This window comes from Trifolium pratense, linkage group LG5, assembly GCF_020283565.1.
Source record: "Trifolium pratense cultivar HEN17-A07 linkage group LG5, ARS_RC_1.1, whole genome shotgun sequence".
NCBI classification, from domain to species: domain Eukaryota; kingdom Viridiplantae; phylum Streptophyta; class Magnoliopsida; order Fabales; family Fabaceae; genus Trifolium; species Trifolium pratense.
In genome coordinates this window covers 43,645,062-43,712,203 of record NC_060063.1, presented here as the reverse complement: position 1 = coordinate 43,712,203, position 67,142 = coordinate 43,645,062, and the positions used below count along the sequence as shown (strand labels likewise).

Sequence of the window (67,142 nt, the reverse complement as noted above, 5' to 3'; positions counted from 1 at the left end):
TAGTGGTAACTGCCTGGCGCGTAATATGGCAGGTACTATTGAGTGTGACGCGGATGACCATTGATCAAGATCAACTGTGCTGATAGTGATACGCGCACTGTTTTGTTATCTCGGATGCTTGCAGCATTTTCTTTCAACCATCATTTGGTTCAGACATGGAAATGACCATTATATATTCAAATGTACGTATACTGAATCATGCCTCACTAGAAATTTTGTTAAGTTTTGAATAGCAATACAAGCTTCCACAAGGGCTATACTATTAATAACAAAATTAAAACATGCAAATAAAACAGGCGAGGAAATTGAAATAACTGAACTGTTTAGCATTTTAAATTTCTAGAAACTTCGATGATCCCTCTTCTGCGAACACATTATTTGGAACAACACTACCATCACCAGTTTCAAATTGCTGTTTAAACTTGCCATATTGTGAAGGGGTTACTAGGCTAACCCCAAACTCTCTTAACTGCACTGACTCATACTGTGATGTCAATGTTCTTGATGACACAGTAACCTGAATTTTAATCTGTGACTGATCATTGACTCGGCTAGCTAGGTAATGAGAACATCTTGGATCATACATTAGATATACATGATCCGATTCAATTCCACGAAGTGGTCTGTCCAAGTACACTTTGATACCTTCACCATCACCGTCGCTGATTTTGAATTTCAGAGTTAAACCTTCTGATGAGATGGTTGGAATGATGAAGCCAAAAATGAATCCTAACTTAGAGAAATAAGGAGCAGAAGAAAGATCAATAGTTATGTAATCATGTGTACTTGTATTATATTCCAACCACTCTGGAATTTTGCTACCTGGATACACGTACGAGCCTTGAACTCGATCATGGTCATGATCGTGATCATGATCACGGTCCCATGTGGATATATGCTGGTGTGAAAAGTTCATTATGTTAATTTGAGCATTCAACTCAATAGCCTTGAGAGAAGGCTCATTTAGTTTAAGGCAATTCCAAAACCTAACCTTTTTCTTCTTTTCCTCGAGTTGTTCACTAGCAGTCGAGCGGAACAATACATTCTCTAGTGATATACAACCATCGGCAACTAGTGTTTCTAGCGATGGAGGAAGTTCTGGTAGAGTTTTAAGCTCCCTGCAATGATGCAAGTCTAAATGTCTCAGCCTTGTAAGATTCTTGATACTATTTGGCAAGCTCTCAATGTGAGTGTGTCCTAGATGTAACTTTTCGAGTTTGGTTTGAATTCCCATTGATGAGGGTAGTTGTTTGATACTTGTGAGTTCTAAATTCAATTCGTTCATATTCTCTGAGGTCACTGAGAATTCCTTCAATGATGTGCAGTTGTAGAGGGAGAGACAACTAAGGGAACTTAAATGGTTGTTATTGCTTTGAAGGCTTGTAAGGGTAACACATCCACTCAGATCAAGTTTCTTTAGCTTTTTGAGAGAGAAAATAGATGGATGGACACTAGTCAACCCTACACAGAAATAAAGGTCCACTACTTCAAGGCTGGTGGCCTTCGAAAAGTCCGGTAGCTCTGTTAGGAATGTGGATGAATGGAGTATAAGGACATTCAAATTCACAAGATCCTGTTCCATTTAGAACCAACCTACAGAGTTAGATACAAACTAAAGTCGGCAATCGACATGGCATATTTTTAGATATGAAGAATCAAAATGTGACAGTATTTTGTGGAACCAAAAGCGATTAGACTAAAAATATATTATTTACCTTCACTCCATGCCAAAGTTTTTTCAGTTTGCTATAAGGCAAGTTCAATGTAACAAGGTTTTCTGCAGAAAACTTGGACGGCAAGGAATCCAAAGGGTAATACTCCCAACGAAGATATCTTAGTTCATTAGGCAAGGATTCAAGCCCTTGAGGAAGAGACAAACTCCCTTCATTTTGCGATCCATTAGTATAAATATCCAAAAATTTCAATTTTCTCATCTTGGAAAATACTTGTGGACTTAACTGCAGCTCCTTAATTTCAGATAGTCTGATGGCCATACTTCTGATTGCCTCACTTCCCTGCTAAAAAATTAGTAGAAAGTTTTCAAACATCGATATAAGCAACCAAAATAATCAAATATTCTACGAAATATATTTACCTTCTCATCTTTCAATACATGATAAATGTCATCAGGATCCAATAGTCGGCTTCGGCTACCAGGTTCTTCAACAGATTCTTGGCGAACAATCTCCCAAGCGGTTTCTTGTATAATGTCATGCATTGATACAATACTTTGTTGAGAAATAGTTACAAGGGCTTTATCTTTTAGTCTGTCTAATCTATTGCTCACCGAATAATGACGATCTTGCAATAGAAGTTTTATGAGGTCAAGTTTCAACTTCAATCCATCAAAAAAGCAGGCAATATCCAAGAATATAATCTTTTCATAATAATCAAGATTGTTGTATATCAATCTAAAAACATTATGAACATCTTCAATCTGCTCTATTTTCAGACTCCTTGCTTGGCTTTCCCATATGGCTTTATCTTTTCCACAAAGAAGGTTAGCTAAAGCTTTAAGAACTAGTGGAACACCTTCGGAATAATCGACCATCTTCATTAATAGCTTATCGTACTCAGTTTCAAGATGCTTTTGTTTATTAAAAGCATGCAAATTGAAAAGCTGAAAAGATTCAGCAGAGTCCAATGGCTCAACCTTGTATATATCATCGACTTTTCCAGCAAGTACCTGCTTATCTCTTGTAGTTATGATGATTCTACTTCTTGGTCCAAACCAATCAACTTTTCCAACCAAAGCTTCAAGTTGCTCCGCATCTTTGACATCATCAAGAACCATAAGAACCTTCATGCGGCGAAGCCTTTTCTTAACCAAAGGAGGTAATCCATTTATCATGTCATCTTTCAAATCTTCTTCCTCTAATAGAGTGGATAAAAGCTTTTTTCTTAGTCTCAAATTGTGTGTGCCATATCTTTCTGATTCTTCTCTTACATTCGCCATAAAACAACAACTTTCGTAGTCAGAACATAGTCTTCGAAATACTTCTTCTGCAATAGTTGTTTTACCAATACCAGGCATACCCCAAATTCCAAGAACACGAACATCTTCCGACTCTAAATGTAACAATGATTCTACAGGTGAAATTTGTTTCTCAATTCCTACAAGTCCTTTTGACTTGCCTTCATCCATTTGATTCAACTTCATCAACACACTTTGAAGTATTTCTTCAACAAGCTTAGCATCATCCCTTACAATCAAATTATATTTATTTTAACACTACGTCTTACTTTGAACATAATAAGTAAAGAGGATTCACAGAAGCAATGCTTATCATAAATATTCTCCTATATACTCCCTCCAGTCTCATATAAACAATTTTGTTTAAGTTCATTAGAATAACTGATGTATCTGGTTCATAATATGGACCAAATACATCAGGTATTCAATGAACCTGGAAAAAGAATCTTTACTTTATATATGAGACCGGAGGGAGTACATTGCAATGAAATAAATATATATGGTAAAAAGAACACTTACGAAAAATGTGATGAATCAAATCCAGAAATATTGGCAGATAGCTTCAAATTAGATATCCAGCTTTGCACTTTGTCCGCGCTATACTTTTGTTTATGTTGAGCAAAAGCATCTCTATAAGTTCCATTTTGATGCCGTACGACTGAAGGCTCAACTTGGTAGAAAACTGGCATTACAATCCTACCATATTTTTCTCTACACTCAACTATTTTCACAAGCTCCTCCATACACCAGTATGAAGATGCAAAGTTTGGAGAGAATATAACCAATGAAATGAATGATTTTTCAATTGCTCTTTGTATTGCTGATAATTCATCTCCTGTTTTAAGCTTCTTATCAGAAAATACAACAATTTGCTTTCGAGACAAAGCCTCGAGAACATGACTTAGGAAATTTTTGCGAATATTGCTACCCTTGAAGCTAACAAAGACATCATATATTATCTGAGGAGCAGGAGCCGGAGCAGCATGGGTAGAAGGAGAAAATATGACAGGACATGTAGAATTGTTGTTTGAAATTGGAATTATGTTTGCAACTATAATTCCTTTTGGTTTTGAAATAAACAAGAGAGTGACATAAACAAATACTAATGAACTTATGCTTCTAATATTGGATTCATGCTTGTTCATTCTGAGCTATCTTGTGACCATAATGTTTAGTTTACTACTCTTTTATATTACAAAAATACTAGTAATACTATTCAATTGAACTTTTGATTCAACGCCTTATAGTTTGAAAGCAAACTTTGTCTCATGATTGAATTAAATATATGAATCAATACTTTATCAATATTTTACAAGATTAACTTTATTACTATTATGTGTGTACACACCTATTGTATGTAGTGGAACAAAGATTAAGTATTGTTGCATGCACAAATTTCAAAATAAAGTTTCTATAGTGGTATGTTTAATTAGTGTGCATGAGTACTGTTTAGCATTTTCCTTGATTTGTAACAATTTAAGTGAGAGTTTATGAGTTAGATTAGGTTCGAGTAAGTCTCAAGACTCAACGAATGTTTATTATAGAGGTCCTCACAACATCGACAACCGAAATTGAGCCCACATCTTTGTGAGATATGAGTCAACTCTTTATCAATTGAATCAACATTCATTATGATAAAAATATTAAAAAAAATTATCTTATATTTTCCACTATAAAAATTATCAACTTTTGATTTTTCAAATATCATTTAATTACTATTTGAGGTGGACTAGTCTTTGCTAAAAAAATTGAAGTCCTTGCAATAATAATAGTTTATATCTATTATGTTACCGTAAATAGAATTCTAGGGAAAATAACATCATGTTCAGAGAGATTAACTATTATGTTTAGAGAGAAAATAGCTATTATATTGCCATGCCTACAAAATTCTATTATGTTTTCATGCCTACGATTAACTATTTTTTTATAACTATTATGCCATAAATAAAATTTTCCTGTTAAAGCTAAAGAAGTTAATTGTAGGCATGTCAACATAACTGTTATGTTGCGATCTTACAATTAACTTTTTTTTTTATCTATAATCTATAATAATATATAAAAAGGATAGGTGAGTTTGGGTTGATTTTTTATATTGTCCAAATTACCCTTCATTTTAAATTCAAATGACACAATAGATCTAATAAGATATCTAATAACGTAACATATTACAACTGCACAATGGTTCTTTTTTATTAAGGTGTTCCAACTATCACAATTCTTGCAGAAATTTAAATAAGGTACATTTTTTAATTGCAAAGTTTTATTAATCTCTGATTTTTAATTTCATAGCATAAGACATTTTTTTTTTTTAATTTCAATCATATTACCTTAGGGTCTGTTTGGTTCAACATATGGGGAGGGAAGGGGAGGTATTTTAATGAAGGGGAAGGGAGGTGAGGGGAGGGGAGGTGAAATTTGTAGTTACACATATGTTTGGTTCAAAAGAAGGAAGTGGAGGGGAGGTGAGGGATTTTAATTAGATATATGTTTGGCTCAAGAGGGGGAGGGGAGGAATTTTAAAACTAATTTATTTTTTTATCCTTGTAATTTTCATGTAGTCCGACAGTTTTATAGCTACTCGGTGCAAATTAACCTATATATCCACAATATTTTCTCAATTTTTATGATTGATCTAACCCAAAAATAATATTTATAAATTTAAATTATCAATAAATATATTTAAAAGAATTTTTTGATAATTACAGTATTAACAAAAAAACCTTGTACTGATACTAATATTGTACAAAAAAAAGTAATATTTATTTATATAAAGATCTTTTACTAATACTAATATTGTACAAAAAAAAAACTTGTATTATAGGTTATAACGTAACAAACTTGATGATATTTTTAAAAATATAATAGTGCATATAAATACTAACTAATATGATATGGGTACAAAGTAAGTAACAACGTTGATTTTCTAAAAAAAAATAATAATGTTGATTCACAAAAATATACGAACTTTACAAATTAACAATGTAATACAAAAAAAATTAGCACAACAGTTTATGAATATAAAAAGACATGCGTAATAACAAAAAAAAATAGAACAAAAATGGATAATTTTGACATTTTAAAATAATTATGAGGACAATTATGTCAAAATAATTAAAATTGTAATGATATCTTTCTCCTTCCCTCCCCTCCCCTCCAAATCCCCCCAATTTGGGGGGAGCAAAAATTGGGATTTGGAGGGATTTGGTCACCTCCTCTCACCTCCCCTCCTAAAAATTAAACCAAACACAATTAATTTAAAATATCCCCTCACCTCCCCTCCAAAACCCCCGAACCAAACAGACCCTTATGGAAGATATAAAATGTATGAGTAAAGAGTAAGTAGAGTGTAAGAAAATTGGGGTATGCAAATAGCAATCTCATGCACACATGAGAGAAAGTAAATAGGCCCAATTGTAAAAACATATCAAATCTGGGCCTTAAACTCTTCAATCTCTTCACAGAACAAAACCCCCTCTCTCTCTCTCTCTCTCTCTCTCTCTCCGCGACTGTATTTTCCGGTGAGTTAGCTTCTTTATGGTGAAAGCATTCACCGGTGAGTTCATCATAGTTGATTGATAATTTCCATCTTGTTGTTGATTACAGAGACGCCAAAATGGGTATCATTGAAAAGATCAAAGAAATTGAAGCCGAGATGGCTCGGACTCAGAAAAACAAAGCCACTGGTTAGTTAGTACTCTAATAACTTCACTGCTTCAAAAAATCTTATTTTTATTATTGGGTGTTCATTCATTTCTCAATTCTCATACTTTTTATATTTTGTGAATTACTTTGTGTTATGTTTAATTAGTTAATTTAATTCGGTATCAACTAATTTTGAAATCTGGTTTTTCATAGTATCATAATTTTTTATTTATTTTTACTGTGTTTAGAGTATCATCTTGGGCAGCTTAAGGCTAAGATAGCAAAACTAAGGACACAATTGTTGGAGCCTCCAAAGGTAAGTATGATAAATAAAATATGTAATTTTTTTTTTTTTAATTTACTGTTATGTTCAATAATTTGGTAACATGTATGATGCTATAATTGTAAGTTGTATAACACCGGTTTACCGCGTGATGGCACAATTAAGGGTGACTAGGAGCTTTGTAGAACCAACATTTTAGATTGAAGGTCTGTCTGATGTCTGACACATGATGTTGTCCAACACCGGTGCATGTAGTTTAGGCTCTTAAGATTTCAATTCCGACATTTTCTGTCTAAGGTAATTAATTAGATATGACTACCTAATCAATTAACCCTAAACCAACTTAAGCGAATAGACTAAGTGGCTTAATCGATTCGTGTGTGTTTTTTAGAAAACACAAACGTGCGATCAAGAATGAATTTATGATTTTAGTATTAGGTGTTTGACATTTCCTCCAACCATGAGGTCTGTTTTAATATTTGTAGATTTAGAGAGGACGTAATATTCTGTGTCCGACTTTTTGCTTTGACAGAACAATATTTGCTCAGATCCTAACTTTTATTGCTATAGTTTAATGTTGTTTGAGGTGCTGAAGAATATATCTCCTCTCATTGTACTTCATTAATGATTAGCGTTCGTATTTACAAGAGAGCACAACAAATTCCTATGGAGGAACCGTTGATCGATTTCCTCTCATTGTGGTCTTCGTTAACACATTCATAATTGTTTTAGTAAAGGATTTGTCTGCAATTCTTGTGTCAATTTTTTGTCTTCTGGTTTCAAGGAATCACATCGATGTTCTATTTTATGTGTCATCATGGTGTTTATGAATGGATTATGAAGCCAGATTCTTTAAATAAAAACCAATTCTTCTTCTTTTTGGGGTGATTCAACTGTCTTCTTGGCTTCTATCTTTGTGGATAGCACATCAGCGAGCTGAAAATGCTGTTTCTTTTTGTTCACTTCAGTTTTTATTTACTTTGCAAAGATTTTTTGTTCTCGTGTTTCTAATCCTCATATTTGTCCTAATAAGTTATTATCTTACTACAAGTATAATTATTGATGTTCGTGAATTTGGTTGGTAAATATTTTGTGTGTTTTTCCTTGGTTTAACATGCCTAGGTTTCTAAATTAGTTGTCAGCCACTACATTCTATCTTGCTCTTCATATATTTATTGTTATCAATTTATGCAATAGGGTTCTAGTGGCGGTGGAGACGGATTTGAAGTTACGAAATTTGGACATGGACGTGTTTCACTGATTGGTTTTCCAAGGTCCGCCTCCCATAATACTATTTTCCCATTTATGTATTTTATTTACTATTAATATCTAAATTAATTAAGGTTGTATTGGGATTCATTTCCTCAAATGTAGCGATTGTAATGTTTTGCCTTTTCATTTGCCAGTGTGGGAAAGTCTACACTTTTGACATTATTAACGGGCACTCATTCAGAGGCTGCATCTTATGAGTTCACAACGTTGACTTGCATTCCTGGGATTATACACTACAATGATACTAAAATTCAGTTGCTTGATCTTCCTGGAATTATTGAGGGTGCTTCTGAAGGCAAGGGACGTGGTAGACAGGTAAAACTAAAATTCCTTGTTTCTATCATCCCAGTAATCGCTTGCGTTTACGGTATTTTTGGCATCTATTAATTGATAATCAGCTTGCAAATAATGCTGTTTTATTTCCTAATACATCAGAGGTAGCACTGTCTGGAATATGAAGCTTGGTTTTTTTAAATTACTGCTTTGGGAAACATGGTTTTGTTTATAAACATTGAAAGGATTTTTGTTTGGTGAATGTTTTCTCAGGTTATTGCTGTTGCTAAATCTTCAGACATAGTATTGATGGTTCTTGATGCCTCCAAAGTAAGTGCAATTTGCCATTTTCTAAAGTTGTTTTTCAATTTTTTTAGTTGTGTGTATTTCTAAGATGATAAATAAAATCATATTTTGGCTGTTGCAGTAAATTACTATTCTAACAACCGATAATATTAATACATATTCTATGATTGTGTTGAATCACATTATCATTAAAGACACCCTAACTGGTTGCTTTTTCATCGTGTAATATTTTTGTGCTATCACTTCAGTTTTTACTTTTATATATAATATATATTTTCACTTTCATAACTCTTTTATCCAATTATATAAGATCATCATATTACTGGATAATGTTTCTAACTTGCTCCATTTGGTAAGCAAATTCAGTGAATGTCAGCTCAACATGTTTTGCTTTTCTCCCTTTCTTTTCATTCCTTTAATCATTTATTCTTTCAGACCTCATACCATACAAAGAATATATTGTTATACCACAATGCTTGTGTATCTTGTTGATCTTTTTCCTAAATCCATGTTGCCTGTGGAATTGGTTCACGTTGTGTTGGAACTGGTTAGAATATTTGTGGGGTTTCTTTAATTTAAGATTGCTAAAATTTCAATTTTCTTGCTATAACGTACTTTCTTAATGTGTCAGAGTGAGGGTCATAGGCAAATATTGACTAAGGAGTTGGAAGCTGTCGGTTTGCGGTTAAACAAGAGACCACCTCAGGTAAGTTTGTGTGAAGGGATATTTTTGGATACATGACATGAAACCTATATTTTATGTGGGTTCTAGTTGGATTTATTATATATTGTTTCTCATTAATTCGGAACTTTATATTTCTTTGCAGATATATTTCAAAAAGAAAAAGACGGGGGGCATTTCATTCAACAGCACTATGCCTTTAACTCATGTGGATGAGAAGCTTTGTTATCAGATTCTACACGAGTACAAAATTCACAATGCAGAGGTATATAGCGAACTTTAAAGTAATGTCTGTTGTAATTCTGTTCTACATGTAGAACATGGCAGTTTGGTGATGTGAGCATGCTGTGTTTTCCTTTAGGCCACCTTGAGCTTTTATGCTGAAGCCCAATAATTGTTTTATATCTATATAGTTTTACTAAAAATAACTGTAGCAGCTATTATCATATTTCAAACCACTTTGTCAAAGATCCACACCCCAAAATGCTGAAATTATTTGGTAGAGACCGGAGAATGATTTTGTCTTGCTTAACAACAACTATGATATCACTGAATCTTTTTCATTGCCAATTGATTTTGTTTTAAGGAATAAAAAACCCTTAAGTTGCTTTGCTGCCTGAAAATAGTTAATTAACTCCTTAGCTGTGATTTCATTTTGTTTATCTGAGACTTCTTTGATAACCAATAGTTAGTCCCTTGTTCTAATGTGTATAACTATTTAACTTAGTAAATGGATATTGCAGTTTAATTCTTGATATCACTTGTTCCTTTTCATCAAAATCTTTCCAAGTAGACGTAGACTTTCATATCGAATGAAAACTGTGATTACGAGTAGCAGACAGACCCCTTTTGTATAGTGTGGAATTGTTGAGTTTGACCTGTCTAGGCTAGTCATCATGATATAATTAACTTTTGCCAGTGATAGAACCATACCATCTTGATAAATTATGTAATTTTCCTTTCTACATATACCATAGTATGAGTTTCTTTCTTCTGTTCTATATTGCCTACCTACATCAAAGGAGCCAACTAACTGACAACTTCAATTTTCAGATCCTTTTCCGTGAGGATGCGACAGTGGATGATTTCATAGATGTCATTGAAGGAAACCGTAAATACATGAAGTGTGTATATGTCTACAACAAGATAGATGTTGTTGGTATTGATGATGTGGATAGATTATCCCGTCAACCTAATTCTGTTGTCATTAGCTGCAATTTGAAGGTAGCTGCAAGTTTTATCGATTAATTCTTTTTAATATTCTAGATATTATAGTGCATGGCAATTTATTTTTCCGCTGTCTTTTTGTATGTCGGTAACACAAGTTTTCTGTTTTTATGTAAACAGCTGAATTTAGACAGACTACTTGCAAGGATGTGGGATGAAATGGGTTTGGTTCGAGTTTATACAAAACCACAAGGCCAGCAGCCTGATTTTGGTGATCCAGTGGTTCTTTCAGCTGTATGTTGCATTATGATTATTGTTATTATGAACACAAGTGCTCCTTATTCTATTTAACTATTTTGAAAACCTTTGGTTAGTTTTTGTTTTAGGGTCTATTTAAATCAACTTATTTGAGCTTATCTACTGACATAAGCACTTGTGAGATTGTTCGGTAGAGTTTATGGAAACAACTTATAACATCTCCATAAGTTGTTTTTTCCATAAGCTCTCCAAGATAGCTTATGAAAACTGTTTAAAGCATAAATGAGAGTAGTATATACTTTATTTTATCTTTTGTTATAGATATAGCTTATACATAGGCACTTATATGATAAGCGCTTATGCTATGTGTTTAATTAAGCTATTTATCCAAACAATACCTTAATCTTATAATCCATCACTTTCTCTGCCATATTGTTTTAGGATAGAGGTGGCTGCAGTGTAGAAGACTTCTGCAACCACATACATAGAAGTTTGGTGAAGGATGTGAAGTATGTTCTGGTCTGGGGTACAAGTGCTAGGCACTATCCGCAACATTGTGGCCTTAGTCATGTTCTTAATGATGAGGACGTTGTTCAGATTGTTAAGAAAAAGGTCAGGAGTCTACCCTTAATCTTGTTTCATGTTGTTCTGACTGATTTGTGCACAATGTTGTTAAATAGCAGCTGTATCATAGCAGAATTTGAACAAATCACCATTTTCTGCGATCTGTGATTATTGTTCAAATTTATTGTTCTTTACTTGTTACTTGCTGAACACTGTATATTTGCAATGACGAGAGATTGAATATGAATATTTCATTCAGGAAACTGACGAGGGAGGAAGGGGTCGATTCAAGTCGCATTCTGACGCTCCTGCTCGGATATCAGACAGACAGAAGAAGGCTCCACTAAAACAATAATTATATGATACTTCCAATGATTTTGTTGAATTGGTACGTGGATGGAAAAAAAGAGTGGATGTTGGTGATATATCCAGCAGCAAAAGTTGTCTTTTTTTGGTTCCTCTTCCAACATAGGATTGAATGTTCCTCCTTTTTGCACTTTACAAAGTGGAACACCTATGTTCATCACCCATGTGTTGTAATTTTTTAATCCTTTCAACAGTAGCTTTTTATTAATCTATGAAGTCTGCACAATGAGTTGAGAAATAGAAAGTAAAGGAAACATGAACTGCATCTTGAAAATTTTCATTGTCATCGCCATTATTTGTGATTTGTGTTTCTCCATATCTGCTTAGAAATACTCCTCTCCTTAATCTCCTGAACTTTGCTACTATGTCCACAACAATTGTGGTCAATCATAGTTTTTTTCAATGATTTTTTTCCTCTTGGTTTATATCATGAAGTGTGACGTTGCTCCTTTTTATTCTTATGGGGTTTTACCTACGACAATGTCTGAGATTTCTTATCGGAATGATTGAGAACCTATCTTCTCCGATCTTTTAAACTAAACTTTAAAATATTTCTTGCAGTCGGTGGCCTCGTTACTTTCCATCCTTGAGGAAAGTATCAATGTTCGAGCTGCAAGAAATATTTTAAAATTTAGTAATTTTTGTTTCTTTGAGAGCATGTTATACTACAATCCTTATTTTGATCAACTCTATGACAAGTTTCTTTGAGAGTGTTATTCTATAATCCTTTTCAAGGTTTTCTAGGAGTGTTTTATATTACAAGCCTTATTATGATCGACTCTCTAAGAAGATTGACAATTGTACTTGAATATGTTTGATTTGCGAAAGATAAGTATTGGACAAAACATCACGTAATAGACTTTTGCGATATCGACAACTTTTTGTTTTGTACAATTTTGTTATTTTTATACTATTTTAGACTATTAGTATTTGGGATAAAATGTTGTCTCATGATTGATGAAGGGTAATAATTTCACAATTTGTCCAATTCCAAGAACAATTTTCAAATTAAAGACAATATAACTGAAGTTGCCGTGTTCAATTCCTTATTTTTTTTAGTTGATCAAACGTACTCCAAATGTTGTGAAGATCAATTGTTGTTTCTATTGCAAAAACACTTCTCTAGTATATTATTCAGTTCAGTCTAATTCTAAGTTGTTTTCTTCATGATTAATCTTAACACTTGTAGGTTTTCCAGAGTTACTAGAGTTGAAAGAGCTAATTGATTTTATAGTTTTTGAACAAAGCTAATTGAGGTTTTTCAGTTTGAGTAAAGGGGAGATTAAATTTAAGATAAAGAAATGAATTTTGCATGTTCAAAAAATAGTTTAAATGAGCATAAAATCACATGTTCAAAAAATAATTTTGCATGTAAAAATACATATCAGTGTCAAAAAGGAAAAATACATATACAGTAATTATTTCAGAAATAATAATAATTGATTATTTTCTTTCTATCTTTTTCTATTTGTGTCTTTAATTATTTTAGATATATAGTCTTTAATTATTGATCTAAAAAAAGTATTGATCTAAAAGTAATACATTATTATATAAGCATTGATATTAATTTAAGGGACAAATATTGTATAAAAAATTAGATTAGGTATGCGGCCTTCTTTCACATAAGATGATATCAAATCCCGGTAAATTCCTGAAAATGACATTATTATACAAAAAATATTAAGAAGTAAGATGACATTTACTTTAGAATAGATTTTTTTTTTAATTTTCTTTTACTCAAATGAAACTTATTGCAAGAAAGAGTGGTAAATAATCATGGATATAAGTATAGAGACTTTCTTTAATCATGGATGCTATATTACTCATTATATAGCCTTCCTTTAACCATCAATGTATGCTATAAAGAATCAAAATCTTATATAAATTAAATGTCCTTTACTCAATTAAGCTCACTTTCTTTTTTAACTTATAAAGCTCTTTATCCTACAAAATGTGTAAGTGGATGGATCCTAGGCACCAAAACAATAATAAAGACTTGACTAAGAATATCATATCCCTATCCTACAAAGTCAATTATTGCAACTTTTCATTGTTAGGCTAAATGCCACCTTCCTTTATTTTATTCTATCACTCATTCTCATGTCAAGTAAGTTATAACACAAAAAACAGATTATTGTTCATGTTAGGTAACTGTCAAAGAATCTCAATTATATTTCATGTCATTAGTAACAAAGATTGCTCTTTAAACTATGGTTGCTTACTTTCTTAGCACAAAAGAATCTCAAACAAATATATAATATAAACCACTATAGCCTTTTATTTTTCTTGCTTTCATTGCTTGGATTATATGACGCCGTCGTACTTGTTTGATTGATATTCTTCTCAACGCAAACCAAATAATTGCGCATTTTAAAACACATTGATTATGCTTTCAAAGACACTTTTTACTAGTTTTTCGTAGTTGCATGGAATTGCTTTTGAAGCCTCTCGAATTCTAAGCGTATGTTTGAATTTTGATCAAATCACAGTAAAACCGCAAGACAATGCGCTTCACTTGGACCACATGTCAAGCTATTTTGAACATGTATCGATCCAAACACACACTATGATGAATCTAGCTATGGACCACTTAAATCCAATTCTCTCTAAAAATTTGACATTTCTTTAATCTCGCTCTCCAATTCTTTGTCTTTATGGAAACAAGCCGAAAACAACTTACGAATCTGTCATAAGTTGTTTTCATAAGCTCTCTTAAACAGACCCTATTAACAATCAAACTATTTTCCAACTAGTCTACTGGATTCTATGGATTCAAACTTTGTAGCATCTTTAGCCAAACATGATCCCAAACATATATACTATAATGAAGAAAAACATCTCAAAAAGACATCAATTAAACATGTCAGAATGATAAAAGACCAACATATAGCAGTAAATGTTGGTTAAAGACCACAATCATCAATAAATGGTAACATTTATTAAAAAGCAAAGTGGTAGTTATTGGATCTCAATCTGATACAACATCAAAAGGAAAAAAAAAAAACAGTAACTCACCAACTGAATCAACTAAGCAGTGAAATTTAGTAATCAAGAAGTTACCACTAAATAAAAATCAACAAGAACTATAACAAGTTCAATCTTGGAAATTTGATTAACTGGTCCATGAACATGTTTCATTTCATGATGCTATAACAGTGTTACAGGAAATCACAACTGCAAAATCCTTAAATTGATGCTACATTAATTAGATTATCAACGAAAGCTTTGTGCCTTTTTAAACATAAACGAACAAACCAACAATTTAGTCACCGAAGTATCACATTCTCACTAATTTAATCTTTAAAGTATAAAAAGTATAGTCATTGAAGTACATAAAATCCGTCAATTTAGTCTCTGCTAGTAAGGTGCTGTTAACGACTAATATGACAGATTTTCATATACAGATAATGAATTTCATATACTTCATAGACTACTTATTATATTTATATGCTTTAGAGACTAAATTGCAAAGAGAGGGCGATATTTTAGGAACTAAATTGATCGTTTATACAAACATAAAACGAATATATATGGAAGGACATGGCACAGGAGAAACCTGGGAGAGGTTACACATAATCTCACCAGAAAAGTTCATTCATTGTAGCATCAGAATAAACCAACTTCTTCACTTCACTGACTCATATGAAACCTCAAATTCAACATGTTAACTGGATCTAATTCTCTTCTGGTTAACTTTTCCATCAGATTTGAGAGTTCCACTTGAGTCTCCTTCAGACGAAGCTTCCTGCGACTTGGTAAAAGAACTCGAAAGATCGGCATAAAGATCAACCACCCTTCTGATATTACTATTAAGCTCTCTAATCAACCCAACATTTCTGCTCAGATTATCCGGCATCCTAGACTCATGATTTTGGTTAATCTCGTTGATTAAAAGCCGATTTTGATTCAAAATATCTTGTGCTTGCACTAAACTCTTCTGAAATACCTGTAAAACTCTACTATCTACTTGACTTGTATCACCTAATTCTCCAAATATATCACCTTCCATTTTTCAATTACACTTACAATTCAATCAACAAATAATCCTACAAAAAAATAATCATAATAACAATTAACAAACAATAAATCATGATCATCAATAAGAAAATAAAAGCAAGAAAAAAGTATACAAAAATTATAAAGAAACTAACAAAATAAGATGCTTGATCTATCTGATTATAGCAGAAATAAAAAAGCAAAATCAAAAAGTTGAAAGTAAAATCCACAACAACATGCTTTTACCCTATTCTTTCTTCTATCTACCAAGCAATCAAACAAAAAGGTTTGCATAAGATTCTCAAAGACCAATAAAAAACAAATCACAAGCTAGAAATAATTTTTCTTTCACTGACTTTAAAGTAAGACCCTTTTCAACAAGAAAGAACCTTTTTGCTTTTACTGTTACCAATGAAATCAAGATTGAATGGTGCAGAAAACAGTGACGCACAAAAAACACAAAACAACAATAGTGAGAATCCCAAAAGCCAAGTCAATCCATACCATAAAAAAATCTTAACTTTCAATGAAAATAAGACAAACCCATAAAAAAAATGAAACCTTTTTATTGCCCCAAAAGATTCAATTGAAATTTTAGATAATTGCATGATGAAATAGAAAAATCAATCAGACCCAGAAAACAAAATTGAATGAATGTTATGTTATCTTACCTTTGATAAAGTGTAGTATCCAAAATTCCAAATGGGTTGAAAAAAAAAAAAAGAGAATTTTATTGGATTTGAAAAGGGAAAAAAGAGATTTTTAAGGGGAAAAAGAAAGAAGAGAATATGAAGTTAGGGCCCTGAAATCATGGAGAAAAAAACAAGAAGAAGAGATGATGATAGTACATATGATATGAAAAGTGATAACCTCGTTTACATCATCAGACGCAGGTTATATGCAGTTTTGTGTTGTGGACATAGCACAGACATAATGGCTTAAGAGGGACAGACAGATTCATAATTCATTCTCTATTGCAACTTGTCCATATTCAATTTGAAACACCATTTATGTCATTTTACATGTCCTTGCTGTCATTTGTTGTAGATTTGAATTTCACATAATATATGTGTGAAATATTTATTGGAATTTATGTTGTATTTGTCAGTTTGTCTGATGTTCGGTGTTTTAAGATTTTTTTCAACTAGGTTAGTGACTAAAAATTCTAGTTTAAGGGTTCGTTTGGTTCTATGGAAAGAAAGTGAGAAAAAAAAATTACGCAAATCAATGCATGAATTTGGATTAAAGTTAGTCTAAATTCATGCATTAGTTTGCGTAATTTTCTTTCCTCTTATTTTATTTCCATAAAACTAAACGGACCTTTAGTCCAAGTTATGCATTGGTTTGCGTAATGTTTTTTCTCCCACTTTCTTTTCATAGACCAAACGGACCATAAAGGTGAATAAGTGGAGTGTCCGGGGTTCGAGCCCTAACTCTGCACATATAATGCGATATTACTACCAACTGAGGTAAGCTTACAGGACGAGTTTTACATTTTTAAAACCAAATGAGCTCTACATATTACGTATAATATTCTTATCAACTGAGTTAATATTTACAAGAGACGGAATATAGATCGTCTAAAGTGATTGTAAAGCGGAGAAATCAATGGTTATTATTATTTTTGGTTATTAACCTTCCGGTTCTCAGAGGAAGTGGCCCCTGATAATCCAGGTTTCAGTCACGAGGTTATGAAATCTGACCAATAATTGTTCTAACTAAAAATTGAACTTGGGTTTTTAATTGTTATTATTTTAACAACCCATAAATTGCGCATGATATGGAGAATGGAGTACATATAACATCTACCTTTAATTTGTTAATCAAAGACTAAGATTCTCACTAATGCTTTAAAATAAATTACTTGTTTTAGATGAGTCAGATTCTATTTATTGATATTATCTTTAAAATAAAAGATTTTTGTTGCTACTAAAAAAAAGCAAGGGTAATGTTGGTATTATGAAAATTCTACCCCAAAATTTATGTATTCTTTTTATATATTATAGTATAGAATAAATATAGATGAAAAAACCATAAAAAAAAAAGAGGAAGTTAAGGGCAATTATGGAATAATTAAAAAACCATAAAGGATGTTAAGGGCAAAATTGACCAAAAAAATTTCAGCTCAAACTCCCTTATCCCCTTTATATATTGTTATAGATTACCATGATATTACGAAGTTTTCACCGGCATTTGCAATGACTAATCCCGGTCGGAGAATTTGTGGGGCACACAAGGTAAGTTCTCCTTCCCTCTCAATCGAATTTTCTCCATACATATTAAGGCAGAAATCAAACTTCTGACCACATATTTAAAGGGACTAAAATCCTTACCACTTGAACAAATTTATTGTTGATGATTTCATCTTATTGTTAACCGACCATAAATATATTTCTAAAATGATTTAATCCACATGTGATGTGAGTTGACTAATATTAATTCATATGACCAAAATCAATTAAATAATGAATACAAATTAACGGGTAAGATCAACTAATTAATGCAATTATTGGAAAGAAAAAAAAAATAGCAATGCATATAGTTTTCTAAAGTTAAGGAATTCGTATTTTTGAAATAAGGATAAGCTACGTACAGTCACGACATGCGCATGCAATCAGCTGCAATTTGTTTAAGATAAATTTCAATTTTTATATAAAATTGTAAGATTTAAATCTAAATCATCCAATTTTAATAAGATTGTATGTAATCTTCCACTTGCGACTTCAGAGAAACTGCATAGATTATGTTGCTGTGTCTTGTGTTGCGAGATTTTTCAAGGACAAAAATTAATGACAATATATTGTCCATTGGATTGCAACCAAAAGTTGAATGATTTTAAACATTTTTAGAGTTATTTTCTACGGTTAAACCTTTTTGGACTTTCTTTTTTCAATGAGGAATAGAGATATCAATGAGGAGATTGAGATGTCAACGAAGAATGGCTTTATGACCTTATAAATTTATGTTCAGGTTCAATGGATCTCGAAAAGACTTTGATATTATCTTAGAATTGAATGTTTGATTTAACTCAACCTTATAAAATTGACTTATACGGTGAAAATTATTTCTACTTATAAACTCATGTTCAGTGTATCTCATATCTGATGTTTCTAAGGTATAGTGGTTTAGTCATTTTAGGTTTGCTATATATTTTCTATGTAACTCCTATTTTCTAATAAATGTCATGCAATGATATTATTGGAAGATGGAAGCCTAACCGTTTTCTCTTTTACTATTGTATATCTCTATAGTTAACAAAGAGTGTGGTTCAACCATCCTTGATTTGTTTGTTGCTTTTGTTGTCGAGTTCCCAAAAGTTTGGGAATGTTTTGTGATTGATTTGGTGAGAAAGAGCATGGCTGATTTTGTTGTGGACGTCTTATGGGTTTGTAGTAGTTTCCTCTATTTCTCTACAAATAAAGTTTTGGTTTGATCTATGGTTTTGTTGAGAATGCTAAGAAGTATGAGCCAAAATATAGAATTATCATATTCTCTATTGTCTCACCAAACACTGAATTGAGTATGAGAGATTTTGAGACTTTTTTACAAGACTTTTTTTATAATCAAGATTTTTAACACATAATTTGAATGAATTTTGAGAGATTTTTTTCAAAAGACTTTTTACAATCAAGATTTCATAATACTTTATATATTTGGAAACTTTTGTATATTAGGAAAATTTTAAAAGAATCAATAAATTTTAATAAAAGAAATTATATTTTTTTTGGGAATCGAACAACAAAAAAAACCTTATGATAGAAAAAGTCTATGTTCTATTTTTTTTTTTTACGTATATGTTCCTAATCACCAATAAAATGGAAAGGTTACCACCACCACCATTGATGGAAAACATAAGCAAATGAATGTGAAGAAGAAAAAAAAAACAGGTATATAGGTTGAATCATGAAGAAAGAAGGAGTTGTGAATCGTAAAAAAATGATAAATCGTAAAAAAAAAACAAATAAAAAATTGAAGGTTTAATTAGTTTATTGGTCCCTTAAAAACATTTTAGGTTTCACAATGGTCCCTTAAAGAAAAAAATGCTCAGATTGGTCCCTTAAAGAAAAAAATGCTCGGATTGGTCCCTTAAAGACATATATGTTTGCCATATTGGTCAAAATTTTAAAAATTAATAAGGTTTTTTGTAGACCACTTACACTTAATGACATCCACAATCCAGTCAATTAAAACTAACGTTTTTTGTAAAAAATTGACAGAAAGAACCAATTGAGAAACTGATGTGTCTTTAAGGGACCAATCCGGATTTTTTTTCTTTAAGGGACCATTGTGAAACCTAAAATATCTTTAAGGGACCAAAAGACTAATTAAGCCAAAATTGAATCTTAAAGAAAGAAGAAGCTACAGATCCATGAATCGTATATAGGTTGGATATACTCGTTTGATAGGTTAATTTTGGCACAGGCATATAGATTTCCATTTTAAAGAAAGAAAAAGAAAAGACATATGTAAATCGTTTGAAAACTGGTATATAATTTGTGTATGATCGAACAGTAGAAGTAGAAGTTGTAAGAAAATTAACATATTCATCATATTCCTGTGTCGCCAAGGGAAGAAAAAGTCTAGAGAAAAGTATGAAAAGTCTTGAGGGACGGACTTTTGGATATCAAAAGACATTTTAAAAGTAATGGGAAATCTCAATTGAATACCAATATATTTAATTGCCCTAAAAAAATATGATTGTCTTAGGGGGGTGTATTGGATTGGGATTTCATGAGACAATTTTGGCAAAAAAAGTCTTGATGATTTTATGAGATTTTGTTGGACTATATTGATTTTGTGAGATTTTAAAGACTTTTTTACAGAGACTTTTTTACAATCAAGATTTTTAACACATGATTTGAATGGATTTTGAGAGATTTTTTTCAAAAAACTTTTTACAATCAAGATTTCATAATACTTTATATATTAAGAAACTTTTGTATATTAGGCAAATTTTAAAAGAATCAATAAATTTTAATAAAAGAAATTATATTTTTTGGGGAATCCAAATTTTTAAACAAAAAAAAAGCCTTACATTTTTTTCACGTATATGTTTCTAATCACAAATAAAAACCATTATCACCATTGATGGGAAAAGAAGCAGATGAAGGTAACGAAAAAAATTTGCCGTAAAAAGTTGTATTGAATCAAAAGTTTGTAAAAAAGATGTAGAATTTGTTAAAATATTTTTTTGCAAAAAAAACATATTTGATAGAAGAAGAAGAAGAAGAAGAAGAAGAAGAAGAAGAAGAAGAAGAAGAAGAAGAAGAAGAAGAAGAAGAAGAACTGATATAATGATGATAAAAGTAAAAAATTTTGGAGAGTTTGAAAAAGTCTCAAGTCTTTTGGTGAGATTCTTGAACAAGTGAACAAAGAAAAGAAGAAGGAGTGCAGTGATGATGAACTATGAAAAAATAAAGAAAAAAAAATTTGATACAGTGATGATGAAAATAAAAAGTCTTGGAGATTTCAAAAAAGTCTCAAGGCTTTTGGTGAGATTGTTGAAAAAGTCTATCAAGTGTATTTTCAACTAAAAAGTCTCTCAAAATCCATTCCATAGAAGAATCCATTAAAATCGGTAGACTTTTGAATATCAGTAGACATTTCAAAAGTAGTATCAAATCTCAATTGAATACCAACGGATTTTATTGCCCTGAAAAAAAAAATCATGTTTGTCTTAATTGAATACCACAAGATTTATTTAACTTTTGTAAAAGTCTTGATTGAATACCTCAAGATTTTTTTGTCATAAAAAAGTCTTTTAAAATCCCATGAAATCTCAATCCAATACACCCTCCTTAATTGAATACCACCAGATTTATTTATATTTTGGACAAAACTTATATGCATTTCTTTAGATGCAGTTTTCCTGTTCCTCTCATAAAAAGGTAGTTATTTATATTTTTTAATTAAAAAAAAAAAAGAAAATTGTTTTTAAATAAAAGACATTATAATATTAATATAAAAGACATTATTTTCTTTGTCTTCCCTCCTCATATTATTTTCTTTGTCTTCCCTCCTCATATTATAAAGGTAGAGAAAAATGTATCTTACCATAATCATTATAATATCAAACTATAATCATATTATAAAAGACATTATTTTCTTTGTCTTCCCTCCTCATTTATCTAAAACACTAACTGAACATATTCATTTCTATTATAATCCCAAATCTATAATTGTAACTCATGAAAGTGAAAATCAATATCCCATTACAGTCAATCCTATAAAGAAACATTAAGGCTATATTAGCCATTAATATGAGATTGAACTGTCATGCAATCCTTTGTTTTTAATCAAAACATCGAGTTTCGTAATCATAAGAAATAGATGGTCAAGTAAATTTGCTTTGCTCCTAAAAGCATGTTACTAAAACCGAAAACATGTATCTTATTTTTTGCATTGACTTAAGAATTTAAACTAAAGTCTACAGGAAGCTTAACTTTAATATACAAATTTCAAAACAATTCATTTTTCTTCAAATATTTTAGTGAAGTGGAAAATCAAGATCACTTCAGTTAGAATATATATATTTAGATATCAAAAGTGGAAAGTACCTAAGGTTAATGTTCACCAATAATCCCTGCAAGAGCAAAGCCCGTTTTTAAAATGGTGGAACCTTTTAGCATCACGGATGATGAGTTCTCTACCCACAAGGTCAGAAATTATCTTCAGTGCAGTATGACAATCACCACAAACACGGAGATTCTTAATTATTCTAATAGAAGAACGAGCAGGACTGTTAAGGAGACCATAAGCAACAGCAAGTCTCTCACTGTGGGCAAGGAGAGCATCTTCTTTGCCCTCTTGGTCTATATCATGCAATACAAATCTCGTCTCTGGAATATAACCAGCTTCTTTCATTTGGACCCTCAAACCTCTAAGCAAAGCATATATTTTGTCATTTTCTGGATGGGAAGTATCTCCTGCTCGATATTCATGGATTCGACTACGAACTTCTAGAAGATTCTTGCTTTTGTTCGGCTCCTTGTTTTTTATTAAGTCTGAAGTTTCTCCAAGTAAGAGGCCAGCTTTTGATTTCTCATTCAAACGAGAAGGATCCAACTTTTCAACTAGTTCAGCACAACGATCCCCCAACTCGGTGTTTCCATGAACTCTGGAACTATTCATCAAAGTCTCCCATACCTCTACACTTGGTTCCAATGGTATCTTTTCAATGAATTCAAAGGCTTCATCAAGATGCCCAATACTGCCAATCATGTCAACTAGACTGACATAATGCGCCATAGTTGGTACAATGCCATAGTCCCTGGTCATGGATTCAAAGTGCAGCATTCCCTCATCAGTATCTCCCAACATGCTGCATGCAGTAAAAACCCCAATAAACATTTGGCCATCGGGTTTCAGTCCCGATTCTTTGAATTGAGTAAATATATCAATTGAATCTTCTGCAAACCCATTCTTAGCAAGTTGTGTTATCATAGTATACCACGTAGTCAAATCATACTCAGGCATGTTCTTGAACACATTGACCGCATCATCTACAGACCCACATTCAAAATACATCTCCAATATTCTATTGCATGTGCTGACTTTGAGAGGTGACAAATGCTGCAAAGCATGTTTGTGTACAACTTTTGCCTCTTTAAGAGACTTAGCCTTCCCACATTGGTGCATTAATTGTAAACAACGATTCAAATCCACATGAATATGAAGCTTTTCCAACACTTGCAAAACTTCAACTGCTTCCTTCACTTTACCTTCCACGCAAAAACCATCCAGCTCCTCAAGTGTACCTCTATATGGACTATCATTAGATGCATCAACGGACTCACCATCTGGTTTTGCATTACTGAATAGAGGAGGTCCAACCGTTGATTTCTGTGCAGTATTCAAATTTGGTGGATATCGGCCATTTAGATTATGTTGAGATTGTCCATAAGCAGAGTTTTGAGTATTCAAATTTGGTGCCTGCTGAAAACGACCGATGTTTTGAGTATTCAAATTTGGTGCCTGCTGAAAACGACCGATGTTTTGAGTATTCATATTTGGTGCCTTCTGAAAATGACCGATGTTTTGATTAAGGTTCTCTTTGTGATTTCCCCGATATTCTAAAGGCCTAGGTGAACTATATGAATTGGGAAACTTCATCTTTTCTCCAGATTCTAGTGTCCAATTATGTCCCTCAAGAGACCCATTAGGATGCATCCCAAAGCCCCTTAAATTATCAACACTTAACCCAACTTTATGTTGCGTTTGGGAGTTTCTTTGACCAAATTCCCCCCCTCTGACATTTCCATTATGCTCCGCCAAATTATTTTGAAATACATTCTGGCTGATATTTACATTTCCTCCACCCGCTGTTTGACCAGCTCCATAAGAAACTTGGTCTGAACTAGGATGATTATTACGAAAAGATCCACTTGCATTTTGCTGATAAAAGCCAGCTTGATTTTGCTTGTAACCTAAAGAACCATCTGAATGGTAATCACCAGAAAATTGATAATCCCACCTTTCAGCAGCAGTGGACATAGCCCTTAACGTATTGCGGCCTTTGATACAATTCGCAACATTGTGCGAACAACATCCATTGCACAACCTCAAAAGAGAACTAACAGTAGCTATTGAGGATTTCTTTAAAGACAACATTAGTGACTTAGCATAATCTGAGGAAAGACAAATTGGAAAAAGAAAAAAAAGTCAGTGCACTTTGTCAATGAAAGTATCAGGTTTCAGCAAAATTCGACGAACACATAAAGGAAGAGCCGACTAAAACAAAAATCCCATTTTGATAATCACATAAAAAGTAAAAATGCTACAGCAAGATTTTCAGATTGTACCATAAAAGGACTAGTTCACACCCATTACGACTGAAAATTGGTAAAAGAAGACAGAAAAAAAATAGAAGAACATTATGAATTTCAATTCTACGGTTTCTACTCTGCCAATTGCTTTCTTCATATAATGATGCATGCATATACTAACCAGTATAACAGGCTGGTTGGCCCATGTGAAAAGCTACATCATTTGATTTTTGTCTTCTATAAATTACTTATTGTTGTAAGGTGAAATAATAATTTTAATATTAAACCTTTGAGTAACAATTAAATGAAAATATTTCCTCATATACACTCATTAACGAAGAAAATAAAATGACTAATTAGAGAAAGTATTGTGGTGTATAAGCAAGAGAATGTACATACATACTCAAATAAAAATACTCCATCACTATCCAATTGCATAACAGATGGAATCAGTCGAATATGTAAAATAGGCTTCTACTTACAATGAGAGGAAAATAGCCTATGAAGCACCGACACAACACTGATACAGATAATAATTCAAAAAAGAAGGAAACATTGAATGTAATTACATTTGTCGGTCCCGTGTTGGTGTCCAAATCTATCATGTATTGGACACCGAACACAACTTTAATATGAAATGTCGATGCCAGTCAATCACAGATAGCGTAAAATAGCATATTGCTAAAATTCCGCTACACAATAGTGCTATAGTGCCACTATTTGACACCATGTTAGCGATTTGTCCAAACTCCGCTACGTTATAGTGGTACAACGCCACTATAGCTACTACTGCATACTACTTAACAACACTGATACCAATTACCTATGTTGTTAATATCAGATAGCGGCGCGTAGCGCCGACCCTCAAAAATGCTATAGCGATATAGCGGGTAGCGCTATAGAGGTATAGCGGCCATGTACAAATTAAACATAAATTCCAACATACATAAATACTAAAAAATAGAAAAATACACAAAATTAAAAGGACTTTCGTACTTAATAATTATACTAAATATTGTCATTTACCATCAAAATAGGTTATAAATAAAGACTAATAACATTCCATGAAGTTCTAGAAGTACTCAAAATCACATCCCATTAAAATAAAGCATAAAAGTAATTAGCTAATGTGATGTGAGGGTTACTTTATGATGTGCAGAAAAGTCCAAAATACCCCTGACTTTATGATTTATTTCCAAAATAAGGGTTGCAGTGTTTAGTAGAACCACTCCTTCATATATCACTAATAGGAATATATCACTATTTTTTTTTATCACTAATTGAAAAACATGGTTACAGTGAAGCAAGCTACTTCACAATTTTAGGTCTTAAAGAATCCCTTTTGGCTAGTGAATCCCTAAAACATCTCAAAAATCAATTTTAGGTCTTAAAAAATCCCTTTTGGCTAGTGAATCCAACCATGCATAAACTCAAAATTAAAAGAACAAGAGATTAAGAAAAACAAACTATAAAGAACATGAAGTGCAGAAATTTGTGAAGAGATGAAGTTACTTACTTGGAATCGTGAAAACGATGGTAAACAACCGAGTAATTTTGAGGTTCTTCGACGGCAACGGAGGGGAGAGATGCGTGACAAGAGATTGAAGAGAGTTGCGAGCTTCTTCGACGGAAACGAGAGATTGAAGGAGAGTTAGGAACGGCGGATGATTAGGAGAGATTGAAGAGATTAGGAACGGCGGAGGACTTCTTCGACGGCGGAGGATTATGGATGCATCATGCATATGCTACAACTACAAAGCACAATGACTAAACACAATAACACAAATGTCCGATTGATATATTAATTTTTATATTTTTTTTTAATCTTTTAAAAATGGAAAATGTTTAAACACAATTTTTTAACAAAAATACATCAAAATTACACTTTTTTGCTTTTTTTTTAATATTTGTTGTACGCCTCAATATACGTGTTATGAGTGGAGAAAAGATGATGTTGTATTTTTGTCCAACTTTTTTGTGTTTATATAACACGCCTCTTTAAAAATATATCTGTCTTTTTATATAGTCATAACATGTGTGAAACAGCTAACTATATCACCCATTATCAGACGGATAGTACTAATTAAAAAAAATTTGTACAAAATAAATATAAAAAAAAAGTAGAGGACTAAAGAGAATCTCACTTTTTGTGTGTGAATAGAATCTCACTTCCAAAATAGAGAGAGCAAAGCATGTATATAAGTACAACGTCAACATGCAAAGTGATAATTTCTGATTTTATTAGGGCTTTGTTCGGCAAAAATAACTTATGGTTAATAAGCTAACTGGTAGCTGATGGTCGATGGCCGATGGCTTATAAGCTGATTGAAATGTTTGGTAAAATTAGCGGTTCAACTGATTGATAAATGTAATATTTAATTCAATAATTTTTTTTATTAAATTAATACTATTTAAGATACTTAGAATTTAATATTCAATATTTTATTTTATTTTTTTTACAATATTTTAAGTTTATTAATTCAATAAATATATCTTTCAAATATTATTATTAAACTATTTTTTATATGCTGAATTTTTTTAAAAAAAATTATTTTCATTTCAGTTGATATACTTTATGAAAAAATAACAACAAAATATATTCACAATATAGTATAATGGTTAATTATAGTAAGGTACGTTGTTTCAAAAATATTATAGTAAGGTGCGTACCTATGAATTGATAAAAAAATAATATGTTTTAGCCTTCATATTTGAAAATAGATAATAAGGCAACGTTAAAACATATTATATACATGTGATTTTAAAAGAAGCAACGTTAAAAGTTAAAACATGTATTTACTTATTTTATTTTAAATTCTAATGATAATAAATTATAAAGAGTAAATGTAGATTTTAGTTAAAATAATAAGGGTAAAAGAGGAAGAAAAAATGAAAAGCTAGAAGTTATAAGCTCAGAAGTTACTTGAAATAACTTCTGGAAAAAAAAAAGCTATAAGTCAGTAAAAATAAGCTATAAGCTCTTTCTGAAAAGACTGTTACCAAACAGGTCTTTTAACTTATAAACCATAAAATAAAAGCTAAAAGCTATTTTTTTTTGACTTGACAAAGAGAGCATAGATCTTAGCTTAGCTTAGCTAGGAGAATAGTTCATTCATTAACTGCCATCAATTTTGACAGTTGTGAATTGTGAAGTGGTTTCACGCCATGAATTTATCCGTGCTTCATACGATTTTTCTTGGATATCTTTAATTAATTCATATTGCCTAAGAAGTTTCTTATATGATGATGTGTTTCATTTCATATAATATTGTTTTACCAATCATAGTCTATTGCAATAGTAATAATTTTTTGCAATTATAAAATTTAATTCTTCAAATTTTGAGATTTTTCAAGATATGTTTTTCGTACACATTGACGATTGGTCCCCAAAAAAATACACATTGACTAGAATTAAATCTCTGACAAAAAATGAAATGACTCCAATACTATTTGCCAATTGTGTCACAACACTCTCTCATTCTCATAGCAGTGCAGATTTTTTTGCTATGGTGAACAATGATAAACTTGTTATTCAAAAATCTCCCTTAAAGCTTGAAGTGTTTGGATCATGCCTCTAAAAATTATCATAGATTCACTTGTATAACAGTATAAGCTTATTTGTATAGTCTAAGAGAAAATATAGTTTAGTTGCTTTTATATAAATTAAATTGTAAGTTGTATAACTTGTAGGGTCTGTTTGATCTGCAAAATATAAATATTTGACAGAACAGTACAGTACAAGACAGAACAACACAAGACAAACGTTTAAGGTATTGAACAAACTTTGTGTTGTACGATGTTTGGTGGACAAAAGGTTATTTTGGTATTTTAGACAACTTGTGCTGAAGACAAAAAGTTGTCCCGTGGTTCTGTGGGGGACAAGAATTTCAAGTTTTGTCCTGTCTCTTGCCCCCCAGTTTGTCCAGTACCAGGAATAGTTTTAAAATCAAACATAGTACGGCAGTTGTTGTCCTGTCCAGTCCCTTATTTTTTAGCAGATCAAACGCACCCGTATTCATAAACTATCATATGTGAAGGTTAATTATGGAAATGAGTTGAAAACACCATATAAATACTTCATAAACTATTTTTACAATCTTTTTTATAAAACACAACAACTTTTTTCATATATAAATAAACCCAAATAAACTGTACCAGTCAACAACAGAATACCCAAATAATTTATAAATATGCTCTTCCAAATACATTACACACAATAATTCATTGGATTTAGTCCTATACTTAAAAAATGGAAATCTTAACATTAAAAAGTTAATCAAGACAATAATATTGTTTATATATAGTCTACCAACCAAAACTACAGCATATTATTATATAGCTAACCTGTTCAGATGGAAATAGTCCAATAATAATATTTGATTTGAGGGTGATACCCTACCTCCAGATCTTACATTTAAGTTCCAAAAAAATATGAAGTTTGAACAACCAATCAAAAAATTTCTTGGTTTGTGACCTCTGTCTACAAGAGGAGGCACGCATTCAACCACGTGCAACGTTTAACAAAAACATAATACTAATAATGTAAAGACGCCAGATAAGTGATAAGGTTAATCTTAAAAAACAAAAGTGATAAGGTTGTTTCATACACATGTCCTGTCTTGTGTATTATCTATAATTGCAAGGAAACGACAGCAAATATAACAGCCTCTCAGCAAAAAAAAAAAATGTATGTATTTTGTTGACTCATCTGATATGAAATTGTTGTAAACTAAAAGGATTTGTAGTCTTGTAGAGTAATAGGATTATTGTTACCTAAATCACAACCTCAGCATAAGATTGTGTGCAAGTGTTGATGTTGATGCGGTTGCATTTCTTCTGAAGTAACCTTTTCTCAAAATCAAAACATTTCAACAAATGAAATAAATAAATGAATAAATAAAATAATGAGAAATTCCATACAAACATTTTGAGTATTATTGTAAGGTAATCTATTTCCTTTCTTCTTCTTTGGAAGTGAAACACTTCACATTGTTGTGAATAAAATTATGAAAGAAACAATTTGCTACAGCATTGTTGTGAATCCACCTATGTACAAAGTCAGTTAACAGCAAACTGCCACCACCTTAGATCCCTAAAATCATGCACTTGTTTGTTTCCTTTCATTTTGATACAAAATTGAGTATTTTCTCTCCCCCCACCTTGTTTTTCATTTAAATGTCTGCAGTCTTTCCCCCAAACACATCCCAGCAGCTGCAGTTATGTCCACAGAATGGTTAGAACCAACATTCTTGCATTCGTTCAATGCAAGAATGTTGGATTATCCACGTTACATACTCTCTTTCATCTTCCATGTTTTTTTTTGTGTATATTTGTGGCCCATCCAGCATCCCCGAAAGCCCCCTCGGCTGAAAACTTTCAGCAGTGCTGCACCGGGGGATGAGATCACAGAACAACGAAATCAAATAGCTCATAAACTCCTGCACCCCCCAAATGTCTTGATGCAAAAGAAGAATCTGCAGATAAAACAATGGCTATACGTCTCTCTTTGCCATGGTTCCGGTTGAACCCTGCCTCTTCTGTATGCCATGCTGCCAGGAATCTCTGGATTTATCACCCTCAGAATCATCTAAGGCGTTCTCTGTTAAATACCTTGATGGACGATGGTTCCCATTTCTGGAGCTTACGGAGGCTCCATTCATCCTCTCATCATCTTCAGATGGTGCTCCCACCCTGGATTCCATATGCATCTCCATTGATCTATATCTTGGTCCACCTGATCTCATTCCCCTCATATTCGTAGGTGCCTTACCAGGCAATGGTGTGTAAACAGGTCCCTTGGTCACCAGAAAATCCTTCGGAAGAGAATCCATGTCCATGTAGCAATTTCGAGATCTTGCATCTGCAATCAAAGCAGCCCAATCTTCGGATTGTATCAGAGCATTTGCATTTCCCATCACCTGTCAATGATTACAAACTATTAAAATCATGCAAAAAAGTGGCTTTGTAGATTTAGTAAAAAAATACATTAAGACTTTAGAAAAAGATCGATTCCATACCCAAAGGGCCCTTCTTGCACGCGTAAGGGCAACATTCATTCGACGTATATCAGCAACAAAACCAACCCCGTGAGTTGATGCACGCACACAAGACATTATGATCACATCACGCTCTTGACCTTGGAAAGCATCTACTGTGTTGATATATAGATCCTTCCCTTCTTCTGAATTTAAGACTTCCTCAAACTCGCGTTGGAGGCATTTCAACTGCAGCTTGTAGGGAGTAATTATGCCAACAGTAATCTTTGCCAGACCCAAAAATTTCACAGTTTTCTGAACATGCTCATACAACCGGAGACAAAATTGTGCTTCAGTCATGTTTTGGTAGGAGACCGAACCACCTCTGTGAGACTCCCGCCCATGCCTGATATCATAGAATATATAAGGTCTGAGTAAAGGATCTTTATAGTATGCTTCATCAGGCAGTTTAACCACACTTTCACTGTCACTAAGGCGTCCCTGATAAAAGTATCTAGAAGGGAAATCCCGAATTTGGGGATGCATTCTATATTGCACAGACAACAGCATTGTTGGGCATCCTGCTTGTTGGAACCTTTCAAAAAGACTCCTGCTGTACATCAATGTTCCTGCAGCCTTGCTGATAACTGTAGCAGGAAGCTGCTGAGGATCTCCAACAAGAACACATCGTGCTGCCCCAAGTGAAAGGGGAGGAAGAACTCCCACCTCGCTGGCTTGGGCAGCCTCATCAATGACTACCATATCAAATCCATGGGAAAGACGAGAAAACAACTTACGGCCACTGCTAGAAACTGTTGTGAAAACTATTTCAGCTTCATTGGCAAAACTGGCCTCCAAACTAGCACGTGCCTCTTCCAGATTGAAACCACTACCAGGTCGAAACCTACCTTCCAAAACAGCAAGGCGAGACATCTCAACCAGAACCTTATCCCTGCCTTCCACTACAGATGCAAGGTTCTGTAGCAAAACATCCCGATTCTGATCACGGGCCATGAGAAGGTCAGGGTCAACACCAACAGATCCTTGGGAGCGCACAGCGGCAGCAGTAGCATTCAGTTCTCTATGCAGACAATGCAACTGTTGAGTATACTGTGCTTCACGATTTCTTAACTGCTGCATCCATCCTGCAACTTCCTCCCGAGTCTTGACCAGAAGCTGTTCAGTTCTCCGCTCAACAGAAACTGCTTGGGCAGCACGTGTCTGAGTATCAACCCCAACCCGAGCTACATCAGGTCGATATACTTTCATCTCTCCATCAATAAATCCACGATCAAGGACACGAGAAAGAAGCTCATCAGTGGCAGCATTAGAAGGAGCACAAACCAACATTCTAGGCTTTGGGACTAGTTTAGGCAAAGTTCGTAAGAGATTTTGGTCCATGTTTTGAAGAACTTCATCAATAGATCCTGTGGGGGCATGGTCTGAATTAAGCTCATTAGCTTGCTTGTAGCTTTCGGGAGCTACATGCTTAAGCAAAGAGGTGTAGTAGTGTTGATACTGCACAAGGTGGATGACATTCAACATTCCCCAAACTGTATGTGTTTTTCCTGTTCCCGGAGGTCCTTGAACAAGAGTGAAAGGCCAAGGATCTTGCCTTTTTGTTGCAACACTACTTGTACCAGCAGCTGTATGCATAGCTGCCCACTGGATTGCTGCCAACTGGGGTTCGTTGAAGGTCCTTCGCAGATACTCAACAAAGTTCGGTGTGAAACATTCAGGCATTGCTGGGGTATGCTGCTCGTATTTTGGGAAGTGCTCAGGACTAGGCTGAAGAATTGCATTTTGCATCTGTGAAGGGAGAAATTAGTCAGTATTGCAAAACATGACACACTGCTATATATAAAATTATTTTCATTATATATACCTGCATATTTAAGCGACGAAATGCGTGCAGAGCAATATACTCCCTCTGTGTGGTAGCAAGAGAACCAAGAACTGTGAGATACCAGATGCTTCCAGTTTGAAGTTTCCTTACGATATGATCATCATCAGCCCTGAAGAAAAGAACAATATCATCTAAGTATAACAATGGAACCAGGAAAGTACATATATTAACAAAACAATTAACTGGTATCTTCAATGGGGAAAATTGGATTGCTTGCCTGCTAGGATCATAAGAATCCCCTACATAGTAATGAAGTATTGCACCAGGAGGATCACGGGTATCAATAGGTATGTGTCGCCTAACTGTACCCACCACACGTCCAGTGATTTCTGATTCCCCACCATTGTGACCTAAATTGTTCTGCTTGGATCTGACTGCTTGATACAATTAAATTATCAATATAGTTGAACTAACAAAAAATAGAACAAATGGATCTACTAGATTTTATTGACAACAAACCTGATCCAGGCCTAGGGGACGAAAGAATTGCAACATCACCCTCCTTAAACGACCATTTGAACTCATGTGCTGGAAGCACTTTCACATCATACCAACCTAAGAGAGACAGGTACAACAAACCCACAAATTAACAAAAACAAAGAGGGATAATTAAGTGATATATCACCAAACTGTGGGATCATGTTTGTTGAACCTTGCAGGGAGAAAGCAAGAAACACATCCTCAAAGTATGGCTGAGTACCCAAAAAATGCAAGCACAATAAAAGAAAATTAAACTCCTTGAAGTTGGGAGAATGAAGTTTCCAGCATACAGATGGAGAGTTTAAATTAGTGTTAAGAACTAGTACCTCTTTCTCTTGACTCATTTGCCTTCACTCGCACCATAATATGAGTATCCCTTGACACTGTTTCTGTTGATTCTTCCCAGGTACTGTAAAGTTGAGCACGGCATTCCTCAAAAAGCAAAGGCTCAAATACTCGAACATACTCTTCCACTGATTCAAACTTTCCAGGAACACACTTTAAATCGGTCTCTCCTGAACCACGAGATTTCAATCAGTTATCAAAAAGAATAAATAAATAAATAAATAATAATCAAACTTTCAAAGAACTAAAAGATGCATCCCAACTGACTCAGCATTTTGAGGGACAAATAACCAAATAAATAATCATGAACTAAGATAAAAGCGGAAAATGGATTTGAGCTCATCATGTCAGTATATACTATATACTACAATATTAAAGCCTTAACCAACAGATATTAGAAGAAGCTGTCTGAAACAGTAATTAATCCATTTTAAAGTTTTCCAAATGGATTCTTTTCATCATGCAATCCCACAAATGGTTGCACTCTCTTCATCCTCGTGTATAATCTAATCATATATTCTATGACGTATTCTATATTCTGTCATCATTCCTACCCATCTTATTTTCTTCAAGCTCTCAGAAACGTTTTTTCTTTTATTTGCTGCAAACGTTTAACAAATTGGTTCTACGTGCATTCTACATGTCTAAAATTAAATGACCCAACCCCTAGAGGATAAATCTTCAAATTTAACCCACCTTGCACATTCATGCAAAAAGACAGGGCATTTTAACTGATCACTTCACATATCTGATAAACATCTTCCAGAGGTTTTATCACAGATAGAATGTTAAATTATTTATCTACGACAACAAACAAATTCCATGATGTCTTATCATAGACCAAGTCTAAATAGATAAATTATTTCAATTCTGACATTCTTTAATAGTTTGACCTTTAGTTTTCAATGGTCCACAGAATATATGTGTAGCATGTGTCCACAGAAACTGTGCAGAATGTTCTTCGGATAACTTTGAATTTGTCTTTAAAACTAACATTATCGTAAAATCATTTACAACATCTTCTAGATAATCTAAAAACTATGGCTTAAAATATTTGATATGATTCAAAACATGCATTCATAAATCAAATAAGTCCACATATTATGGAACAAATTCAGTAATTAACATAGAGAACATGAAGAAAGAGCGCATATATTAGTTAATATACTGAATAGTAAAGCACCAGGTTGCCCTTCCACCTGTTATCTTTTGTTCTTTCTCGAGAAACAAGACAACTTGAGAACCATAACACAAAGAGGCATATGATGGTGACTGGATACATAAGGAATTCATGTAAACCAGTGAAAGCTATCAAATCAATATCAAATTTCATTCCAAAAACAACTATCATCACCTTTGCATTTCTCTCCAGTGTTATGACTCTCACAGTGTGATAACTGGAGGAAGGAAGCAACGAGATGAGAAATCAGAAACAAGTGCAAAGAGCAAAAAATTTCAAATCCAGAGAGATCATAAGCATTTATCAATAACAGTATATATTTGCACTAACGATAATAATAAGTACAATTGGTACCTGGGTGATGCCAAAACTTTTCACTGGTTACCTCCCGAATGAGGCGTTCAACAGATGAGTCCTGGGACTGGAAGCTGACAGGAGTTTGCTTCTTAATAGAATGATGTTTCTTGTTTCCCAGCCTGGCATCATTGGAGCTTTGACCACTCTGTCCCAACTTCCTATTAGAAACAAATGCATTCTTCTGCTGCCTCAAATCTGTCTGTTGTTTCCATGATCCCTGTCTTGGTATGGGTGGTAAATTGGCCTCTATAGGAGTTTCTGCCTCACTGTTAATCCTCCTAGACCTACCAAATGGTCCAGAATTATCACCATTACTATCAGATTTAGGTTCATGTGTTTCAGTTTGACTTACACCTTCGCCGACAGAGGAGTCGGCTTGATTCTGATCCTTAGCTATTCCAACACGTTCAACTTGTGCAGGAACGGTACGAACTTCCTTCACAGTCCGACTTATAACTGGTGATGTGAATGTCTGTCTTCTAGGGGTTGAGGTTTTAATAGGACCTGCTTGCTTGACATCTTCCAAGTTAAGAAACATGGTCTGTCTATTACGTTTCTTTCCCAACATTTCCTCTTTTCGTTGGTCAATCTTCCTCTTCCCAGGAATATTTGCACACCTAATTGCATGACTTGCTTCAGTACCCTTCACCTCTTTTTGCTTGGGAACTAAACTGGGTTCCTCCTGTGTATCAATAGAAGCTTCACTTTTTATATTGCTTTCTGAATTTGGGATACCATTGTTTTTTTGTTCACTACTATTTGATTCTAGACCTATAGAAACACGGCTACTCTTTTCATCAATTATATTATTAGAATTAGAACTCTTGGTATTGCTAGACTTACTGTCAGAAGCAACTGAAACACTTCCATCCATCATTCCAGGTGTTGCTTGCTCTACCGGAGCATGACTTGGTTGTGGCAGATTATTACCGCCATTTGCATGAGCAAAACCCTCCTCCTCAGACCACTCACCTTCTTCCCTTTCAGTAGATTCAGCATTTGCCAAGCCAGATATGCGTGATTCCTTAACTTTAACATCCTCGTCTTTAATGAACTTAGAGGAAGCCTTTGGACCCTGATCTCCAGCTTTCTTCAACTCAGAATCAGCGCCAGGGGAACTACCAGATTTAGAGCGAATAAAAGGTTGAAATCCCGAGACAGTTGAGGCATGTGAAAATGCATGATTATTCATTATTCCTTGAGCAGCAGTAGAAGCTACAAATAATTCAGGAGCATTGGAATTTGTTGATGGTTGGGTCTTTTGGGGCTGCAAGCAGAAAACACTGCCCTTCTCATCAGTATCCTCTGTAGCTGGCTCATTGAGGTCAAATTCAAATATCGGTCTTCCTCCGGAACCCATCTTATATGCATAAGGATGCAGACTAAATACTGAATAAAACGTTGAACAGGTGTGTTGCTTGTATTATTTTTAAGCAACAATAAACATGACATGCCCACAATGAGGAAATACACTCAATCTGCAAGTCAAGCACAAGAAAGAAAAAACTACCCTTATAAGTTATAAATATAAATATACATGACTTTGAGGTACGAATTATTATATCACCTAAATGTGTAAGAAAATAACCAATTAAATATTAAATATGAATTTACAGTTCAAATAAAAATCACATTCTATTATTTATGAAACAGATGACAACAATCAGTATCGTACCCTAACGGCACGAACCCAAACAAACAATTACAAGAACAAAAAAGAATAAAATCTGCAGCATACCAATAATCACCGGTAACAATGACATGCTATATGTTTAGAAATACAGACTATTCTTAACATCACCTACAATTGCTGGTCCAGATAAAACAAATGAAAGCATAAAAACACAATACACGAGATAAACAGCAATACCCTTGACAGAAAACCAAAACCTAATAGCATGATAACACTACTAATAGTCTAATACTAAAAACACCTAAAGCTAAACAGCAAGCAACCATCCAATCAATGCAGATTAACACCAACCCCTTCCTCCCACCAACACCAATAAAATAACTTGGAACAACAATAAGAAAACAAATGACAGAAACCAATTCCAACACGGCAAATAAGATACACATTCACATACATATCACAAGCACAAAATAGTTCTCAACTCTAATCATTACAGATCAAAACGCCGCTAATTTCCCCCAAATCACCAAAAACATAACTATACTCACTGAACACAGTCAACAAAAAATATCTAGGGTTCCAAAATCAACCAATTAAACAAGTCACACACTATCTCTACCAAACAACCATTCCACCAAGATTCAAAATCCACACACCTTTTAGATCTTATTATTATCCTCACAAACACCACACACATACAGATCAATTAATCAATCTACTTGTTCATTCGTTCATTCATTCACCCTAATTTCAATTCAAATAATGCACAAATCTAATTTAATTAGTCAACCCTAATCCTTAATTCAGTATCATTCAATTCATCACCATTATCACAAATTCTCTTATCCACTGTTTCCAATTTTCACCATCACTCAAAAAATCATCAATCAATCACCGACCACCACACAAAATCGAGAAAATTCGAAAATCAAAATTAGTCTTCAGAGAGAGAGAATTTACCTCTTCTCACTTCGAACAAAACGAGATGGTTCGTGTTCGCTCGCTCTATAGGTACAAGTTGAACAGAGATTTTTAGAGAGAGAAAATAGAGAGAGAGAATTTTAGAGAGAGAAAGAGAATGAGAATGCGATTTTGATGAGAGAAAGAGGGTGTGGTGTTGGGTTTATATAGGAAAATATCGATCTCATCACGCCGGTCGGAGATTTTTCCGGCAACCGTTAAGTAATTTCCGTTTAAGGGTAATATAGGTATTTTGGTTGATTTTTAATGATGGATATATTCGTAAATTTAGGTTTTGTAGGGTTAGTTTTGGAAGATAAGCTTTTTGAGGAAGCTTTTTAAGGAGATTGGAGAACACGTAAACTGTGGCGCGTGTGGAATACTGTTTCGTCCGTTGATTTTGGATCAATGGAGTAGTATTACTCATTTAGTAATAATTTTCAAAAAATTGTGATAAACAGTTAAACACTTGTTTCTAAGGATTGGCTTTTTTTAGGAGTTTTACAATATTATTATATTCTCATAAATATGTTTGGCAAGTTTTTTATATTTCTAGAAAAATAAAATAAAATTTGCTTGATTTGAAAATAGAATTTTTTATGTTTTTTTAGAAAAGTGGGTAATTATTTATATAGTTGTAATTTATTCTCACTAGCATAAAAGATTATGTCTTCCCCCGCAACTGTGATCGGGAGGGGTTGGAACCACTTGATGTCAGAACTAACCCTCGAATTAGATTAAACTGATGGTGAAAACCAAAAAATTAAAAGATTATGTCTAATAAGTATATTTTAGATGGTAAAAATTTACAAACGACAAAAGTATTTGATATGTATCGAATCGAGACGTGAGTTCAAATGTATAATTGTGTAGTCTTCAACACTTGTGTGCGAGAGTTTTGCGTATAGACTCATTATAATTAGAAAAAAAATTCATCTTATAACATGAGGGCAAAGTTGTTAAACAACTATGCGTGATATACCTTAAAAAAAAAAACAATTATGCCTGATATAAAATAAAAAGCTTTGCGTAAACGTTATAATTTTTTTAGAGAGACAAACTTCATTTTTTTTTTTAAGTTTTTTCTTATTTTTCATTCACTTGAAAGAGAGTTATTTTAGATATTTTTTGACTGAGAATTACCTTGGTGCATTTTCCCGTCTTTTAATATAAATAAAGTTGTTTACAAAGAAAAATTTATATTTTGGGCATAGTTGTTTGCTTTATTTTTTATATTTTGTATTTTTTTTTGTTATATATTTTTCAAAGACATTTTATTAAAGCATTCACATTTCAATAAAAAAAATTCTAAATAAACATGATTTTTTTTATTGATATCCTTTTTGACAAATTTTCTTTTCTTGATTGTATTAATGAAAATTCAGAGAACCATGTAATGTTGTCCAAATTACTTTAACTGATAGAGATTGGTCCAATTGATAATGAGTTTGGATTTAGTTATTTTTGAGCTTATGAAAAACAGTTTATACAAATAAATAAGTTTTTATGTTAATTCATAAGTTATTCTGTCAGGAGTCTCATATCGAATATTTCAAAGTGTTTGATGTGGTATTTAAATCATGAGGCTCTCCTACCTATTGGATCAGTCTTTTGGGTTGGACTCTTCTCATGTGCTTAAATCCTAACAATTGGTGCTTTCATTGAGAGTCGGGTCACGGGAAAGGGCTACCTATATGCTGGATTAAGGTGCTCCACTGAATACTGATAGATGAGTGAAGCCGCCAAAAGGGAAAGGGCTACCATCGGGTCAGTACGGAAAGAGTGAAAGCCGTCGTGGACGTCGGCTCTTAAAGGGCGTGGTAATGTTAGGAGTCCCACATCAAGTATTTCAAAGTGCTTGGTGTGGTATTTAAGCCATGAGGCTCTCCCACCTATTGGACTAGTCTTTTGGGTTTGGCTCTCCTCGTGTGCTTAAATCCTAACATCTTCATAATAAAATTGCATCTTCATAAGCTAAAAAATAAATCAATTCAAATGGATATATATATATATATATATATATATATATATATATATATATATATATATATATATATATTTTTTTTTTTTTTTTATTAAAAGTTGATGGTTTATAAGTACCACCAACTTATTTACAAAGAAAATACTACAATTGCTGCTGCCAAGGATCGAACCCCTGACCAACAGCCTACACCCGCTCAGTCAGCAAATGCCAACTGAGCTACCCCACCCACTCATTTTTATGAAGGTGTGCATTAGCAACGTACATCTTAGGGTGTATTTAATAACTTTTTAGTTATTATTACTTGCTAAAGCACACATTCTAAAAAACAAGCGGGTTTATGTTAGCAAATGAGATTAGTAGTTATTGTGAGAGATGAGAGGATCAATTGACAACCATTGGATTAATATGAAATATAATTTAATTATTTTTTTGGACAATCAACTCACATAAATTTATGTATGTATAACAAATTACATTCAGGAGCTGTACCAAAAAAATTACATTCAGGAGCTGCTAACTTATTTTTCTTTTTCTTTTTGACTAACATCAAACATGTTATTTTGGTAAAAAATAAATTAAAAATATAATATTGCAGTTTAAAGAAATATTTGTATTCAGTCTCAGCAAGGATAATAACCGTTGTACTCATGCTCATATCCGTTTTTGTTACCCGTATTTTTGCTAAAAATAAATCGATCAATTATAAAATATCATACCATTTTAATAAAATTTCAAAAAATTTAATGTCGAAAATGAAAATTATAAACAAAATTATTACTAATATCATTCTAAAGTTTATATTTTTGTTGACGTATTCACATTGTATTTGTATTATGTTATAAATAATCATTTTTATTAAAAATGTGTAATAATTTAACAGAATTGTATTTTTATTTTTTTATTTTTTTTTTGAACAAGCCAAAATGATATATATATATATATATATATATAAACAAAAAGTCTTCTTAGCACAAGACGTGCCAAGAATGACCAGATAAAGTTACACTAGAGTCAAAGAAATACAAGAACCAAAAGAAACTATACAGGGCCCAGACAAAGCATAGGACTAGACCACCAATTATGGTAGTTCAAAGCTAAAGTACTACTCGTCGCTTTCAACCACCTGTAGGAAAAAATCTTGATCTTGTCCAACATATGATGCACTGAGTTTGTTGAGCCTCTGAACAATCTATGGTTTCTTTCGGTCCATACAACCCACACAACAACAAGCCATATAAGCTGCATGAAAGAACGTCGTGCTCGAAGACCCCTGCTGAACTTGTAAACTGAACAAAGTGATCGGAAAGAGTCTGAGCAGTCACCAGAGAAGAGCAAATCCAGGAGCTGACAAGAGATCAAAGGGCACCAAAAGTGCTGCAAGAAAGGAATAAGTGATGAGCCGACTCAACCCCTCCGCAGCCAGAAACACAATGATGGGCCGCCTCAGATAAGATCCCTCGAGTAACCAGGTTTGCTTTGGTAGGTAACCTGTCCCGCAAGAGTCGTCAGGCAAAGATAGAAACCTTCAAAGGAACCTGGCGGTGCCAAATAAGACCTGACGCAACATCCAAATTGAAATGCGTATATTACGTGGATATGGGGTTTGTACTACGTACATGTACCCGCACACATACTCACTCATTTTTTGCGGGCAATTACCCATATATGTGCATATGCCTAAAATGCGGACTTTTATCATACAAATTGTGAGTATTTTTAGCAAGTATCCACTGGATATGGGTCAACTTTGTTGGATTTTTGTATGTTGGCTACATTTTGCAAAAACAAACTCTAGCCAGATGTTGGAACCGGATGCTATAACATGTGAGTACAATATTTGTCGTACTCTGAAACGCGCCTTTTTTATGCAAGATATCATTTGAAGATTTGTTTCAAGAATAAGTTCGTGCTTATCCAGTACGTCAGGTCGTGACTTGTTCTACAAGTTTCTAAAGGCGGTCTCACCTTATTTTATTTACTCAAAAATACGATGCAATATTTTTAGAATATATCAAATCTGTTTTTGAAGAATATTTAAGACACACAAAACATATTCTCTCATCTCAATCAATTTTTGTTATACATAGAAGCCAAAAATTGAACTTCTGACCATATGCTTAAGAGGTCAACGTCTTTTACTTATTAGATCAATTTATTACGATTATCCATTTTTTTAAAGTAAATGCTAACAAATATTTTGTTTCGGGTATGAAAAGTGAAATCCCAAACTCATACTCAACGGGGTTCGGGTATCCTCATTCCGTCTCACTTCCATGTGAACTTAGTTGAGTTTTGGTACTTTTTTTTATTAAAAAAGGGGTAAAAGTTTAAAACTATTTTGTTTCGACAATATGATTTTTTAAATAAAGAATATAAATAGAAAAAACAAATTTGTTTAATACTCAACTTAAAAATAAACACAAACATATGAATAGAATTTAAGATTTTATTTATGAGTTTATAATTTAATAGATCTAAAATATAATTAGATATAAGTGGGGTCGGTTCGGGACAGATTCAGGTGGGTACCAATGTCTTCATTACCCGTCTCACCCCCGTCTTTTAAAATCGGAAGAAACTCAAACTCAAACCCAACCAATTTAATTTTTTCTCATCAAAATCGGAGCGAGGAGAATGGATACCCTCATTGCCACTTCTACTTCTCGGTGGTTATTAATTACACACATTAATAAACACAATCCTAGTATGAAAAATGAATTAGTTTTTTTTTTCACCCTCTGGTTCCTAGGGCTTTGTTTGGATTGGTGGTATGAGATGGAATGGAGTGGTATGTGGTGGTATGAAGTGAAGTTCCATTGTTTGGATTCTTTAAAAATGAATGGAATGGAGTGGTATGTGATGGTATGGATTCCATCCCATTCCATCATTTTCTCTTATTTTTCTTCCCCTCCAATTTGGGGTGTATGGGATGGAATACAAAATGTCCAAACAATGGAATATATTTTATGCTCCATTCCATCCCGCTCCGCTCCATTCCATCTTATTCCATTCCGCTCCATTCCGTTATGTACCATCAATCCAAACATAGCCTAGGAGAAAAGGACCCTAATAATCCAGAGTTCGGCGCGAGTTCTGACATCAAGTGGTTCCAGTCCCCTCTCAAATTCAATTGCGGGGATTGAATTGTAGTCCTACCTATCAAATTCAGCGTCAATCACCACTGAACCAACTAACATTTGGTAAAATGAATTAGTTTTACTACCACCCACTTTCTCTTTATTGTAGTATATATTTTTCTCTTATTCTTTGTCCATTAAAGAGGGACGGTTTAGATCAATTTTTTAATCTAAAATTATCCTTCTAAATCTTTTTTTCCTTTTTGTTTTTTTTAAATAAATGATTTTCACTTATATTTAGTTTTTTACTTCTTAGATCAATTTATTACGGATTATCCTTTTTTTTAAAGTAAATGGTAATAAATATTTTGATAACACGTCTTAAAAAATTAAAAATATTTTTAAAAACCTTCAATTTACGATTCATTATCTTTTTTTAATTTTTTTTTTTTGACTTAATTTTTTAATATCTTAAGACACTTGTTTTGTTAGTGTCCATTGTCTTTTTTTAGTTTTAAGAGCATCTTCAATAAGAGTATCTAAAAGAGTTTCATAGACTAATGATACGGTACCTTAACTTTTTTATCATTGGAGTTCCATGACGTGGCACAGAGGGTATCAAAATTGATGATATCGGTACCTTAAATAATGTACCATATCATCAATTTATTATTATTATTTTTATTTTTGGTATATAAATTCAATTTAATAGCTTCTATATATATATGTCAAAACATTACCGTTTGTCATTAAAGTATGATACTAAAAAAATGGTATCACCATTAGAGTAAAATATGTATGAGTTGCATAAATATTACATGACATTGTAGGGACCACCTGTTAGTAATGTATGATAAAAAGTGGTATCACCATTTAAGATACTCTAAATGAAAATTTATTTATAGCCTCACATGAATTTATCTTTTTTACCTCAAAAAAAAAAAAAATTATCTTTTAATAATAACCATACAGAAAAAAAATCGTTACAGTCACATTATTGTCAAGTTAAATATCAGACTCCAATTTTTTATCCTCATGCAGTCAAAATCAATAATGTTAACTTGTGCCCTTAAGAGCACATGTTAAGAAGATAAATGTGGAAAAAATTTATTGAACTTGTGGTGTATTCAATTATCTAAACATTAAATGTTTTCTATCATTAAATGCTCTATTTCTATTTTTAGGTAGCTTAACATGTGCCTTAAGACACAAGTTAACATAACCCTAAATTTAAATGGTAAAAATTTACACGAAATTCTCTATATAATATAATATTCTCATGGGAAAGAATCCTTATCCTCCTAAGCATATCATGGCTTTGCCAACATTGTTTAAAACTTAAAAGTGCAATGTTAGGTTCTTAGTCATGAACTACAAGTACGAGTGGGCATGGTTCAGTTTTGGAAGAAAACCGAACTGAATTGAACCAAATTATTTTCAAAATTCATAGTAATTGAACCGAACTAAACTGTTTGTCTTTCGAACTGAACCAAACTGAACTGTTAAAGTGGTTCAGTTTTATGGTTTTAAACCAAACCATAACTAATTTTTCACTAAAAATAACTGAACCATTAAACCAAACCAAACTGAACCAAACTGATAATCATGAACCGAACCAAACTGTTTCAGTTCAGTTTTAAAACCATTTGTTATGGTTCAATTTTTTTTGGTTTGGTTCGATCTAGTTTGGCAGTTCGGTTTGGTTTTTGAATTTTTTTGTCCACCCCTAACTACAAGAATTTGGAAAAAAGAACAATAACAGTTGGTGAAAAAGACAATTATAGCCCTCATAGCCATCAATGACTATGGGAATAATGAAGTCTTAAAATCAATCAATTCAAACTGCCTACTATGGTGGAAACGATTTTAAGATTTTCACCTAAGAATGTAGACAGAACATCATTATTCGTCGGGTTCTTTTGCTATTTTTGCTATGCTTTTCGTCACGAATTTTTCCTAAGTTGATGGATCACGATACCTTAGATTAAATAACTCCACGTCATCATAGAATAAAAATAAGATGTGCCACGTTACATGTTTAATTTCCCCTAATTACTTCTCCTTCCAAAAGTAATTGGTATTTGAAAAAAAAAAAAAATTGTTTCAAAATAATAAGACTTAATTTTTTATTTTTTTTAGTCTTATAAGACTTAAATTTTTACTAATAAATACTATTAACTTTTTACACACATTGTTAATCAAATTATTTCATATAAATGTTTCCATGTGTTTAGCTCAGTTGGTAAAAGACATCGCATTTTATATATAAGGATTGAAGTTCGAACTCCGAACACTTCACTTTTCATCTTAAAGGTAGAGTTTTCAGCCACTAGACTACCCGACAAAAAAATATTTTATCTCCAACTCAAGCTTATATTTTTTATTTTTATGAAAAGTGAATTGATAAACACAAGGAGTGCAAATTTACTATCCTAAATCCAACACAAGGAGTCAATTAAACACAAGGAATGCGGGTTAAAATCGCCTGATGCTAAAAGTCACCCCGAATCAAATTAAACTGATGGTGAAAATATAAAAAAAATAATCCAAATGATACAATGCAGCAACAACAAGTATCTAGCATCCTCCCTATTACCATTGGATTACAGCAGCATGCATATTAGATTTGAAGAATAGCAAAGCTAACACAAGCCTAAGCAACACACAGTCAGAGGAACAGCACCCCTGCTAGGCTACTACAGTATAGGAAAAGCAAAAGCACGACAGATCGGATATATGTCAGAGTATTTTCTGTAGGTACTTTCCATTTTTTTTATTGTTGGTCATGTTCAATGTTCCGATTCCAACTTCTAGCCCGAAGCATTTTTTCTACTGGTTCACCATAGTGAGTTCTCTATTCTCTCTTTCTTATTGAATAAATCTAATTCTATCTAAAACAACTACAAATATATCCCGTAATATGATTTGATTAAATTATGTATAAATATTTTACACTGTCGTATAACAACCATGTGTTGGGTCATCACGAGAGGGAAGTCGGGGATCATCCACATTGGGTTCAAGAACAACTTCACAAGTGAGTTGGACACCACACTTTTACCCAAAACCTTAAAGTGTTAGGTTTATGAGTCATCTCACTTATAAAGTGTTCAACCTCCAAGTTTCTAAGCAATGCGAGACTTAACCATTCACACTTACCACAACAATCTCCCCATCAAGTGTGAGTCCATCCACTCTAGGATATGCTCCCCCTCAAGCGGAAGTTTTCTTCATCCTACACTTGTACCGCCGTTAGCCACATTGCTCAACAGAACCCGCCACCTGACCACTTATCAGGAAGACTTTCGATACAAGGAACCAGTTCAACCCTTCGTCGAACCATCGGCTCTGATACCACTGTTGGGCCATCACGAGGGGGCAGCCGGAGGGATCATCCACATTGAGTTCAAGAACAACTTCACAAGTGAGTTGGACACCACACTTTTACCTAAAATCTTAAGGTGTTAGGTTTATGAGTCTTCTCACTTATAAAGTGTTAAACATCCACTTTCCTAATATGATTATTTGCATCGCTTTCAATTTAATGTCCTCTACTTTGTCTTCTTCAAAAAATTGTCCTCTACTTTGTAACATGGTAAATTGGTGGAAAAAAAATTGATTCTTTTTATAAGAAATTTTGACAAATTTTTAAATATTTTAGATGTTTAATTTCAGTTGTACCTTTATTTATTATGAGAAAAAGTATTAAAAGTAAGAAAATTAGTGGAATTAAAGGTAATTAAACATTAACCCTTAATAAAAAAGTAGGAATATATGAATATTCATAAAATAAATTTAATTTATTGGCATATTAAATAAAAATAACTACTATATTTATAATGTGTTTTCTTAGGCTAGTGATTTATGTATTTTATCTCTTATAAAAATGACCGAAAAGAATTAATAAGATATTTTATTGTAAAAGTACACTCTTTTTTTATTTCTTATTTATACATTTTTTTAAGATTTTTTTTTGGCGTCTCATGAATTTCTTAAATATCATCTGCTACTTAAGTAGCGAACAATAATTTTTTCTTAAATTTATCATTTTTACTCATCCACTACTTAAATAGTAAATAAGTAAAAATAGACCGAAGTACGCGAGAAATTCATAAGACGTTGACAGAATATTTTTTTTTGTGTCTTACTGAGCTTGTTATTTTCGGATGATTAATTCAAAGCCAGTTTACAGGCTTTATTAATTTTTATTTTTTTTTGAAGCAAGGCTTTATTAATTATCTAGCCTTATTATTGGTCACATTGAAAGATTTAATAACCAAGTGTTCGTATCATTTTGATTTTTTGAGTCAAAATACTATAGTAATTCGAGTGAAGATTTAGAAAACTACACTCATTTAAACGGCAAATAAAAAAGTTAGTAAATGGTTTTTATCAAACTGGAAAAGTCAACACATTTTATTTCATATTTTTGTCAAACTAGTAATAACATTTTTTGAGTTTAATATGGTGGGGTTGGTACTTGAAAGGCTTACTATTTATGAACATATATACACATTAATGCATACAATATTGGCAGTTTCGTTTTGTGTCTTTTTACAAAGTTGAGAGTTCAATCGTGTCTTTATACAAAGTTAGAGAGTTCATTTGTATCATATTTAATATTTAATTCAAATATAATTAACCTTTTCCTTTTGTACTTAAAAAACGACATAAATTCATTCAAAATTGCAGTGAAATTGCAAACAAAGTATCACAACATTCAAATTAGTAATAGCATATAACAATAAAATAGATATTAACATGATGAAACTAAAGTGTCTAAAATACTCAATACTTCCAGATTTACAACGTTGATGTTGTCAAAATTATTGATTGAGTCTGCACTAGATCGAACTTAATTTGACAATTAGAATTGAACAAATACCGTACAAGACGGGACACAAAATAACATCGCATCAAAACGACGAACAATCATCGTAATATAAGATGACAAAATCACAAAAAAAACAACTAAATATACGTGAAAATCACTTATTTAAAATATTAATCGATTATATACTATTATACGATTGAAAATATTAATCGTCAAAGTAATGTATTGACATGCGTGACGCGGTCAACTGACTCACTCATTATGGGACGGATGGAGTACTCCAGTAAAGAGAAAGTGGGTGTGGCAGTAAAAACTAATTCACTTTTCATACTAGGATCGTGTTTATTAATATGTGTAATTAATAAGCACCAAGAAGTAGAAGAGGCAATGAAACTTAGACATGATAATATAATTCATATTTGCGGGTATCTGTTCTCCTCATCCCGATTTTGACAAGAAAAAACTAAATTGATTGGCTTTGGGTTTGAGTTTGAGTTTCTCTCGATTTTAAAAGACGGGGGTGGGGCAGGTAATGAGGAGATTGGTACCAACCCCAAATCCGTCATGAACCCGCTCCACTTATATATCTAATTATATTTTAGATCTCTTAAATTATAAACTCTTAAATAAAGTCTTAAATTATATTCATATGTTTGTGTTTATTTTTAAGTTGAGTATTAAACAAATTTGTTTTTTTTATTTATATTCTTTATTTAAAAAATAATATTGTCAAAACAAAATAGTTTTCAACTTTTACCCCTTTTTTTAATAAAAAAAAAGTACCAAAACTCAACCAAGTTTACATGGAAGCAAGACGGAATGGAGATACCCAAACTTTATGGAATTGAGTTTGAGAAAATCAAAATTCATCCCCACCCCATTGACATGCCTAATGAGACTTTAAAAGCAAAAGACACTCAAAAGTTGATCTTCATATAAAATTGGATTGACTATTTGATTTTATTTACCGATAATAGAACTTAAGAAATAACTTATGACATTATTTATAGAATAATGCTCCTCTTATAGAATAATGCTAGCAACACACTCTTTAACAAATACACTCTCTTTTATTGGTTGAAATTCACATGGGTCCCATAAAAAATGTGGACCCATATAACTTTTATGGGACCCATATAAATTTTAACCAATAGAAGAGAGTGTGTTTGTTAAAGAGTGTGTTGCTAACACTCCTCTTATTTATAAGTTGTTTTCTATTAATTTATTGTTATAAAGTTGTTCGACCTTAAGACAATACTAGGTTATGTTATTTATAAATTGCTCAACTTTTACTCTTCCAATCAATACGGAACTAATCAACTCACACTTGATATATATCTAAACATTGATAGGAAGAGTTGATGTTAAGGAATACGTGAGAGAACCCATAAACCTAATGTCTTAAGGTTTTGAATAAAAAAATAATGTTGAATAAATTTCTTAAAGTTTTAGATAAATATGTGATGTTAAAAATCACTTATATGATTACTATTACTCTTAGTTCAATGTATTGATACAATGAAACTCTCCTTACGGCCCAACAAATATAACTTATAAATTAATATTTATCATGATAAAAGTTTATGTCATAATCTACAAATAGATTACATTTCTACAAAGACTACTTTTTGTTATTACCTTTTATTCTCTAATAATATAATCATAATCGACAACCCCTCAAGTAGGTTACTTTTATTTATATATAAGCTACTTTTAGGTAAATTGGTCGGGATCTTTTCATCTCTGCTTTGAAAGATTTCATCTGTGCTTGCTTAATTGCTTTCACATCAAATGGATTTTAATGATACTTATTTTTATATATGAATCATATAGTTATATTATATTTTCATATTTGAACTTATGGGTGAATTTGCATAGTTTGTAGAAATTTCGTAGTGAGGCTTTGGGGACTTTGCATGCAATTCTACGTGTGTTTTTCCAGTCATTATAATTTATAGAAGCTTTTATGTATGTAGTTATTTTCTGTCATTATATAATTGTTGTAATTTATAAAAATTCATAATATCGTTTTAGTCAAATTAAATATATATACTATTTCTTAATCACTAATGAAGAATATATATTTTGGATCCACCGATTTCATCACCATTTATCATGAAGGACTAGATCATTCTACAAGTAAACTAAATCTCAGAATTTCCCCTAACATATAACAGTTTGGAATTAGAAGAATTAAAATATAATAATTTGGAAATCAGTTTCTAATGCCAGTGATAATCTCATCGGGTAGAGATTAAGCGATTGACATTTTGAGTTATTTTTAAGAGAAATGCTATCAACACAATCGGTTAAATATTCTATCAAACATTCACTTTTTAATTGGATGAAATTCTGAGTCTCACCACTTTATATAGTAGTGTGAAGGCAAATAATTCATGTTCCGGAAACACAATATCCTTATTTTTTATATATTAAAATTAAAATATATCCTTTTAAGGAGATTATCAGAAAAGATATATTTCTAAAATTAAAAATGAAGATTGATACATTTATCTATCAACAAATTCTAAAATTAAAAATGACTATAAAAATGTAGAGAAAAATATTCACCATAAGTGTGACATGATCGATACTGATACAATTTTAAATCAATAATAGTAAATTAAAATAAAATCTTCTCAAGTCAATGCCACATATTCATCCAATACATCTTTGTTGACTCCAACCTCCATTAAAGAGGATGGTGCAACATTCATGGTTGACAAACACCATCATATATATATGAATAATACTATTAAACTTGGTAGGGGTGATATTTTCTGTGTATTCAATTGTGATTTCAAATGATTTTAAAAGAATTTTTTATGATAAAAAAATCTTTTGGTATTCAATAAATACTTTTATAAAAATTTGTCCTGAGTTAAAAATTTGGAGATTATAATTCATAGGACTAACGTTCATTATATAATCTAGATAGAGTGAAGTACAATTATTTGTGATCATATGCTTGAAACTAATTTTCTATCATTTTGAAATGGATGGAGATATAAGCAAATGATCAGGTGAAATCTTCTTTATCCTCGTAATATGAGTTTCTACTACATCGTACAAACTTGTAATTATTTTAGATATCGTGAAGTATAAAGTAAAATATAGGACTGAAAATATATTTAACCTGTAAAATATTGTTGATCGTAATTAGCTCAATTGACATGGTTACCAAATTTGAATCCGAAACTCTTCACTTGTCATATAACTTAGGCTACTTGAGAAAAAAAATAAAATTAGAATTCATAATAATATTAAGTATGGATTCTTACTTTAAAATTTATTTCTATGAATACAATATATAAAAAAAGTTATAATTTCCAGTGTGTGCATCACAACCTTAACAAGAAGCAGTTCCTGTCGGATTGTGAAACAAAACAAGCAAGTACGATGATTATTGGGTTGAGACTCTTACCTTTTATTGCAATCATTTTTCTTGTTATCTTAGAAGACAAAATCTCAACGCCCGTTTGCAATAATCACGTTGAGGAAGTAGATGATGACTTAAAAGTCATGATGGTTGCTGACCTTCTTCTCTTAGGGTCTGATGCTACTTACATTAACCGCTTCTTCAGAGATCACTACATGTCCAAATTCTTTCGGGTACCTAACCTTTATTCTCTATGTCTCTCTTTAGGATCCACTACAAAAAATTCATACTTGGGTTTTACAAGAGGTTGTTTTAACTTTTAATTTATATAGTGCTGATAGAAATAATTTATGGTTGTTTATAAGCTCTTTTCTGCTTATTTTCATAAGCTTTCGGTATAGTTTGTAGTTTTAGGCCTTGTTTGGATAAACCACTTAATTAAGCCATTATAGCATATACACTTAACATATAAGTGCTTATATACAAGCTATTTAATGCCCGTTTGGATTAGCTTATTTTTGAGCATATGCAATATAAATTAGGTTTTATGCTATTTTATAAGTTCACACCAGTGAAAATTGTATTTTTATAAACTATTTTATCATAAACTACCTTGACAAACTTATAATAATACATAAAAATTGCATAAGCTGTTTGCATAAACTCAAAAATAAGCTAATCCAAACGGGGGCTTATTTAATAAACTATGAAGCACAGACCTAGACACGAATAGCAGACACTGACACATCTACACCACAATAATTTGAAAAAATGACACGATTCGATGGAAACATGTGTGGTTGTCGTGTCGATACACACGTCTAATCGGAGGAGAGTTCGTGCTTCATAGATAATAAAAGATACAAAAAGTGAAGTTGTTGTCATATAAGCTGCTGTAAGCTGTTTTTATAAGCTAATCTTTGAGAGTGGAGAGCTTATTTATTTATATAACCAAGGATATAAAAAGTCAAGATGTTTTCATATAAGCTATAAGTTGTTTTGTAAGCTATTCTGGACTGGAGAGTGGAGAATTTATGAAATTAAGCTGAAAATAATATATGCATTTGTCATAAGTTATTTTCATGTGTTTTCTGAGAAAGTCTCACAAGTGTTTATGCTAGTAGACAAATTCAAATAAGTCAATCCAAACAGATCCTTTGTTTTTACAATACAACTTATACTGTGTTTACATGTAGTTTGCCTCCGTTGCCCATTCAATTGCATATATAAGTATATATTGCTTATATACAAGCTCTCATATGATAAGTGTTAATTAAATAAATGATAGGAGTGGGAATTAGAAAGGCTATTTTCAACTTTCAAGTAATAGCAATTTCAGGAAGAAGAGATGAAATTAATAGGAAAAATTGATTCAATATCTTTCTGTCATTTCAACCATTGTTTAAGTCTCAGGAGAACCCTCAAATTATAGCTGAAACAATTATTGGTCAGACTTTACTTACCTACCAGCTGAAAATTACCAGGGCTCTCTTTTGCTGGGAACTAGAGGGTTAAGACAAAACAAAAAACCATTGTTCGAGCCTTTAGTAGCAAGTCTAAGACCATTACATACGGATCCTACACTACGTGTGTAAAGATCATAACATTATTACCTATTGCAACCAGAAAATCTACCAAGTGAAAGGAATAATTCACTAAACAAAATTGATAACAGAATGCAAGAGGGAATCCTTGAGTGCTAGCTGGCAATATCGTGCGCGAGGCACAAAGATCCATCTACTTTGGTGATTTCACGAGCCTCTCAATCCTCAAGGACTTGGCTGAATTATATAGCATGTCCTATTAACTAGTATTGAGTCCACTGTGTTTCCCATACTTGTATCAATAAGTACTTAATTTAATCTGATTTCCAAATACCCCTAATAAGCTTGTAACGATATCTTCTGCATTATGTAGAAAAAAGATCTTCTGAATGAATAAGTACTTAATTAATCTCTACAATACTTTACTGATACAAATTGTTCACTAAGATATGTCTTACTCTCTAGAATACTTTACTGATGCAATATTCAACTTATAGCTATTAAACTATAGAAAAATGATCTGTCATTCACAGCTTATTTCAGAGAAATAATTTAATTTTTCTTTACACACTCTCTGGAAGTTATAAAAAGAATCTCAAAATAAGCTGATCCAAACACAATGCAATAATCAATTTATGTGACTTGTTTTGGATATCTCATGATTAGAAATTATTCCAGGTTTTGTAATATTTTTGTACTGCGAATCATCATGCCAGAAATCTTTTGAAAGTTTGAAGCCTGATTTGCTTGTTGTCTTGGGAGATGTTTCTGCGAAAGGTTCGAAGTTAACGAAAAGCAAATGGGTGTCAGTGCTCCATCAGTTTTACCAAATGTTGGGGCCCTTTGTTGATCTTCCATTCCATGCTATTCTCGGTGATAGGGATATTGGAGAATGCAGCGATCTTGATGCGAATAATGTTAACTGGATTTCTCGCAAGTTACCGGGATTGGATCGTTCTGGCTGCGGTGCATTTGAGATTGGCAATGTCAGTTTTGTTTCGCTGAATTCTGTAGCCTTGCTTTGTGACAACAGTAGTTTACGTTTTGATGTTGAAAAAGTAATTGAGAGGGAAAGTCTAGAACTTCGCGAGGAAACTGAGGCAGCAACGAAAATGACGAATCATTCCAACCTCTCTAGAGATGTTAACTATAACTTTTTCTGGAGGGAGAGCACCGTGTTATCTGGGTCAGGCCCTGTCCTTCTTCTGCACTTACCTTTGGATCAAACAAGAAACAAGCAGTATAGTGGCAATGACGCATTTGAAAGATCTTCTAACACTTTTATAGAACGGTTGAATCTAGTGCCAAAAAACAGGTTAGTAAACATTATTCATGAATGATTTAATTCACGGTTCTCCAAATAAACTCTTCAGTACATATTCCTACACCCTCATGCACATAATGGTAAGTAAGATCATACAATTCCATTTTAGTTTCTTCAAAAAAAAAAGAGATCATACAATTCCACATCATCTGAGTGCTGCGGCGAGGCCCTTTTTTCCTCAACGAAGTTGCAATCTTGTACTTTTGCTGTACTAAAATCTCATTAATATATTAGTTTGCAGATCAAACATAGTATTCTAGAACCTAAGGAAAACTATGCATATAGTCGGTGATTATCTGTTTAGTTTATAGCCAGTACTCATTCTTGCAGTATTCATTATTTAAGACTTTCTATTTCATATATTAATGTGGTAATTTTTTTTTATATTCACATTAGGGATTTCATTGGGACCGGTTTGTATAATTTACTTCATACTCTCCCACTGAATGCTTCTGAGTACATTTTACAAGCTTTGCGACCAAGGTAATCAAGTGCTTATTTGTTTATGTTTTCTTGAAGTCTAAATGTTTTAGTTTCTTTAGTACTTTCTGATAATGCATTTTGTAGATACAAGTTACTTGGACGGTTGCATCTAAACTTTAATTGTCCAAGATAAAATCTAGTTTAGTTGGGATTTGTTTCAAATATTTTGAGAATCACTCTTAATTATTTTGTTTTGTGCGTGAAAGCTAATTCAGTTTGTAATCTCATATTTGATATTTAAATCGATGAATAGCCATGCACGGTTTAACTTTCTGTCCAAGTATTGGTCAATTGGGGCAATGATCAAATGTTGAATCCTTTGAGAAATTGTAAATCCTTTGACATGCATCCAATTGTCTGCAGGATTATCTTCAGTGCTCACAGGTGCACGTTTTCTGATCACATCCATTTCGACACAACTCGAGAGATTATCGTCCCAGCAATGTCGTGGAATGCAAGAGATGATCCTGGATTTGTTATTGCCACTTTCCAAAAGACAGGAAAAGCTGTGAGCATCAGTTATTGCTCTCTTGCCAGAGAATCTCATATTCTTATAGTTTATGTTTCTATAATAGTTTTATTTTGTTTGGCTTGTTTAAAAGGATAGTGAGGATACTACAAACACCTACCAAAAAACACCAAAATTAATTCTACATTATTTTTCATGATCTTGTTTCTGAAAATTTCTCATCCCACCTACCCACTTTCTCACCCACCCCCTGGAAATTCCATTTTTGCCCTTGGTCAAAAAATTCGGAATGCGTTTTCCGAATTTTTTTAGTTCAAATTTGGAAAAAATTCGGAAAACACATTCCGAAGTTGTTTTTAAAGGCAAAAAAAATTCAGAAAACACGTTCCGAATTTTTTGACCAAGGGCAAAAATGGAATTTTCAGGGGGTGGGTGAGAAAGTGGGTAGTGGGATGAGAAATTTTCCTTGTTTCTAGCAATGTTGAAGTCCAAGAAAATTTCAGGTTGGAGTGTTTTTAACTCAGATCAAACCGACCCGGTTTATTTTAGGTCAGTTTTGATTGTCTCACAAGAAAGAGAAGGATAAAATAGAATTGACATTTTGAAACAGTTTACTTTAAAGAAATAAATTGATGGACAAAGCATTGATTTTATTAACTAACAAAAAGTAAACTAACTAAAATGGAAAAAAACAGAAGAAATAAGGGAAGATGAGTGAATGACAGAATATAAGAAAGGGAGAGGCTTTTTATAGAAATTTTGGCTGCCTCCCATTGGAAGTGGCCTATTAAAATTCTCTTGACCATCGACTGGTTCGCTACTTATAGCGGACGACATAAGACATTTTCAAAATTTCTCATTTTTATAATGTTCGCCACTTAAATAGCAAAAATGTATAAAACATGAAATGAACAGGACGCGGGAGAAGTCCAGAGGGGCTGCCAAAGCCAACTTTTCTTGTGGCCCAAAAGGTTGAGATTTAGGCAGCCCATTTACTTTTAAACCATTAGTGCTCTTTTTTTTGTTTGTTTGGTTTTCACAACCAGTATCCGGTCTACTGAACCGTCTAATCTAGTTTGAAGGTTAGTTCTTACATTAAGTGGTTCAAGCCCCCTCCCGAACCAATCACCAATGAACCAACTAACAATTAGTTAGTGCTCCCAATAAAGAGAGGGCTGCGCCTCCTCTGTTTTCAGCTTGCTTATACTCTTTCATTTTTTCCCACAATGACTAAAGGTTTTACCTCAACTAATGACAATTGGCTTGTCTCCAATGCGAGAACACATACAAGACCCCATAAAATGTAATGAACTTGAAATTTATTTTGAAGAGAAAAACTCCATAAAAAATTTGTGTAGTCGTCAAGAAACAACACATATTAACGATGTCATTGTGAAGTAAGAATTGGTGATGTCCAAATACATAATATCAAAGAGATTTAAAGTAAAGATAATGAGTTACAAAATATATATAGTTTTATTTGATTTTAAATAGGATATAAATTATAAAAGAAATTGTTCTTTAGCAGGTCGCCTTGTGGTAATTGGATAGCCATAACTATTGTATTTCTTTTGTATCGCCATTTGATGCCAGAACTTACCCCAAAACCAAATTAAATTGGCGGTGAAAGCAAAAAAAAAAAACATTAAATGTGACTTAATCATAAGATCTCGTTAAACATAGACATTACTTATATATGTTATCCAAATCTCTCACCACAACTTCTTAAAATTTATGTAAAAGTCAAAAATCAAACTCATTATCCAATTGATATCTAGTTTACATAAGTTCTGGTTAGAATGTTATCTGAACAAAACTTCTGCTACCATTCAAAAGCGATTAACATTTATGTAAAAGTCAGATATCAAACTTATTATCCGATTAAAAATCAAAATTAATATTGTAAAAAATAAAATCAGGATTAATGTAGCTTAATTGTATTTTTTGTTTTTGTTTGAGTACATAGAGTATTTTTCTTCATCTTATTATTTTTTTTATCGGCTTAATTACACATTTGGTCCCTTACGTTTATTTTAGGTTTCAATTCGGTCTCTTACGCTTAAAAAATATCAATTTGGTCCCTTATATATATTTTTTACATCCAAATATGTATTTAACTGGAAGAAAGCAAATCCATACAAACAACCAGACTGGGGACTCCGAGACATATCCCACCCAAGAACGAGATCCAACTTGTTTTGCTACTCCTACAACTACAAGACTATGAACAACAACATTTTTACATCTTCTAATAAAAATCACACTACAATTACTAAGCTTAGACATGATATCATAGTAATCTAGAATGATGTTTTCAATCTATGTGAGACTTAAAACACCTTCTAAACACTTCACAACAACTTCTGTTTTTCCAATGAAATGACCAACTTAGTTCGAACTTAAAATCCATTTTTACAATTTGTATTAGTTAGTCATTTCGATCAGTTTTGTCACATGTGGCAATCAGTTTGCATATGACATGGACATACACGTGGACACTTTGACATACTGACACATGTATAGTTCAAATAATATTAGTAACAAAACTAACGAAAAGACTAAATTAAAACCTAATGAAAACATAATGGACTAAATTAATACTTTATAATTTATAAACATAAATGACCAAATTAAAATCTAAAAATAAACGTAAAAATCAAATATTTAGTTAAAATATATATTTTTTTTTTTGATAATGGTTAAAATAATTTATTTTAAGTTAAGTATATATATAGTAAAATCTGTCATACACAACACTACACACACACAATATTTTTCTTACCCCTCATCGTCGGTAAAAATAAAAGAAAAAAAGATAAAGAAAAAGAAAGTAAGAAACCTCTGTTATATTTTTTTTCTTTCACGATTGAATTGAAAAAGCAAAGAATTGACGCATAGGATTCAGATTCATCTTCTTCCTTCGATTCGATTCAACGAAGCTTTATCAATGGCGGCACAGTAACCGTTTCACAAATCAAAATTTTCAACAATGGCGGAAAACGTAATCGGTTCACCACCTTCAACAATGGAAAACCCCTCTTCTTCAAACCCTACAATTCCAACACCTTCACCAATTTCCCAACAACAACAACAATCTCCTTCAATTCACATGTCATCTTCATCACCGTCTCTTTCTCAAGATCAACAACAACAACATTCACAGTTACATAGTATCAATAACATTAACCCTAACCCTAACCCTAATTCTAATGTCTCCAATTTTCAACTTCAACAATCACTTCAACGTTCTCCTTCTATTTCTCGCCTTAATCAAATTCAACCTCAGCAGCAGCAGCAGCAGCAACAGCAGCAAGTTGTGAGGCAGCAACTTTATGGTGGGCAAATGAATTTTGGTGGATCAGCTGCTGTTTCTGCTCAGCAACAGCAATTAAGCGGCGCTGGTGGTGTTGGTATCGGTGGTAATGCTTCCAATTTGTCGCGATCAGCTTTAATCGGACAGAGTGGTCACTTCCCTATGTTGTCTGGTGCCGGAGCAGGGCAGTTTAACCTATTAGCCTCGGTATAAAAAATCGATTTTTTTTACCATAAAAATTGTTAGTTTATGAGATAGGATTTGGATGTTTGTGTTTGGTTATTTATGTGAATGTGATTATGAGATGGAATTTGTTTTTGGTGTAGCCGAGGCAGAAAAGTGGTTTGGTGCAATCATCGCAATTTTCTTCGGGTAATTCTGCTGGACAGTCACTACAAGGAATGCAACAAGCAATTGGGATGATGGGGTCGTCCAATCTAGCCTCTCAAATGAGAACTAATGGAGCTCTTTATGCTCAGCAGCAGCAGCTTCGAATGACTCCGGCCCAAATTAGACAGCAGCTCTCACAGCAGGCTTCACTTAATAATCAACAGGTATGACCCGATTTGGATTAGTGTGCAGCTTATGTTGTTTCCCAATTAAAACATGTTTATGCATCTCCAATCATGAAAAAAGCTGTTATAAGCGTAGCAGAGATGAGGATAGATTTGGGGTTGGGGTAGTAGGCATGTGGATTTTGTAGATTTTGGGCATGTAGGCATGTAGATTTTGTAGTAAGGAGAGTAGATCAGATGGAGGGCAGTCATCATTAGAGGCAGAGGAAGATCTAGAAAAACTATAAGAGAAAGTTTGATAGTGATATGGTGTATGATAGAACATTATGGTGTTGTTTGATCCATGTTGCCGACCTCACTTAATGTGATAAGGCTTGGTTGTTGTTTTATAAGTTTATATGTGTTTATCGAAATGTTGAATGACAGTTTATAAAAGATTTGAAATCTCAATCTGTACAAACAGCTATGAGAAGTTTGTGCAATTAATTTGTGAAAAGTTTAAAAAGCGAATTAGATGCACAGATTATGATAAAACATTTCTTCTTTATTTTATCAAGATACAATTGACAATTGGCAAGCATAATTATTTCTTTATTCGTTAAATAAGACCAAAACATAAAAAGCATGGATAGCGTCTATAAACACTTTAAAATAAGGGAAAAGCTAATTCACTTTAAAATAAAGTTATAATTTTATTTTTGTCACTCGTCTCCATTTTTTCGTATAATTTTGGTTTACATTCTTAGTAATTTCAGGGGAAAGTGTTAAATTATATTCATTTTGTGGGATTTAACTGCAATCAATTCACTTTCATTGTCTTTCGAACACAATCAACACACATACCGTGAAACTTTTTGGGTTATGCCATCTGCCATTATCTGTCAATTATAAAAATGAACCATTAAATTTGAATTGGTAACCATCAAACCACCAAGTTTCTACAACCGGCAGCACTATCTCTTTCTTGTCTCATTTGCATTTTCTTCTCGGTGCTAATTGTCCATGCTAACTTTCATGGATTGAATAATTTGATTGTATCCTCACCTTTCTTTTGTGCTGCAACTCCTTTCAAAGTCTACGGTCTTGCTCATGTCAGATTCATAGATAATTGATGGTTTGATTCAGGGTAGACAGTATCCTTCACAAACTTTTAAGCTTGTCTGGTGTTAATTCACTTATGCCCTTTCAATATGTATCCTGTCTTATTCATTGGATTTCTTTGAGTTGCTTCATTCTCCGTGCATAGTCCAAATCTAAAAGTTAGGTTCATTGACCAGGTCAGTCCATGCTTATAGGTCTATAAGCCAAACCCTTAAACAAAAGGAAAATGAGTTATAGAACAGAACTGTAGAGGTGGTTTACCACTATGTCATGCAAGATGATTAACACTTTTTCCTTAACAGCTTGAATTAGTTAAGAAACATTTCATGTAAAAAATTTATTTATTTTTTTCCAAATATATCAATGGCTTATGAAGGAAAGGGGCAAAATACAGTCAGTCATAAAGTAGTTAAATTAAATGTGTTTGTCTGTTGCCATATCTAGTTCAAAAGCTAAACTGACTTTGTAGCAAATGAATATCAGTAGGTAAAAAGTAATTTGACCATAATTTTTGAGGTTAGAATGAATTTTTTTTTTTTTTGAAGAAGCTAAATTAGCCCACCCAAATTGGCGCAAGAGAGAATCGAACCTCAGACCTCAAGAGGAGCACACTCCCAGGTCCCAAGCCAATACCAATGCACCAACCCAAGTGGGTTAGAATGAAAACAATTATCCTCTTCTAACAGAAGCCTATATCAAATTGCCCTCCCTTATTTTAGTAGTTACATTTCTCTCACCAGATAGATGATAATTGTTCTGTATTTGTGATTCTTAACATCATCAACATATATTTTTGAATTCCTACTATCAATTATGGAACATTATAATGATTTTGGATAAAGTTCCAGCTTCCAAACTGTCTGAAGTCCTAAACTCAGTAATGAAGTTTTCAAAATATGTTGGCGGTTGATATTGGAATTGGAAGTTGTAGAAAATGGAAAAACTTTAGGAGGTTTTTTTATAGTCGTTCACTATCACTAAAAGGTTCGTTTACTTTAAAATGGATTTAATATATATATTTATATCATCTTTAGGGGGAGGTGGGTAGTGTAGATTTTAAAAATAAGACGGCAGAAGTTAAAATTATTTAAGCTACTGTCAAGAGAGGAGGGTATAGCTTACAAAGGAGCTCATGTTCATATACTTGTAAATGGAGTTTGTTATGCGATATACTGTAATAACTTACTGAATTTTCTATATGCATGTAAATATGTACACTATTTTTTTAAACGAATTGAATCATAGTAGAACATTGACAGTGCTGCTGACTACAGGTTCAAGGTTTACCAAGGTCATCGTCCCTTGCTTTTATGAATTCTCAGTTGTCTGGGTTGTCTCAGAATGGGCAGCCTGCCATGATACATAATTCTTTAACACAGAATCAGTGGCTCAAGCAAATGCCAGCAATGTCTGGCCCTGCCTCTCCGTTGCGTCTTCAACAACATCAGAGGCAGCAGCAGCTGGCTTCATCTGGTCAACTGCAACAAAACTCTATGACCCTAAACCAACAGCAATTAGCCCAATTGTTGCAGCAGAAGTCCATGGGGCAAGCTCAGCTTCAGCAGCAGCAGCCATCCTCTCAGCAGCAGCAGCAGCAACAACAACAACTATTACAGCAGCAGCAACAGCAACAATCGCAACTACAAGCATCTGTTCATCAACAGCAACAACTGCAGTCTCCGAGGATGACAGGACCTACAGGTCAAAAGTCACTAAGTTTAACAGGATCGCAGCCAGATGCTACTGCATCTGGCACGACCACACCCGGCGGAAGTTCAAGTCAAGGAACCGAAGCAGCTACAAACCAAGTACTTGGAAAGAGAAAGATACAGGATTTAGTTGCACAGGTGTTCTTTAAACTTGATGAGTTTTTTCTTTTTCTTTTCCTAAGTATCTATTAAATGGCTAATTTGAATTTAATCTTCTATACTACAGGTGGATCCACATGGTAAGCTGGACCCTGAAGTTATAGATCATCTTTTAGAGCTTGCCGATGACTTCATTGATTCTGTAAGGAATATATTATGCTTAACGTTTTTGTCAAAAAAAAGTAGATAATATGTCACGGTCATGTTTAGATATATCAGAGGGAATGATTCATCTTTATTATTGATATAATTTCTTTTAAAATTTCCTTGCAAACGATATTTTCTTCTTTTGGTATCTTGGATAATATCCCTATTGGGATCAGTGTTATCGATGGTGGATGAAGGACTACCAAAAATCAGCCATATAGTCTGCCATCCTTCACAAAATGTTATGGCGGTTATAAAAAAAATCCTTCTTGGCTGATATTAGACAACACTGATTGGGATCAATGGTGAATGTCATGCATTGTGCCAGAACCCCCCTCCCCAAACCTACAGCAGGTCCTCTGCTTTAAGGAGGGGGGGGGGGGAAATGCTCACCCAACATCAAGGAATTCATTATCAGCAAAGTTGGTGAAAGGATTGATTTAGTCACAAGTATAAGATACTTTATAATAATTAGAATTAGCTAATAAGTGGTCGATGTTACCTAGCGGGATAAGGTTTCGTTGTTAAGCGTGTATTTAATTTCATTTGAGAAATTTTTTAAAATTCACGGTTGAACTCTGGATTTGTGATATTGTTAATTTTTTATGATCTGTTAAATCCCTTTTGACCCATCTTAATTTCAGTTATTCTTCGACATGATAATCTGATTTGACTATTTTCCAAAGTATTTTAAAGTTCAAAATCTATTGCTGCTCATTGCTACTAATATGTGCACGACTTGAGATATAATATATAACTACTTAAGCATCTATTGTGCTTGACATCATGGTGATGAAGGATATTATTTCCCCAGTTTTCTGCATAGTAAATGAGCCATACTGAAAAATTTGGAAAGTATTCACTTTTGAGTTTTCTTTATTAGTCTTTATGTAATGAACACAAATTTGTTATTGAATGACAGCGATAGACAGTTTTCTTGTGCAATAAATATTTTTGTCATACTCTTGTTTTTAGCTTAGTGTGTAATATTTTTTTGGTACAAACTTATGTTGTTCTTATATGCAGGTAACTACACATGGTTGCATTTTGGCAAAACATAGAAAATCATCAACTTTGGAGTCCAAGGATTTATTGCTACACCTAGGTATGTTATTTGTGTTGCTTTTTTCATTGTTTCAACCCACCCCCTGCAAAAGAAGAATGTACTACTACTCCTGCATTGCTTTAATGTAACTTAGATAAAAAAAAAATGTTATTTGTGTATTCACAAATTTTACCAATAGAGTACTACTGTCTATTCTAATTGGCTAGAAAAGAAAAACGTTTCTGAATCTTATTAGTGCCTTTGTGTTTTTTGTCTGTGGTTAAAACTTGTATGTGGTTAAAACTGCACTCTTAATCTGAATATTGTTGACTCATGTAAAGAGGGGTGTGGAGGAGTTACATATTACTATATTTTTCATGTATCTCCATGTGTAACATTATGTGTGAATACATTTCTTTCTAGTTCTCTATTTGTATCCTATGTTTATTGTTTGATCTTTAGCTTTCTCATTTAATGGAATGATAGTCTTTATCGATGGCCCAGACCAATTGGAGCACTAGGCTATTTGGACTGACTTTTTGACCCTTATTTTCTTCACTAATTTATATAATTGGAGATAAACAATGTTAGTTATAAGTAATTTATTTACTTGAACATGCATTAAAGAACATACTAAATTGTTCCATGTTCGAACATATTTACATTTAATCATTACTTAAAATAGAATGATGCTGCCATGGTTTTAATTCAGAAGTTTTAATATTGACTTGTATATAAAACCCCAATGAATTATAATTTCATCCTCAATATTCGTGGTTAAGTTGTTCCATCATTTTGATGTATAAAGATGGATTTGATAGGTAAATTTGGGCAATTTATTAGTTGCACAAAACCACCGATAAAATTTTAGTGTATCGATGTATTGTATTGGTTTATTCTATCATGTCTAATATGGCATATCAAATAAGTCCTAATGTACTCCTCTTTGAAACTTGTTAAATGTAAGAAAGTCCATTGATTTCCTTGATATCTAGGGTGTGCTAAAAGTTAAATACTTTGATTGATAGTACTAACATTTATAATCATATTTGGTAAAAGAGTTGACATCACAGCTTTGCTGATTTACTTGTTTCCTGTGTCATTATTCAGAGAAAAATTGGGATTTGACAGTTCCAGGATATTCAAGTGAAGAGAAGAAGTACCAGAGTAGACCTGTAAGAACCAAATAGTTTCTCTCGCTTTCCCTTGTATGCTTGTTTCCCCTAAGTAAGAAAATCAATGTAAATATACTATAATAATTTGATTCTTGCTATGCTTCAAACTTGCAGTTGTTCAATGACCTTCACAAGAGGCGACTAGATGCAGTAAGTTTGAAGGATTCATCCGTTTGATTGATGACAATAATATAATTGATATGTTTTTTCCTTGCTTGCTAACTATTCCACATTCAGGTTCGCACATTGATGGAATCTTCTAAACTCCCCGAATCAAGTATTAACAATTCTAAAGATATCAGTAGACAGGGACATCCTAACCCTGCAGCTTCCCATCACCTAATGAGACCCCTGAGTTCAGACCAGTTGGTTTCTCATTCAAGTACTTCTCAAATACTACAGCCGATGACGAGGTTTTAATAAACCTCTGTTTCTGGTCTTCGCTCTACTAGGTTTAACTGCCTGTCTGTTGGTAAGACGCCTTCTTTGCTGCTGTAACTGATTATAGCACTCAAGAAAAATTGTAATTATTTTGTATTTAGACATGATAATTAGTTGTCAATGGATCCCAGTAATAGACTTCCTCAATAGTAATTTATTTTTCACCCAAATAATGGATTTGTAATGGCCATTGGTGCCTATAAATTCATTTGTAGTTTATTCAAACTTTCTTGTATAATTGTTTGGTTTCTGGTTGACATGATAAACATTTATGTAATTATTGATATATAATATAAAACCATAGTTATTTGTTGGCAAAAACTTACCTCATGTTGTATCTTTTTTGTTTTTGGTTGTTGAATCTGTAAAATGACTTGTATTATTTGTGAATTTGCAATCATTTATGAACATCATGAAATGATGATACAACCTTTTAAAGTTAATCTTTTTTTTTGGCATGTCCTTTTAAAGTTATTCCATTTAAATAACTTAGCTACCTACCACTTCATTATGAAATATAATCATTTAAATAAAAACCCTATTTAATAACTTGTGTAATTTTGTAAATGAAATTTAAAGAACAGAAATCACTATTTTGGTCATTGAAAGTGTAACAATCGATTAATTTAGTTTTCAAATTTATGAAATGACAAATTAGTTCACGAAATCGAAGGCCGTCGATCAATCAATTTAGTATCCATCAATCAATGATTCTTGTGAACCAATATCATAAAATAGAGAGATCAATGGAAGTTCTAGATAAATTTCTAGAAACACAGTTTGAAAAAACATATCCTAAACAACATATTGAAGACACTAAATTTATTGATGATATTCATTTTCAGAACATCATAATTTGTCATCTTGTAATTTGATGACAAAAAATTATCTAACCAAGTATCCTCTACAATTTAGATTATTCATCATTGTACTTGAAGTTTCCTTAAAAGATAAAAAGTTGGAACAACACTCTTCTGTGGGTGTTATGTCTCTCAACACAAAGTCACAAAACCCATAAGAAATGTTTACCTTCCAATGCATGTGGGATGAAGTATGGATCCGGATTCGTACAATCGAATTTTCCGTGCAGTCATGCAGTCGGTCACTTTATGGTCGTCCGATCAAGATCGGACGATCATGATTTAACAACTGTATTTTTTGACTGTATTTATTTAAATCGTCCGATTGTGATCGGACGGCTATCAAGTGACTGCACTGAAAATTTGAATGCACTTAATCCAATTCCGATGAAGTATGAAGTACTATGATGAAAACCAAACACTAGCAGTTGTTAGTTGGTCCCTCTCCCTTGTGATGTTGACTTACGATGAGTATGATACGCAATACTCTCACCCAATTTGCTTAAAGCATTTGATGTTTTCTTGTCTTTTCTTCATTTTTATCATTTTTTTTCTTTATATTAATTAATGCCTCTCATAACATTGTTGTCCCTTTTCTTTTCGACCTAACAAGAATTCGGATTCTCTACGATTACATATCTCATGCAATAGTACATCAATGACCGTTGGATTGAAATTACACGGTTCAAATTTAAGGTTTGATATTTTTATATTTTTCAGGATCATACGATTTCAATCCAATGATTACTAATGTACTAACTGCGTGAATATATAGTATCTGTGACCATAGGTGATCTAATGGATTCATGGAAAGTACGTACATTTTTTCTTAGCTACTAAATATGTGGAGTAATAAATGCAAGCCACTAGACTCATTAGTATTATTTTGATGAGTGGCATAGTTGAGTGTTTTTTTAAGTGAAGAAGAAGCATAGTAACCAAGTAACATGGGTAGAATATGTCCTAAAGAGATTAATAAAGGTGCTTGGTCTCGAGAAGAAGATGATATTCTTTCCAAATATGTTTCCATTCATGGAGAAGGAAAATGGCAAAAGGTTGCTCAAAATGCAGGTGCTAAATTACTCATTTCATTAATTAATGATTTTCTTAATACACAATTATATTATTTGTGTTACTAATTTCCATGCTCTTTCATCCTTTTGATTATATTGCATACATAATGTATGTTCATGAGACTTTTATCATTTGTTGTGATCTCTCTGAACAAATCTTGGTAGTTGAACCAATTTAACAACCAAGACGTTTGTCTAGAGAGACCACGAGGATACAAGATGGTTCCATGCAATGTTTTTAATTTTGGATCCGATTCAACCGTTACCAAAGATCATGTTTGTCTACTACATTGACTTAAATCGCCTTTAATTGCACTCTTTATATGTAGGTTTAAAGCGGTGTGGAAAAAGTTGCAGACAAAGATGGTTGAATTATCTCAAGCCAGGTATAAAGAGAGGCGACATCTCTTCGGATGAAGAGGATATGATCATAAGACTTCATCGTCTACTTGGTAACAGGTGATTTTTATTTTTTATTTTACTTTTTATTGTACAACTTTGACGATTATTCATTAATTAAAGATTATATAGATATGCAGTATGACTTTGGTAATCTAAAATTCGGTTGGGAAGTGAATAAGTCTGATTAAAGATTGTTATAGTTAGGATTCAAATTATCATAGTTCATTTTCTTTCCTTATGATTAATAACTAGAATTAGTTATGATATTTGTTCTACATATATAGATGGTCTTTGATAGCTAAGAGGCTACCAGGACGAACAGACAATGAAATCAAGAACTACTGGAATACGAATCTATCAAAGAAGTTACAAAAACAACCTACATTATCATCATTGCCATCTTCATCTTCTTTTTCACTTCAACACAATCGTCACAAATGTGGACATGTAGCACCAGAAACTCCAAGGCCTAGAAGATTGAAGATTGTTCATCAATACAAGAAAAATTTGGAGAATATTAATGGAAGTGAGTGTGATCAAGGGAGTGATGAAACTTCTATTGTTGATTATCTCATTGACATTGATCATCAAGATCATTTAATGGTTGTTGATGATGAGTCTAACTCAAAGATTCCAAAAATGGAAGATCATAAGAAGGTAGGTTCAACTAATAGTACTCATAGCTCATCATCACCTTCTCATCATTGTCATCTTTTAGAAGAGA

At 32.8% G+C, this 67,142-nt stretch overlaps 8 protein-coding genes across 15 annotated transcripts in view; 4 read left to right on the top strand and 4 right to left on the bottom strand.

Annotated features, from left to right (window-relative positions):
• Positions 1-331: 331 nt before the first annotated feature.
• Positions 332-3,783, bottom strand: LOC123883106 (disease resistance protein RPV1-like). Its single transcript, XM_045931809.1, has 5 exons — positions 3,494-3,783; positions 2,096-3,203; positions 1,716-2,015; positions 1,466-1,573; positions 332-1,420 (listed from the first exon to the last, which is right to left on the bottom strand). Exons 1-5 carry the CDS (start codon positions 3,715-3,717, stop codon positions 332-334), a joined length of 2,829 nt encoding a protein of 942 aa, XP_045787765.1. The 5' UTR covers positions 3,718-3,783.
• A 2,617-nt stretch (positions 3,784-6,400) lies between these two features.
• LOC123883103 (developmentally-regulated G-protein 2) lies at positions 6,401-12,061 on the top strand. The gene is made up of 12 exons (XM_045931804.1): positions 6,401-6,492; positions 6,578-6,657; positions 6,865-6,932; positions 8,097-8,173; positions 8,306-8,486; positions 8,718-8,774; positions 9,382-9,456; positions 9,578-9,697; positions 10,486-10,656; positions 10,780-10,893; positions 11,299-11,469; positions 11,681-12,061. The coding sequence occupies exons 2-12, from the start codon at positions 6,588-6,590 to the stop codon at positions 11,774-11,776; spliced, it is 1,200 nt and encodes a 399-aa protein (XP_045787760.1). The 5' UTR covers positions 6,401-6,492; positions 6,578-6,587; the 3' UTR covers positions 11,777-12,061.
• A 2,812-nt stretch (positions 12,062-14,873) lies between these two features.
• Positions 14,874-16,806, bottom strand: LOC123883102 (protein ELF4-LIKE 4). 3 transcript variants are annotated; one of them, XM_045931801.1, is made up of 2 exons: positions 16,455-16,806; positions 14,874-15,833 (listed from the first exon to the last, which is right to left on the bottom strand). In XM_045931801.1, the coding sequence occupies exon 2, from the start codon at positions 15,794-15,796 to the stop codon at positions 15,452-15,454; it is 345 nt and encodes a 114-aa protein (XP_045787757.1). In that variant the 5' UTR covers positions 15,797-15,833; positions 16,455-16,806; the 3' UTR covers positions 14,874-15,451. The 3 variants fall into 3 exon arrangements, with proteins under 3 accessions (XP_045787757.1, XP_045787758.1, XP_045787759.1); XM_045931802.1 differs by having other exon boundaries at positions 16,654-16,805; XM_045931803.1 differs by lacking the exon at positions 16,455-16,806 and adding an exon at positions 16,030-16,410.
• Positions 16,807-21,921: 5,115 nt separating this feature from the next.
• On the bottom strand, positions 21,922-26,351 carry LOC123883101 (pentatricopeptide repeat-containing protein At4g32450, mitochondrial-like). 2 transcript variants are annotated; one of them, XM_045931800.1, is made up of 2 exons: positions 26,065-26,351; positions 21,922-24,410 (listed from the first exon to the last, which is right to left on the bottom strand). In XM_045931800.1, exons 1-2 carry the CDS (start codon positions 26,288-26,290, stop codon positions 22,354-22,356), a joined length of 2,283 nt encoding a protein of 760 aa, XP_045787756.1. In that variant the 5' UTR covers positions 26,291-26,351; the 3' UTR covers positions 21,922-22,353. The 2 variants fall into 2 exon arrangements, with proteins under 2 accessions (XP_045787756.1, XP_045787755.1); XM_045931799.1 differs by having other exon boundaries at positions 21,922-24,425; positions 26,065-26,328.
• Positions 26,352-29,424: 3,073 nt separating this feature from the next.
• Positions 29,425-37,578, bottom strand: LOC123883100 (probable helicase MAGATAMA 3). Of its 4 annotated transcripts, XM_045931797.1 has the most exons (9): positions 37,385-37,521; positions 35,635-36,269; positions 34,789-35,473; positions 33,236-33,424; positions 32,889-32,984; positions 32,647-32,803; positions 32,409-32,538; positions 30,566-32,332; positions 29,425-30,466 (listed from the first exon to the last, which is right to left on the bottom strand). In XM_045931797.1, the coding sequence occupies exons 2-9, from the start codon at positions 35,659-35,661 to the stop codon at positions 30,041-30,043; spliced, it is 3,477 nt and encodes a 1,158-aa protein (XP_045787753.1). In that variant the 5' UTR covers positions 35,662-36,269; positions 37,385-37,521; the 3' UTR covers positions 29,425-30,040. The 4 variants fall into 4 exon arrangements, with proteins under 4 accessions (XP_045787753.1, XP_045787751.1, XP_045787750.1 ...); XM_045931795.1 differs by having other exon boundaries at positions 34,789-36,269; positions 37,385-37,578; XM_045931794.1 differs by having other exon boundaries at positions 32,409-32,803; positions 34,789-36,269; positions 37,385-37,524.
• Positions 37,579-50,589: 13,011 nt separating this feature from the next.
• Positions 50,590-54,674, top strand: LOC123883098 (metallophosphoesterase 1-like). Of its 2 annotated transcripts, XM_045931793.1 has the most exons (5): positions 50,695-50,891; positions 52,650-52,656; positions 52,913-53,517; positions 53,923-54,009; positions 54,373-54,674. In XM_045931793.1, the coding sequence occupies exons 1-5, from the start codon at positions 50,836-50,838 to the stop codon at positions 54,614-54,616; spliced, it is 999 nt and encodes a 332-aa protein (XP_045787749.1). In that variant the 5' UTR covers positions 50,695-50,835; the 3' UTR covers positions 54,617-54,674. The 2 variants fall into 2 exon arrangements, with proteins under 2 accessions (XP_045787748.1, XP_045787749.1); XM_045931792.1 differs by lacking the exon at positions 52,650-52,656 and having other exon boundaries at positions 50,590-50,891; positions 52,919-53,517.
• A 2,564-nt stretch (positions 54,675-57,238) lies between these two features.
• On the top strand, positions 57,239-64,404 carry LOC123883097 (transcription initiation factor TFIID subunit 12b). Its single transcript, XM_045931791.1, has 8 exons — positions 57,239-57,998; positions 58,118-58,345; positions 60,682-61,254; positions 61,343-61,417; positions 62,449-62,527; positions 63,578-63,642; positions 63,757-63,792; positions 63,880-64,404. The coding sequence occupies exons 1-8, from the start codon at positions 57,468-57,470 to the stop codon at positions 64,060-64,062; spliced, it is 1,770 nt and encodes a 589-aa protein (XP_045787747.1). The 5' UTR covers positions 57,239-57,467; the 3' UTR covers positions 64,063-64,404.
• Positions 64,405-65,872: 1,468 nt separating this feature from the next.
• Positions 65,873-67,142, top strand: part of LOC123883096 (transcription factor TT2-like) — a 1,429-nt gene continuing 159 nt past the window's right edge. The window contains exons 1-3 of the mRNA XM_045931790.1: positions 65,873-66,014; positions 66,346-66,475; positions 66,703-67,142. The exon at positions 66,703-67,142 is cut by the window's right edge and continues 159 nt beyond it. Coding sequence (XP_045787746.1) covers positions 65,891-66,014; positions 66,346-66,475; positions 66,703-67,142 — 694 coding nt within the window. The 5' untranslated portion in view covers positions 65,873-65,890. The remainder of the gene's footprint in view (positions 66,015-66,345; positions 66,476-66,702) is intronic.

Coding starts and splice junctions, on each gene's coding strand:
- LOC123883100 (XM_045931794.1), bottom strand. CDS start 36,151: ATGGGTTCCGGAGGAAGACCGATATTTGAATTTGACCTCAATGAGCCA. Junction 33,425..34,788: donor AAAGTTTTGGCATCACCCAG/GTACCAATTGTA, acceptor CTCGTGGTTCAG/GAGAGACCGATTTAAAGTGT. Junction 32,985..33,235: donor AAATGAGTCAAGAGAAAGAG/GTACTAGTTCTT, acceptor TGTCTCTCTTAG/GTTGGTATGATGTGAAAGTG.
- LOC123883106 (XM_045931809.1), bottom strand. CDS start 3,717: ATGGAGGAGCTTGTGAAAATAGTTGAGTGTAGAGAAAAATATGGTAGG. Junction 3,204..3,493: donor TTTGATTCATCACATTTTTC/GTAAGTGTTCTT, acceptor TTTGATTGTAAG/GGATGATGCTAAGCTTGTTG. Junction 2,016..2,095: donor ATGTATTGAAAGATGAGAAG/GTAAATATATTT, acceptor ATTTTTTAGCAG/GGAAGTGAGGCAATCAGAAG.
- LOC123883098 (XM_045931792.1), top strand. CDS start 50,679: ATGATTATTGGGTTGAGACTCTTACCTTTTATTGCAATCATTTTTCTT. Junction 50,892..52,918: donor ACATGTCCAAATTCTTTCGG/GTACCTAACCTT, acceptor TCATCATGCCAG/AAATCTTTTGAAAGTTTGAA. Junction 54,010..54,372: donor TTACAAGCTTTGCGACCAAG/GTAATCAAGTGC, acceptor AATTGTCTGCAG/GATTATCTTCAGTGCTCACA.
- LOC123883103 (XM_045931804.1), top strand. CDS start 6,588: ATGGGTATCATTGAAAAGATCAAAGAAATTGAAGCCGAGATGGCTCGG. Junction 8,487..8,717: donor GCAAGGGACGTGGTAGACAG/GTAAAACTAAAA, acceptor ATGTTTTCTCAG/GTTATTGCTGTTGCTAAATC. Junction 11,470..11,680: donor TTCAGATTGTTAAGAAAAAG/GTCAGGAGTCTA, acceptor TATTTCATTCAG/GAAACTGACGAGGGAGGAAG.
- LOC123883101 (XM_045931799.1), bottom strand. CDS start 26,290: ATGCATGATGCATCCATAATCCTCCGCCGTCGAAGAAGTCCTCCGCCG. Junction 24,426..26,064: donor CATCGTTTTCACGATTCCAA/GTAAGTAACTTC, acceptor TTCTTTTTCCAA/TTTGTCTTTCCTCAGATTAT.
- LOC123883097 (XM_045931791.1), top strand. CDS start 57,468: ATGGCGGAAAACGTAATCGGTTCACCACCTTCAACAATGGAAAACCCC. Junction 57,999..58,117: donor AGTTTAACCTATTAGCCTCG/GTATAAAAAATC, acceptor TTTTTGGTGTAG/CCGAGGCAGAAAAGTGGTTT. Junction 63,793..63,879: donor ACAAGAGGCGACTAGATGCA/GTAAGTTTGAAG, acceptor TTCCACATTCAG/GTTCGCACATTGATGGAATC.
- LOC123883102 (XM_045931801.1), bottom strand. CDS start 15,796: ATGGAAGGTGATATATTTGGAGAATTAGGTGATACAAGTCAAGTAGAT.